Source organism: Amblyraja radiata, chromosome 29, assembly GCF_010909765.2.
Source record: "Amblyraja radiata isolate CabotCenter1 chromosome 29, sAmbRad1.1.pri, whole genome shotgun sequence".
NCBI lineage: Eukaryota > Metazoa > Chordata > Chondrichthyes > Rajiformes > Rajidae > Amblyraja > Amblyraja radiata.
In genome coordinates, this window is record NC_045984.1 from 26,841,987 (window position 1) to 26,913,658 (window position 71,672).

Genomic DNA, 71,672 nt, shown 5'->3' on the forward strand with positions numbered 1-71,672 from the left:
GAGTGTTCGTGTTGGGAAGATTCCTTCTCCTGCAAGAGAGCGTCCAATAGTCCTCGCCTCAGCGCAGACAGGGAAATGGAGGTTGACCTTTCCTTTTCCACATGCCCGAGCTGCTCTGTTTGAAGAGCTACTCGCTGGTTCAAAGAGCCAAGTCCGCAGTGCAAGTGTTCAGAGAATGGAACAACACAGAAAATGCTGCTCCTGGATGTATGTTAATCCAGCCGGGATAAAAACTCCAGTTATACTATCTCAAAAGCTAAAATTCATCAGATACGGGAACCACTAAAATTCCAAACAACCAAATACAATAAAAAAAGTCCATTAAAAATAGATTTCACACCTCTCCCACACTATTCATGATACAATTGCCAGCATGAGACCTGCAGAGTTTCAGCTTCCCCACTCTGCTGTACATATAAATAAATATTGTCCCATTTCACAAGTAATTTTAATTTATACATTTTTGCAGAGTGATCTTTGGTTCATTTACAACTGTTACTTTTCTTCATAAAAAAAGGTTATAAAGACTTCAACAACTCAAAAAGCAACAGGTCTTTCACGATGCTATCCATCGGCAGCACCTCTCCCGCAAGCGTTCCCCCCTTGCCCCCTCGATAATGAACGGGAAGTCGCGTGAATGATGTTACTCTAGGAAGATCGATGGGCAACGTATACGAGGACTAAAAAGAAGTTCAATTTTTTATCCCCACTCCCTGCTCCCAGTTAAAAAGCGAGTCGCAGTAGCAAACCTTCGTTTTAAAAAATAAGCTGGGGATGGTAAATAAAGAACGCCAAGCAGAGATTCACGGGTTTCATGATTGTTTGGACACCATGTCATTTACAGAAGTTATTTGTAAACATGGAATTAAAAAGTCGCACAACGCATCATATATTAAAAAAAAAAAAATAGGGCTCATTTCTGGGTGCTCGTCCCATAACATCACAGCTCAGTCCAAGTCAGAACCCGGAAAGATGAATAAGATCACGGGATCAACGCTTGCTCGTTACCGAGATGGTTTAACTTGATTGTGTTCTGTGTTGCTCTGTCTCAACAAGTGGAGAAAATTCCATTCGGGTCCCCTCCTCTCAATTCCTAACCGGCGGTCTCATCTGCAAAGCCCGCATTTCAACACTCCAGTCGGGTCAGGTGTCTGCCATAAGTTGCCCATCACTGGAATACACAGCTCGGAGCCTCCTTGCCTGGTACAAATGGGCACTTGGGTGAAAAGCTGAATGAATAACTAGGTGCCTGTGGAGCATTACCCCCCCCCCCCCCCCCCCCGGCGTAAATCATCAGCACCTTTTATAGATGTGGAGCCTCTGGATTGACAGAACGAAGCGCCAATGTGGTGGAGGCAACAGTCAAGGTCACTTTGGACAGTGTTGAAGGGTAGGGGTGGGGGTGGGGGTTGTGGTCATATGCGGGCGCAGTGGATAACCCGTTCAAAATGCAGGAGACAACAGCTCCCTACCATCAGCAGAACCGTGTGCCAACCTCGAGATTATGACACACACACACACACACACACGAGGGGAAAAAAATAAAATAAAATGATCAATTAGCAAAAACAAATCCATGCGCGTCATACCTGAGAGTTTTATAAAGACTCTTGAGAGGGACTAAAAGCTCTCCTCCCTCCACGGCAGACTTGGGAAACTAGCCCGATGCAGGTGCAGGAGGAACTAGAAAGAAGGGATTGCTGCCCTGCAAGATGTCACCCTCCCGGCGTCCTGTCATCAGACCGCATCCTCTCTTTCCGTCCACAGAAGCAGAGGACATATGAAAATGAAGGAGGGCAGAATCAATGCAAGATATCATTCCGAGTCAAGAGCAAGAGATGATTCCTTTCAGTCGCATTCTCTCGCTATTCTTATCGCTGCATGACGTTAGGAACCCTCTCTCTCTCTGCCCAAGGACAGGGTGTGGCAAACCCATTTCAATAGCTCCTTCCGTCAAATCTACAGAACCAAGATACAGAGCAGACCATTCCCTTTAACGTGAGGAGACTGGAGTCATTTAACATGGGGGGGTTGTCATTAGTGTTTTTAAATGTGTGGACGGCCGTCCGAGAGAGCAGACACACATTTCTTTGGTTGGTTCCACTCATAACAGTGGTGAAGGTGGTGAAGGCACGTTTCCACTTCTCTACGACGGAGGCTTTCCAATGTCGACTGTGATCTTGGTGAAAAGTGGCCTCTTCTCCGACTTAATGACGGAATATTGAAGGGATTTGTAGCCATCACGATGCCTTGTAAACTTCATCCTGTTGTACACAACATAACTGGGAATACAGAAAAAAAGGTAGTTAAGACTAGGGTTAAGATAAGTTAAAATTGTACAAGGCATTGGTGAGACCAATTCTGGAGTATGGTGTACTATTTTGGTCGCCCAATTATAGGAAGGATGTCAACAAAATAGAGAGAGTACAGAGGAGATTTACTAGAATGTTGCCTGGGTTTCAGCAACTATGTTACAGAGAAAGGTTGAATAAGTTAGGTCTTTATTCTTTGGAGCGCAGAAGGTTAAGGGGGGGACTTGATAGAGGTCTTTAAAATGATGAGAGGGATAGACAGAGTTGACGTGGATAAGCTTTTCCCATTGAGAGTAGGGAAGATTCAAACAAGAGGACATGACTTCAGAATGAAGGGACAGAAGTTTAGGGGTAACATGAGGGGGAACTTCTTTACTCAGAGAGTGGTAGCTGTGTGGAATGAGCTTCCAGTGAAGTGGTGGAGGCAGATTCGATTTTATCATTTAAAAATAAATTGGATAGGTATATGGATGGGAAAGGAATAGAGGGTTATGGTCTAAGTGCAGGTAGACTGGGACTAGGGGAAAATAAGTGTTCGGCACGGACTTATGGGGCTGAGATGGCCTGTTTCCGTGCTGTAATTGTTATATGGTTATATGGTAAGACGCTGACTTTGAAGGTTTTATTCATGCATAGACAGGTCCCACCCATTTATACCCATCGTCATAGAGTCGTACAGCATGGAAACAGGCCCTTCGGTCCAACATGTCCCATCTCAGAAGGATGAGAGGCGTTCTCATTGAAACATATAAGATTGTTAAGAGCTTGGACACGCTAGAGGCAGGAAACATGTTCCCGATGTTGGGGGAGTCCAGAACCAGGGGCCACAGTTTAAGAATAAGGGGTAAGCCATTTAGAACGGAGACGAGGAAACACTTTTTCTCACAGAGAGTGGTGAGTCTGTGGAATTCTCTGCCTCAGAGGGCGGTGGAGGCAGGTTCTCTGGATGCTTTCAAGAGAGAGCTAGATAGGGCTCTTAAAAATCAGGGGATATGGGGAGAAGGCAGGAACGGGGTACTGATTGGGGATGATCAGCCATGATCACGTTGAATGGCGGTGCTGGCTCGAAGGGCCAAATGGCCTACTCCTGCATCTATTGTCTATTGTCTATTTGCACTAGTCGAACTAACTCAAAGAGTGCCCGAATTCACAAATGTTTTGAAGCATTGATTACATAATTACCTTCTCACCCACGCTATTATCTCTCAATACACTGATTTTTACAATAAGACCATTGGAGTTCTTTTGAGACAATGCAAGGTTTATTTTTCTTAACTCTGCATGGACGTCACTGTTAATCAGACAATAAGAGGCGCTTTCTCCATGTTAGATCAATCCAAGAACCTTAAGATGGAAGACACAAAATGTTGGAGTAACTCAGCGGGATAGGCAGCATCTCTGGAGAGAAGGAATGTGTGACGTTTTGGATCATGATCCTTCTTTAGACCGAAGGATCTCGACCCGGAACGTCACCCATTCCTTCTCTCCACAGATGCTGCCTGTCCCGCTGAGTTACTCCAACATTTTCTGTATACCTTCGGTGTAAACCAGCATCTGCAGTTCCTTGTGTAGGAAAGAACTGCAGATCCTGGTTTAAATCGAAGGTAGACACTAAAAGGAATGGATGACATTCTGGGTCAAGACCTTTCTTCAGACTGATTTGTCTGAAGATCAGTCTGAAGAAGGGTCTTGCCCCGAAATGTCACCCATTCCTTCTCACCAGAGATGCTGCCTGTCCCTCTGAGTTTACTCCAGCATGTTGTGTCTATCTGCAGTTCCTTCCTACGCAACCTTAAGATGATGCCTTACTGGAAAGGCTAGAATGGAATACCAGAATGCTACTGGAAACCTGGAACTGTTCCATGCTGAATAGCTCAATGACTCTAAGAAATAACTCATTAATCTAATACAACTGGCTCAATCACGAGGCCTACTATTTGACTTTTGATCTTGTACACGTTGACTGCTTTAACACACAATGTGACAGCTATTGACTCACTTTTTCTCGTTCACTTCATTTCCTTTGTCTCTTTCATGTCGTATCATTTTGGTTCGTCCGATTTTGTTATCGGGCCGATCGACAATCATCCCATTCAACGTTACCCTAAGATTTAGAGCAAAGACACTTCCTTGATACAAGGCATGACGAGTGTAACATAAACATCGTGTTTTAATATTGCCAACTATCCCAGGAGCAATTACCAAACAAAAATCTCTGAACAGACCACACTGGGAGACGGAGCTCAGCTAATCCAAAGCTTGGTCAAAGTCTTCACTAATGATCCCTGGCAAGGGATCGCTGGTTCCGGGATGGTAAAGTCCGCTCCACGCCTGCTGCTAGAAGCTCCGCAGACCACGGCTTGACGATGTTAAAGTCAGCAGACAGACACAGGTGAACAAAAGGAGGAAGACTGACATAGAAAATAGGTGCAGGAGTAGGCCATTCTGCCCTTTGAGCCTGCACCGCCATTCGATATGATCATGGCTGATCATCCAACTCAGTATCCCATCCCTGCCTTCTCTCCATACCCCCTGATCCCTTTAGCCACAAGGGCCACTGACTGAACTGTATTGCCTTCCATCACAGTGATCACTGTGGTAGATGTTTATGTTAAGTTCAATCGTTCTTTTAGTTGTGTTGTGTTCTTTTAATTGTATGGTTGCATGGCAACTCAAATATCACAGTACCTAATGGTGCATGTGACAATAAACTTGAATCTGAAAGCTCCCTCTTCTCCCCTCTGCCATTAGGCAAGGGACACAGAAGTGTGAAAATGCACACCTCCAGATTCAACACCTCCACATTCAGGGACCTTTTCTTCCCAGCTACTACCAGGCAACTGAATCATTCGATCAACAACAAGAGAGCAGCCCTGAGCTACTACCTACATCATTGGAAACCCTTGGACTATCTTTAATGGGACTTTATCTTGCACTAAACATTATTCACTTTATCCTGTGCGTGTACGCTGTGGACGGCTCGATTGTAATCATGTATGGTCTTTCCGCTGACTGGTTAACACGGAAAACAGGTGTTTTTCACTGTACCTCGGTACACGTGACAATAAACAAATTTGATCCTGAGTACGGGTGCCATCTGTACGGAGTTTGTACATTCTCTCTGTGACCTGCGTAGGTTTTCTCCGGGTGCTCCGGTTTCCTCCCACACTCCAAAGACGTACAGGTTTGTAGGTTAATTGGTTTGGTAAAATAGTAAATTCATCCTAGTGTGTGTAGGATAGTGTTAAGAGTGCGGAGATCAGTGCAAACCGAAGGGCCTGTTTCCACGTTGAGTCCTCTAAAAAAGAACTATTGAACAAACATCCAATTGATACCATGGATAGCAGCATCAGGGAGGTTGCAAATGCTACCTGTATGTTTCAGTGCCATCGCCAAATTTGCCGATGACACAAAGCTGGGTGGCAGTGTGAAGAGGATGCTATGAGGATGCAGGGTGACTTAGACAGGTTGGGTGAGTGGGCAAATGCATGGCAGTCTGAGGAAGGGTTTCGGCCCAAAACGTTACCTATTTCCTTCGCTCCATAGATGCTGCCGCACCCGCTTAGTTTCTCCAGCACTTTTGTCTACCTTCGATTTTCCAGCATCTGCAGTTCCTTCTTGAACAAATGCATGGCAGATGCAGTTTAATGTGGATAAATGTGAGGTTATCCATTTTGGTGGCAAAAACAGGAAGGCAGATTATTTTCTAAATGGTGTCAAGTTGGGAAAAGGAAATACAACGGGATTGGGGGTTCTTGTTCATCAGTCACTGAAAGTAAGCATGCAGGACAGCAGGCAGTGAAGAAAGCGAATGGCATGTTGGCCTTCATAACAAAAGGAGTTGAGTATAGGAGCAAAGAGATCCTTCTGCAGTTGTACAGGGCCCTAGTGAGACCACACCTAGAGTATTGTGTGCAGTTTTAGTATCCAAATTTGAGGAAGGACATTCCTGCTATTGAGGGAGTGCAGCGTAGGTTCACAAGGTTAATTCCCGGGATGGCGGGACTGTCATATGCTGAGAGAATGGAGCAGCTGGGCTTGTATACTCTGGAATTTAGAAGGATGAGAAGGATATCTTATTGAAACATATAAGATTATTAAGGGTTTGGACACGCTAGAGGCAGGAAACATGTTCCCGATGTTAGGGGAGTCCAGAACCAGGGGCCACGGTTTAAGAATAAGCGGTAATCCATTTAGAACAGAAATGAGGAAAAAACTTTTTCACACAGAGAGCTGCGAGTCTGTGGAATTCTCTGCCTCAGAAGGCGGTGGAGGCCGGTTCTCTGGATGCTTTCAAGAGAGTTAAATAGAGTTCTTAAAGATAGAGTCAGTGGATATGGGGAGAAGGCAGGAACGGGGTACTGATTGTGGATGATCAGCCATGATCGCATTGAATGGCGGTGCTGGTTCGAAGGACCGAGTGGCCTCCTCCTGCACCTATTGTCTATTGTCTGTAATTCGGTTCCTTCACGGTTGTTTCTCGCTGGGTGGAAATGAGCCCAGAGGTTCGTGTAGAGTCGTTTTTAACCCCACGGTCGTCCCCTGGTTCACAAAGAAGCCTTTGATATGTGAAAGTTTGTACAGTAGGAGTTACACTGAACTTCTAACTTTCACAGGGGTTACGGCTGGTGTGAATAACAGAAGCTATTTAATCTCCTGCCAGTAAGGATGCCGCAAGTTAAAACGATACCCTACTTGTTTTGACAAATATACAAGCCAAAACTAGCAAGCCATTTATCCCAACACATCGTTGCTAGGTGAAAGAACGCAGGTGCCCAAGAAGGTTTCCTTTCATTTTAAATGGTTGGTTTGCTGAACAGAATCCTTCCCATTAATGCAATCATAAAGGTTGTAAAAAAATGCTACGGGTTTTTCGAGCCTCCAAACCTGTTGCTTATCTTTCATAGTAGTTTTGTTTTAGTTTAGATGAGAGAAACAGTGTGGAAACAGGCCCTTTGGCCTACCGAGTCCCCGCCGATCACCGATGACCCGTTCACACTAGTTCTATGTTATCCCACTTTTGCACACTACAGACCATTTAACAAAGACAATTAACCCACAAACCCGCCCGTCTTTGGAGTGTGTGAGGAAACCGGAGCACCCGGAGAAATCACACGGGCTCACAGAGAGAACGTACAATCTCCGCACAGACTGCACCCGTAGTCAGGATCGAGCCTGGGTCTCTAGCCCTGCAAGGCAGCAACCCTGCGTCACCCATTCTTTTCTTGTGACAAATAAAATAAAAACTATTTGCTTTTACACAATAAGGAAGAACTGTATTGACACAGGAGGGGAGGTAATTACGATCAAGAGTAAATTTGCATGCCAGTATAGTTTCTATGCTATTGAGGAAGTGCAACGTAGGTTTACAAGGTTAATTCCCGGGATGGCGGGACTGTCATATGCTGAAAGAATGTAGCGGCTGGGCGTGTACACTCTGGAGTTTAGAAGGATGAGAGGAGATCTCATTGAAACATATAAAATTGTTACGGGCTTGGACACACTAGAGGCAGGAAATATGTTCCCGATGTTGGGGGAAGTCCAGAACCAGGGGCCACAGTTTAAGAATAAGGAGTACGCCATTTAGAACGGAGACGAGGAAACACTTTTTCTCACAGAGAGTGGCGAGTCTGTGGAATTCTCAGCCTCAGAGGGCGGTGGAGGCAGGTTCTCTGGATGCTTTCAAGAGAGAGCTAGATAGGGCTCTTAAAAACAACGGAGTCAGGGGATATGGGGAGAAAGCAGGAACGGGGTACTGATTGGGGATGACCAGCCATGATCACATTGAATGGCGGTGCTGGCTCGAATTGGAGGAACAGCATCTCATATTTCGATTGGGCAGCTCAAAGCACAGTGGTATGAATATTGATTTCTCTAACTTCAAGTAACCCCGGCATTCCCTCTCTCTATCCCCCCTCCCACCCCCAGCCAAGTCGCACCAGCTTCTCGTTCTCAGCCAGCAAACAGCTGACAATGGCCTGTTTCCTTTATCATCATTACCTTTTTGCATATCTTTCATTCATGTGTTCTATATCTCTTTACATCATCGTCTATATCTCTCGTTTTCCTTTCCCCTGACTGAGTCTGAAGAAGGGTCTCGACCCAAAAGGTCACCCATTGCTTCTCTCCAGAGATGCTGCCTGTCCCGCTGAGTTAACTCCAGCTTTTAGTGTCGGTCCTCGGTATAAACCAGCATCTGGAGTTCCTTCTTACACATTGCGCAAAGCAAAGGTACGCACAAGTCCCAGAGAGTGGTCACGGTGTCCTGATCCTACATTTAGCTTTGAACACCGGTTTCGTTCCTCTTACCTCATGTACGTGTCATCATCTTCTGTTCCCCAGCCCCAGTAATTGTTGGAGAAACCATTTATTTTCAAATACTGGTCCTTAGTAAAAGCCACGACCCCTCCAAAATAACCCTTGTACGGCAACCTGTGGGAGGGGAGAGGAGCAGGAGAAATATATATATTAGTTGGCAACTAGTGTAAAAACCTCCAGTGAAACAGGGAGGAATCCCGTCTGTAGCCACGGGCTGACCTGGAGGCTGGAATGCATTTTATAAATAAGTAGACAGAGTAGTGAAAGATTAAACAGAATGTACCATTTAGCAGTGAACTTACAACCCTCATTTCACAACCCCATGAGAATCAGCGGTAACTCATAGGTTTATGAGTTCCAGGAGCAGAATTAGGCCATTCAGCCCATCAAGTCTCCTCCGTCGTTCAATCATGCATGAGCTGAGCATCATACTATCCCCTGTCTCCATCAGTGGTGTGGATGTGCAGTTTACCATGGAGTACAAATACCTTGGAGTGTACCTGGACAGTAAACTGGACTGGTCCAGGAACGCTGAGGGCCTGTACAAGAAGGGTCAGAGCCAACTGTACATTTTTAGACGGCTCCGCTCCTTCAACATCCGTAGTGAGATGCTGCAGATGTTCTACCAATCGGTGGTAGCCAGTGCCATCTTTGTTGCCGTGTGCCGGGGTAGCAGGGCGAAGGCTGCGGGCGTCAACAGGATTAACGCTCATCAGGAAGGCTGGCTCTGTCCTGGGGGCGGAGTTGGAGTTATGGGGGGTTGGTCTTGGAGGGGAGGATGCTCTTGGACAATAATGTCCAATCACCCCCTCCATGACACACTGGTCAACCTGAGGAGCACCTTCAGCAACAGACTGGTTCGACAAAGAGGCAGTACAGAACGCCGCAGGAGATCCTTTTCCCCGTGGCTATCAAACAGTACAACACCTCCTCTTCTGTCGTGGGGTAGACCGCCCCCCCCCCCCCCCTCCCATTTTGTCGAGTCTCATTGTCTGTACTCAGTTCCACCTAGCAAACAGCGAACAATGGCCTGCTTCATTTATCCGTTACTTTTTTGCATATCTTTAATTCATTGTTCGATATCTCTCCACATCACCGTCTAGATCTCTCGTTTCCCTTTCCACTGACTCTCAGTTTGAAGAAGGGTTTCGACCCGAAACGTCACCTATTCCTTTTCTCCAGAGATGCTGTCTGGAGTAACTCCAGCTTTTTGTATCTATCTCCCCCGTCCATTGACTCCATTTACACCTCAAGGGCCCGTCCCACTGTCGGCATCATTGGCTGACGTATCAGGCCACCGAAATAGTCGAGGCGTGACCACGTATTGACGCGCGGCGTCTCCTCAAGTGTGGCAACATCTTTTTTGTCGCCGCTGGATTTTGAGGTTCAAACTCTTTCGGGCGACCCTGATACGTCAGTCAATGACGCTGTCGGTTCCCGAGAAAATCACCAAGTGGGATAGGCCCTTCACGCTGCCTTGGCAAGGTCACCAGCATAATCAAGGATAGGTCGCATCCCGGCTACTTCCTCTTCTCCCCTCTCCCATCAGGCAAAAAGTACAGAAGTGTGAAATAACACACCTCCATATTCAGGGTCAGTTTCTTCCCAGCTGTTATCAGGCAATTGAACCATCCCACCAACATCTCGAGAGCCGTCCTGAGCTACGATCTACCTCATTGTAGACTCTCTGGCTATCTTAATCGGACTTTACTCGGCACCAAACATTATTCACATTATTATCTTTATCGTGCATCTGTGCTCTGTGGATGGCTCGATCACAATCATGAATTAAAGTTTACGGTGAATGCGGGAAAGATTTAATAGGAATCTGAGGGTAATTTCTTTTGCATAAAGGGTGGTGGGTGTATGGAACGAGCGGCCAGAGGACTATTGAGGCAGGGACTATTGCAACATTTAAGAAACAATTAAACGGGTACACAGACATGCCAACTTTAGAGGGATATATGGGCCAAACGGAGGAAGGTGGGACTGGTGTAGACACTGTAAACACTGCCCAGTCCATCATCGGCTCTGACCTTCCTTCCATCGAGGGGATTTATCGCAGTCGCTGCCTCAAAAAGGCTGGCAGTATCATCAAAGACCCACACCATCATGGCCACACATCTCCCTGCTAGCTTCAGGTAGAAGGTATAGGAGCCTGAAGACTGCAACAACCAGGTTCAGGAATAGCTACTTCCCCACAGCCATCAGGCCATTAAACCTGGCTCGGACAAAACTCTGAACATTAATATCTGTTATTTGCACTTTATCAGTTTATTTATTCATGTGTGTATATATTTATATTATGGTATATGGACACACTGTGTTATGTGTGCTGAAGCAAAGCAAGAATTTCATTGTCCTAACAGGGACACATGACAATAAACTCACTTGAACTTGAACTTGAACTGTAGTAGATGGGACATGTTGGGTCGGTGTGGGCAAGTTGGGCCTGTTTACCACGCTGTATGACTCTACTGGTCTTTCCACTGACTGGTTAGCACGCGACAAAAGCTTTTCACCGCACCTCGGTACACGTGACTATGAACTAAACCAAACCACCCTCACGCAGTCGAACAACATCTCTTGCCTCACGGGCCATTTCACCCACACAATGAGGGTGGGGTGGCTTCCTTTGTTCCATAGATGCTGCCTCACCCGCTGAGTTTCCCCAGCATTTTTGTCTACCCAAAACAGAAGCTGATTTTACCATCCCCCAAACTCGCTAGCACTCAATTCCTGCCCCACCTACTAGTTTCGGTCAAACCTGTAAATTCTGCACCGCTCCCATTTCTGATCCTCAGAAACCATCTCTCATGACTCCGATTACACATCCTCTCGTATAATCAATAAATCCTATGTCTGCCTCGGCTGCAGGTGAAACCAGAGCTATCGCCCATTCAGCTTCAGTTAATTTGATCCCAGTGCTCGGAAGGGGCAGCTCGCCATGATATTTGAATAATCAAAGGAAAAGATCAAGTCAGCGTGAAGCCACATACAAACTGGAGGAACAGCAGCTCATATTCCACTTGGGTAGCTTACAACCTAATGGCATGAGCATTGAATTCTCCAAATTCAAGCAACTCTCCTCTCCGCGCCACTATATATGTAAATGGGATGTCAGGACTTTCATATGAAGAAAGACTGGATAGACTCGGCTTGTACTCGCTAGAATTTAGAAGATTTAGGGGGGGTCTTATAGAAACATACAAAATTCTTAAGGGGTTGGACAGGCTAGATGCAGGAAGATTGTTCCCGATGTTGGGGAAGTCCAGAACAAGGGGTCACAGTTTAAGGATAAGGGGGAAATCTTTTAGGACCGAGGTGAGAAAAACATTTTTCACACAGAGAGTGGTGAATCTCTGGAATTCTCTGCCACAGAAGGTAGTTGAGGCCAGTTCATTGGCTATATTTAAGAGGGAGTTAGATGTGGCCCTTGTGGCAAAAGGATCAGGGGGTATGGAGAGAAGGCAGGTACAGGATACTGAGTTGGATGATCAGCCATGATCATATTGAATGGCGGTGCAGGCTCGAAGGGCCGAATGGCCTACTCCTGCACCTATTTTCTATGTTTCTATGTAAATTATCCCGCGTGGGTGTAGGATAGTGGAGATCGCTGGTGGGCACGGACTCGGTGGGCCGAAGGGCCTGTTTCCGAGCTGCACCTCTAAACTAAACTAAAGTTTGTGGTGCGAGGTGCTTCTGTGATTCTGTACATTCCTCTCTCCACGTACAATGTTCTTGCCCTGTTCCTTTGAGCATTTGAGTGGCTGTGGAATTGGCTGCCATTTTAAACCACATTAAGGGCCTGTCCCACTTACGCGATTTTTTTCGGCGACTCGCGGGACCCGTCACAGTTGAATCTATTTGTGTCGTTAAACATTCTTGTGAGGGGATAATCGCTGTGGAATGCTGGAGCCGTCCCCTGGAGATCGGCTCACTAAAGGGACGCATTGTTATAGTACCGTCAGCAGATTGCAGACACGTGGATGCACGCACAGCAGGTCGCCGAAAATTTTCAACATGGTGAAAATCCAGCGGCGACCAGAAAAAGGTACGACTCTTTGGGCGACTACTCGCGACCATACAGGCGTGTGACGTGGTTGCCCAAAGAGTTAAAGACACAGGTGCCACCATCCACGTGTCTGCAATCTGCTGACGGTACTATAACAATGCGTCCCTTTAGTGAGCCGATCTCCAGGGGACGGCTCCAGCATTCCACAGCGATTATCCCCTCACAAGAATGTTTAACGACACAAATAGATTCAACCTTGCGCAACTGTGCAGCACGAGGTGTCGAGTTTGTGGAGGCAAACTCTTCACTGCCCACTCTATTATATATCTAATAAAAGAGCTTTACCGCTCTGGGTGTGGGCCTGGAGAGAACAGGTTTAGAGGCATCTGGGCCAAACGTGGCAGGGGGGTCTAGTGCAGAAGGGGCATCTTGGTAGGCAAGTTGGGCCGAAGGGACTGTTTCCGTGCAGTATGATTCTATGAGGGGGGGGAAGGAGACCAAGTCATGCTGCCTCATGCATCCACAGCCATCCTCTACAACAACGAGCCCCTCACCAAGTGGTGACTGTTGGTAAATGCCGGACCACGATGATCCACTGAGGGCATCCCGGTGCGCAGCAGTAGAGTTGCTGCCTTACGGTCCCAGTGGCCCGGGTTCGATCCTGACCATGGGTGCTGCCTGTATGGAGTTTGTACCTTCTCCCCGTGACCCCATGGGTTTTCTCCGGATGCTCTGGCCTACTCCCACATTCCACCGACCTGCAAACCTGTTGGCTAATTGGCTTTAGGTAGAATTGTAAATTGTCTCTAGTGTGTAGGATAGTGTTAGTGTGCGGGGATCGTTGGTCGGCACGGACTCGGTGGGCCGAAGGGCCTGTTTCGGGTTTGGAACCCTTCCTCAAACTGAAAAACAGAGGGGGAGGGGGAGGCGTGGGTGCACGCAGAGATAAGTAGCCACATTCAGAGCCCAGTCACGTACCGGTACTTGAACTTGTCCATAGCACAGGCCAAGTGTCGGGGGTTGCTGCCACAGCGGTACAGGTTCTTGTCGTCCTCGGGTATAATGTCGACGTCACTGAATATGAAACAGTCGTAACCGTTCTCTTTCAGCGCTTCCGCAAACCCCACGTTGAGGAGCTTGGCTCGGTTGAACGTGTTGTCACCAGCCTGCAATTAAAGTACAAACAGTTAACGGCAACCGGAGTCGGCGACACCGGTCAAGGGGGCCGGTGGGAGGAGGACCAGTGGGGTTCTAACCTCCCGCGCCTTCAAGGTCAGCTGAAGGTGGCACCCCCCCCCTCCCCCACCCCCACGTCACGAAGGCCGAAGGGCCGGAGAAGGGAGGGACAGCTCGCTGGCGTAGAGGGGGGGGTGGGGGGGAGAGGAGGTTGGGCCGAGGACAGGACACGAATATGCAATCGGGCTTCTGAGAACAAACAGGAACCATCAGGACTCTCGTGAGTACTTTTGTAACTTTGAAGATAAGTAGGGCCATCCCGTATTAGCCGGGACATCCCGTATATTGGGCTAATTTGGTTTCTCCCATACGGGACCACCCTTGCCCCTGTATTTGACTGCTGCTACTCGGGTCGAGGGGACTGTCGGGCCTGAGCATCACACGCGGGCCAAAACTCCTCAGCTGGCCCGCCGGCTGGGCTTTGTGTGCAGTCCAGCACCCGGATCAACTCATTGTCCCGTATTTTGACCGTTTGTCCCTTATTTGAGAGTGAGAGAGTTGGCGACCTTAAAAGTAAGACATAAAATGCTGGAGTAACTCAGTGGGACAGGCAGCATCATTCTGAAGAAGGGTCTCGACCCGAAACGTCACCCATTCCTTCTCTCCAGAGATGCTGCCTGTCCCGCTGAGTTACTCCAGTATTTTGTGTCTATCGCCAGTGTAAACCAGCATCTGCAGTTCCTTCCTACACACTTTTGTAACTTTGTCAACTCCAGAGACGTGGCAACTGTTTGTGTACTGTGTGCATAAACAAAGCATTTCACTGCGCACAGGTACATGTGACAATAAAGTATCAATTAATCTTCAGGAGGAGCTCAAGGAGCCTTTGGCTACCGAGTGATACAGTGTGGAAACAGGCCCTTCGACCCAACTTGCCCACACCGGCCAACATGTCCCAACTACACTAGTCCCACCTGCCTGCACTTGATCCATTTCCCTCCAAACCTGTCCTATCCATGTACCTGTCTCTAACTGTTTCTTAAATGTTGGAATAGTCCCTGCCTCAACTACCTCCTCTGCCATCACGTTCCATACACTCACCACCCTTTGTGTGAATAAGTTACCCCTCAGATTCCTATTAACTCATTTTCCCCTTCACCTTAAACCCATGTCCTCTGGTTCTCGATCCACCTACTCTGGGCAAGAGACTCTGTGCCTCTACCCGATCTATTCCTCTCATGATTTTATACACCTCTATAAGATGACACCTCATCCTCCTGCGCTCCAAGGAATAGAGTCCCAGCCCGCTCAACCTCTCCCTATAGATCATTTTCAGCCCCACTATTTTCCTAACAAATAAACATTGAGAGGCATTCCCATTGGGAAATGTCAACATGTCCCTGCCCGTATGTTGTGGGGCAAGCAGGGAACACAGCTGACACACAGCGGAATGGGAACTCACAAAGGGAATTCATCTAAAATGAATCAGAAATAGCATTAAACCAGTCATCAATACTAATCAGATTTCTGCTTCTTCCTAAAGAAGGGAAGGAGGCCTTGTAACATGTGTTGGCAAGTGGGACTAGTGTAGATGAGACATTTTGGCCGGTGTGGGCAAGTTGGGGTGAAGGGCCTGTTTCCACACTCTATCATCCTTGTTATTAGTTAAAATCAGATTCATACAGTGTGGAAACACACCCTTTGGCCCATTTTCCCCGCACCGATCAACATGTCCCATCTACATTAATCCCGCTTGCCTGCGTTTGGCCCATATCCCTCTAAACCTGTCCAGTCCACGAACTGTCCAAATGTTTCTTAAACAAAGCGAAAGTACCTGCCTCAACTACCTTCTCAAGCAGCTTGTTCCATGCACTCACCACCCTTTGTATGGAAAAAGTCACCCTTCAGGTTCCTATTAAATCTTTCCCCCCTCACAAACCTAAGTCCCCCGCTTCTCGATTCCCTTGCTCTGGGTAAAAGACTTTGTGCGTCTACCCGACCTATTCCTCTCGTGACGTGCCACAACTCTAGAAGATCACCCCTCGTCCTCCTGCGCTCCCTGGGATAGAGTCCCAGCCTGCTCAACCTCTCCCTGTAGCTCAGGCCCTCGAGTCCTGGCAACATCCTCGTAAATTGGCGGGGAGGAAATTACTAATATCATTTGCAAAACAATTTTTCCCCTCAATCCACATTTGTGCAGCAACACAGGAAACATCAAGTGGAAACTTTTGAGGAAGAAAAGGGAATAAAAACAGACGGAGTACAAGCGTGTGGACTAATGTCTGATTTATTAACGGTTTAGTCCCTGCTGGAACCAATTGAAAATCTGAAATGTTTGGTTGTCTGGAATTATTCGAACATAATGTTATTTAGACTAGAGTAATGTTATTTAGAGTAGAGCAAGGTTTGGCCTTCGAAAGTGTAGTGCACCATCTGGGGACTGACTTGATTTCATAACACAGTTAAATCCCTCCAAGGGACATATTCCCCCATTAGCTACACTATTATACTGCACAGATTCAAAGCAGATGGCTCCGAGAGATGCATAAACAGGGGCAGCGAGATCTAAAGCACCATGGGTTTGGTTTAGTTTGGAGATACAGTGTGGAAACAGGCCCTTCGGCCGACCGTGTCCGTGCAGATCAGCGATCCCCGCACACTAACACTACCCTACACACACTAGGAACAGTTTACCATTTTAGCCAGGCCAATTAACCTACAAACCTGTACGTCTTTGGAGTGTGGGGGGAAACCCGGAGCACCCGGAGAAAACCCACCGCAGGTCGCAGGGAGAAGGTACAAACTCCGTACGGACAGCACCCGTAGTCGGGATCAAAGCTGGGCGTCTGGCGCTGTAAGGCAGCAACTCTACCGCTGTGGCATAGAAACATAGAAATTAGGTGCAGGAGTAGGCCATTCGGCCCTTCGAGCCTGCACCGTCATTCAATATGATCATGGCTGATCATCCAACTCAGTATCCCGTACCTGCCTTCTCTCCATACCCTCTGATCCCCTTAGCCACAAGGGCCACATCTAACTCCCTCTTAAATATAGCCAATGAACTGGCCTCGACTACCCTCTGTGGCAGAGAGTTCCAGAGCTTCACCACTCTCTGTGTGAAAAAAGTTATTCTCATCCCGGTTTTAAAGGATTTCCCCCTTATCCTTAAACTGTGACCCCTTGTCCTGGACTTCCCCAACATCGGGAGCAATCTTCCTGCATCTAGCCTGTCCAACCCCTTAAGAATTTTGTACGTTTCTATAAGATCCCCTCTCAATCTCCTAAATTCTAGAGAGTATAAACCAAGTCATCGTGCCGCCCAACAGGTTATGTTGAACCTGTACAAAAGGCAGCCTAGGCCAGATATGGAGTTCCATCATGAGGAAGAACGTGAACCTCCCGAGAGAGTGGTCATAAAAGATTTACGACAATGTTCGAGGAATGAGGGATTTTCAGATGGAGAAGCACAAGACTGCAGAAACTGGACTGTTGATCAAAACACTTATGGGCCTGTCCCACTTAGGCGATTTTTTAGCCAACTACAGGCGACTAGTTGGTTGCCACATGTTCGCCGGTGGTCGCCGGGAGTCGTCGCCTCAGTCGCGCAAAACGTCGTAGCGTCTTTCTGGTCGCCGCTAAATTTTCAACATGTTGAAATGTTTCAGCGACAGTGGGTTTGGCGCCAATGAGCGTAGCTTGACTTCTCCTGACGTGGGTGCTGTCGTAGGTTGTCGCCAGGGTGACGCAGGTTGTCGCCGGTTTTTCAGCGACCTGCCACAACTATGACAGTCGCCTAAAAAATCGCCAAGTGGGGCAGGACCATAAGTGCTGGAAGAACTCGGCAGGTCTTAGAATAAAGGGGAGGTCATTTAAGACTGAGGCGAGAAAAAACTTTTTCACCCAGAGAGTTGTGAATTTGTGGAATTCCCTGCCGCAGAGGGCAGTGGAGGCCAAGTCACTGGATGGATTTAAGAGAGAGTTAGATAGAGCTCTAGGGGCTAGTGGAGTCAAGGGATATGGGGAGAAGGCAGGCACGGGTTATTGATAGGGGACGATCAGCCATGATCACAATGAATGGCGGTGCTGGCTCGAAGGGCCGAATGGCCTCCTCCTGCACCTATTTTCTATGTTTCTATGTTACAATAATCTACCTGACCTCCCGGTGGCTCAGCACTTCAACTCCCCCTCCCATTCCCAATCCGACCTCTCTGTCCTGGGTCTCCTCCATTGCCAGAGTGAGCAACAGCGGAAATTGGAGGAACAGCACCTCATATTCCGTCTGGGGTCCTTGCGCCCTTATGGCATCAACATTGAATTCCCCCAATTTGGCTAGCCTGTGCTGTCTCCTCCCCTTCCTTCACCCTCTAGCTGTCTCCTCCCACCCTCCCATCCGCCCGCCCTCGGGCTCCTCCTCCTCCTCCCCCCCTTTTCCTTCTTTCTTTCCCCACCCCCCATCAGTCTGAAGAAGGGTTTCGGCCCGAAACGTCGCCTATTTCCTTCGCTCCATAGATGCTGCTGCACCTGCTGAGTTCCTCCAGCAATTTTGTGTACCTTCTATGTTTCTATGTCAGGCAGCATCCGTGGAGGGAATGATCAGGTGACGTTTCGGCTCGAGACCCTTCTTCAGACTAAAGAAGAAGGTCCCGACCTGAAACCTTGTCTGTCCATTCCCTCCACGGATGCTGCCTGACCTGCCGAGCTCTTCCAGCACTTTTATGTTTTGCTGAGAAATTTCAGCTATTGGGTGAAACAAGGGCTGTCCTCCTTGGAGCAAAGAAGGCCGAGAGGAGATCTGATGGAGATGTACATCACAGTGACCTGGTTTGGTCAGGATAAAGTGCTCCACTTAACAAATGTTTAAAGGAGCAATCAAAGTGGTTTGAAGAAAGAAGATCGTCGATTCACTGGAGTGCAATTATGATGTGGAACTTGCGGTCAGCACATCCCGAGCTTCAAGGGAGAATGAAATAAGGCACTTGAACGATAATAACTTGCAGGTTTAATAGAAGAAAGAACGCAGAGGAATAGAATGGATAGGATGCTCTGCTTGGAGGTAGCACGGGGTCAATGGACAGAATGGCCTCCTCTGAACCACAGCAATTCTACAATTCTGTGAATCAAGTTATTAGGCCAGCTGTTCCTTGCTAGCTTCCGAATCAGCTTCGTCCCACCCAGCTCCTCTTAGAGACAGGCCTTTCAGGGTCCTTTAACAAACAGAGTGTCAGGGGTTGTGGGGAGAAGGCAGGAGAATGGGGTTGAGAGGGAAAGTTAGATCAGCCATGTTTGAATGGCGGAGTAGACTTGATGGGCCAAATCTGGTGCTACAACTTATGAACTTTGAGCCCACCGAGTCCAGGCCGACCAGCGACCACCCATACACTAGTTCTATCCAACATAACTACAGAACCTGCACGTCTTTGGAGTGTGGGAGGAAACTGGAGCACCCAGGAGAAACCCACGCCAGTCATGGGGAGAACGTACAAACTCCATACAGACAGCCTCCGTAGTCACGATCGAAGCCGGGTCTCTGGCGCTGTACGGCAGCAACCCTACCGCTGCGCCACCATGCCGCCCTTAACTCTCCTTAAGTCTGTCAAAATGACTACCTATTCTTTATGTTCAAAAGGGAACTGCAGATGCTGGAATATCGAAGGTACACAAAATTGCTGGGGAAACTCAGCGGGTGCAGCAGCATCTATGGAGTGAAGGAAATAGGCGACGTTTCGGGCCGAAGCCCGAAACGTCGCCTATTTCCTTCGCTCCATAGATGCTGCTGCACCCGCTGAGTTTCCCCAGCAATTTTGTGTACCTTACCTATTCTTTATGAACTGGTTACGCATCTTGTTTCCCGTTATATCACTTTGGATAAATTCCTCCTTAAACAGTTCGACATTATTCTCAAGCCAAAATGGGTTCATGTGATCTTACATCAGGCAGTGTTGGTCAGCGATGATCGAGGGAGTGCTGATCTAGATATTTGCGGGCAACATTATGGGAGATAATTATCAAGAGAATGATATTTGGTCCATTTTAAATCTTTATCTGCAATATCCTACAATCTCTCCCTGGATACCCATGTATCATAAAGGATCCCTGAGATTTTTGCCTCCATTCTTTGAATTGGAAATGCATTGGCTTTGGTCACGAAGGGAATCTCTCCTGATATCAGGCATAAATGTGCCTTTTGGGGGTAGTTTACCCTGTACTACCTTATCCTGCTTGCAATTCAATTTTTTTAAATTCCCTTTTTCATAGCAGCCAGAGCTACATTGGTCAGGGCATTGAGGACAAGAGTCCTTCTGCAGTTGTACAGAGCCCTAGTGAGACCACACCTGGAGTATTGTGTGCAGGTTTGGTCTCCAAATTTGAGGAAGGACATTCTTGCTATTGAGGGAGTGCAGCATAGGTTCACGAGGTTAATTCCCGGGATGACGGGACTGTCATATGTTGATAGAATGGAGCGGCTGGGCTTGTATACTCTGGAATTTAGAAGGATGAGAGGGAATCTTATTGAAACATATAAGATTATTAAGGGATTGGACCCGCTCGAGACAGGAAACATGTTCCCGATGTTGGGAGAGTCCAGAAACAGGGGCCACAGTTTAAGAATAAGAGGTAGGCCATTTAGAACGGAGATGAGAAAAAAACGTTTTCACCCAGAGAGTTGTGAATCTGTGGAATTCTCTGCCTCAGAAGTATATAATATTATGAGAGATGTAGACAGGATAGACAATCAGAACCTTTTCCCCCCAGGGTGGAAATGTCAAGGACTACAGGGCATGGGTTTAAGGTGAGAGAAGCAAAGTTTCTTGTGCAGCACTAGTTTGTTTTTTTTAAAACAGAGGCTGGTGTGTGTCTGGAACACGCTGCCAGGAGTGGTGATGAAGGTCAATGCGATAATGGCGTTACAGAGGCTTTTAGATAGCCACTTGGAAATGGAGAGACACGGATCACGTCCAGGCAGATGAGATAAGTTTATCTTGGAGAGCTGCTGCCTTTCAGCGCCAGAGAGTCGGGTTCAATCCTGACCTCGGGTGCAGTCTGTGGGTGGAGTTTGTATATTTTTCTGTGAACAAGTGGGTTTCCTCCCACATCCCAAAGACACGTGGGTTTGTAGGTTGATTGGCCTCTGAAACATTGCTCCAAGTGTAGAGAATGGATGAGGAAGTGGAATAACATAGAACTGGTGTGAATGGGGGATCAATGGTCGGCGTGGACACGGTGGGCCATGCTGCACCTTGAACATAAATACATAAATAATAAACAAGCTAATAATAAATAGATAGACGGGCACAGACAGGCAGACAGACACAAAAAATAAACAGATAGTTAGACAGACAGATAGAGATAGAAGATAGACAGAGACAGTCAGACAGATAAGTAAATAAATAGAAAACTAAATGTGATTGGGGGGTAGACGGTGCAGTGTGGTACCTGCTCAATGATGAAGATGCCGTACTCTCCCTGCTGCCGGCGCAGGATGGGCAGCAGGTAGTAGAGCCAGTGCCGCAGGTGGTGGTCTCGGTTGCGGAAGGGAATGATGATGGCAATGCGCTGCAAGGGCTCGCAGTCCTTCGGCTTGTAGCGCCCGCCAAGCGTCACGTACGGGTTCAGCTCCCCAATCTCTTCCAGCGACTGCTCCTGGTCAAAGGTGATCCTCAGAGGTCCAACTGTTAACCGGGAGAGGCCTCGATTAATCGCGTCCACACGGGAAACACGAGAGAACAGCACCCGCTGCGCGGCGCAGCTCACAAACACTGCAAACCCCGTCTCACTGAGTGAACTGCAGTGGTCTCTCAGGCCCCACAGACACCAGCCAGAGCAGTGAGCCATTAATGTGTTGTCAGTTGTTAAACAGTGGCGCAGCCCTTGCCTTTATCCACTATCTCATATCACTCAGGGACGGTCCTCAGAGATACTGCGGACAGCAAATCGAAGATAGACACAAAATGCTGGAGCAACTCAGCGGGACAGGCAGCATCTCTGGAGAGAGGGAATGGGTCGAGACCCTTCCTCAGGCAGACCTTTTGCAGACAGCAACATCGTTTCTGAGCAGCTGTCACACAGGAGATGTACCAGTGCAAATCTACAAACAGCAATGAACTAAATAACTCTGGTATCAGACTATCTTTTGTCATAGAGTGATGCAGTGTGGAAACAGGCCCGTCAGCCCAACTTGCCCACAATGACCAACATGTCCCGTCTACACTCGTCCCACCTGCCTGCGTTTGGCCCATATCCCTCTAAACCTGTCCTATCCATGCACCTTTCTTAAATGTTGCATTAATACCTGCCTCAACCACCTCCTCTGGCAGCTCGTTCCATACACTCACCACCCTCTGTGTGAGAGTGTTACCCCTGAGGTTCCTATTAAATCTTTTACTCCTCGCCTTAAACCTATCTTTAATCGGACTTTACCTTGCACTAAACGTTATCCCCTTTATCATGTATCTGTACACTGTGAACTGGATTGTAATCATGTATTGTCTTTCCGCTGACTGGATAGCACGCAACAAAAAAGCTTTTCACTGTACCTCAGTACACGTGACAATAATAAACTAAACTAAACTAAACTGTGAGGTTCACCTGATACCATCGTTGCTAATTGGAGCAAATTCTTGTTCTGTGTTTAAATGTATTTCTTCAAGTGGTGAGAGAGACAAAGTTTGAAGGAGATGCGTGGGGCAAATTCTGTTTTGGAGAGAGTGGCGGGAGCCTGGAATGTGGTGTCCACAACGACCAACATGTCCCATCCCAATTTGAGGAAGGACATTCTTGCTATTGAGGGAGTGCAGTGTAGGTTCACAAGGTTAATTCCAGGGATGGCGGGACTGTCATATGTTGAAAGAATGGAGCGACTGGGCTTGTATACACTGGAATTTAGAAGGATGAGAGGATATCTTATTGAAACACATAAGATTATTAAGGGATTGGACACGCTAGAGGCAGGAGACATGTTCCCGGATTTTTGGGGGAGTCCAGAACCAGGGGCCACAGTTTAAGAATAAGGGGTAGGCCATTTAGAACGGAGATGAGGAAGAACTTTTTCACCCAGAGAGTTGTAAATTTGTGGAATTCTCTGCCTCAGAAGGCAGTGGAGGCCGGTGCTCTGGATGCATCCAAGAGAGAGTTAGATAGAGCTCTTAAAGATAGCGGAGTCAAGGATATGGGGAGAAGGCAGGAATGGGGTACTGATTGTGGATGATCAGCCATGATCATAGTGAATGGCGGTGCTGGCTCGATGCAATACTCCTGCACCTATTGTCTATGTATCGTGGGACAACTTACAATTTTTACCGAAGCCAATTAACATTCAAACTTGTCCGTCTTTGGAGTGTGGGAGGCAACTGGAGGACCCGGAGAAAACCCACGCGGTCACAGGGAGAACGTACAAACTCCATACAGACAGCACCCATAGTCAGGGCCGAACCCGGATCTCTGGCGCTGTGAGGCATTATCTCGAACGCAGCACCGCTAATAAAAATAAAAGGACCTTTGGCCCATTCCTCCCATTGCTTACCAAGTTCCGGTGGATCAACTGGGCACTTCGCCAACTGGTTGGCTTTGGAAGTTTCGATGACCACTGTCGCATTGCTTGCGGTTGGAAGAGAATCTGCTGGGAGAGAAAATGAAATGCAAGTTCAACCATCTAAGAAGAGGAACATTTATCAGGGTTTTAGCAACTGGAGCTTGTAAAAGCTCAGGGTTTGAACACCGCCCCCCCTCCCCCGCCACATCTGAGGAGTGTATTGATACAAGACTAAGGGGAACTTTCTGCTTTGACTTCAGGTACATGAAATTAACCCTTAAAATGAAACATTCTGAAGAAGAGTCCAGAGCTGAAACTTTGACCATCCATTCCCTTCCTATTTACCATCTAAGCCGCCATGTATTTTGATCACTGTAATGTATAAGCCACCACCCTGGCCCCACTCTCATTTCACTCCTGCCATCAGGTGCAAGGTGAAAATTCCAGATTCAGGAGCAGCTTCTTACCTGCAACCATCAGGCTATTAAACACCAAAGATAAACATATTAGACAATAGGTGCAGGAGTAGGCCATTCGGCCCCTTGAGCCAGCACCGCCATTCAATGTAATCATGGCCGATCATCCACAATCAGTACCCCGTTCCTGCCTTCTCCCCATATCCCCTGACTCCGCTATCTTTAAGAGCCCTATCTAGCTCTCTCTTGAAAGCATCCAGAGAACCTGCCTCCACCACCCTCTGAGGTAGAGAATTCCACAGACTCACAACTCTCTGTGCGAAAAAGTTTTTTCCTCATCTCCGTTCAAAATGGCTTAGCCCTTATTCTTAAACCGTGGCCCCTGGTTCTGGACTCCCCCAACATCAGGACCATGTTTCCTGCCTCAAGCGTGTCCAAACCCTTAATAATCGTTTATGTTTCAATAAGACAAAGTGCTGGTGTAACATAAGTCCGGGTCAGGCAGCATCTCTGGGGAAAAGGGATGGGTGACGTTTCGGGTCGGGACCATTCTTCATGCTATTAAAGACCACAAACTCCAAATAGGCTCCGAACTACCTTGCCTTGGGGGCATTGTTTTTGCCTTTGGGTATTATTGTTTGATTGCTTTTCAAAAGTTATTTTATATATATATATATAAAAACACACACACACAAGCACGCATATAAATATACACACATACACATCCTGGGAATTCCTGCTCAAAGTGGAGAAGGAAGGTTTAGTTCATTACATCATGGCACAACTGACTCACAGCCTCAGCAACGCAGGTTCAATCCTGTCCTGCGCTGCTGTCTGCACGGAGTTTGCACGTTCTCCACCACCATGTGCTTCCCCCGGGTAACTCCGATTTCCTCTCACGTCCCAAAGACAACACATCTCGAGGAGTTAATTGTCTTTCCTACACGTTGCCCCTTGTGTGGTTGAGTGGTCGGGAAAGCGTGGGGATTTTTAATGACCGCGTGAGAGCGAACAGGTTGCTAGGAAATAAACAGGCATTGGAACTGCTTGGGGAGGCAGCGCAAGGCCCAGTGAGCCAAATCCCTTCCAAGTCGAAAGAGAGTCTCCAGTCCATGCGTAATGAGCACAGGGAAAGTCCAGCTAAAATGAGAGTTCTGCAAAGTTGTGCAAAGTTCTTTATTTCAAAATGAAACCTTATTTAGAATTAAAAAAGATATATAGTGGTCGATTTTGCGTTGTTAAATACGGACTTTAAAAAAATCAGTATTTAACGACACAAAATCGTACATCCGTATTCTTATTGCATTTCCGTACAAAATACGGAAATCCTTTTTTTCCCCCCCTCATCATTTCAAAATCGTTGTTCCGATTTTTCACACTTTTTTTACTTAAAAATCGGAACAGATGCGATAAAATCGGACTAGTTGGCAGGGATGATATACACAACAAAAACTGTGCAAAAAACCTTCGTGCATTCTCAGTGTCTATATATTCATAGTATCATGCTCAGTGGTGGTCATGGCTATTTAAGTTGAGAGGGGCAAAGTTCAAAGGAGATGTGCAGGGCAAGTTATTATTCACACAGAGTTTAGTCTATTTTAGTCTCGTTTAGTTTACAGATAAAGCAGTGAAACAGGCCCTTTGGCCCTTTGGCCCACGCCGACCATCGATCACCCGGTCACACAAGTTATCCCATTACGCAATATACAGAGGCCAATTAACCTACAAACCCGCACGTCTTTGGAACGTGGGAGGAAACCGGAGCACCCGGAGAAAACCCACACGGTCTCGGGGAGAACGTTCAAATTCCACAGGCAGCACCTGAGGTCAGCATCGAACGCGGGTCAGTGGCGTTGTGAGGCAGCAGCTCTACCGCTGCGCCATCGTGCCCCAGAGGGTGGCGAGTGCAAGGGGGTGGTGGTCGAAGCAGATCCCATGGTGTTTACGAGACTCTTGGGTCGATTTATGGATATGCGAGGAATGGAGGGATATGTAGTGTGTGCAGGTATATAAAAGATGGTCTTGGAATCAAGTTCGGCATAGACATTGTGAGCCGTTACTGTGTTGTACTGTTCTATGCTCTGTCTTTAAAGGTATGCATGTGCCCCCCACGGGTATTTGACGGGTGTCCCCACCAGACTCTTCCCCTCAATGTCCAGCAGTAGACTGTGGTCCTCCCCCAATTTCATAGACTACCCATCCCTTGTCCATCTTGTCAAGCTCTTCCTGTGACAAAGCAACTCTGCCTCAACAGTCTCGACAAAATTACATGGAGATCAATCCTGTGTCCAGGGACTTGCGCAAAAAGACCCAAGCAGTCTATCCAGGTGAGGCAGAGGTTTTCCTGCACCTCCTCCAACCTCATCTATTGCATCCGCTGCTCTAGGTGTCAACTGCTCTACATCGGTGAGACCAAGCGCAGGCTTGGCGATCGCTTCGCCCAACACCTCCGCACAGTTCGCCTTGATCTCCCGGTGGCTCAACACTTCAACACCCCCTCCCATTCCGAATTCGACAAGGCAGCACTCTCTACCTATCAACGCAGAGAAGGGTCCCGACCAGAAACGTCACCCACCCATGCTCTCAAGAGATGTTGCCTGACCCGCTGAGTTACTCCAGCGCCGTGTGTGTGTTTTGTTTGTTTTTTTTTGGAAAGCGAAATAGCTGGAAGTGGCTTCAGGGAGGCCGAGCATGGTACACTTTGATCGGTTCGTACCAGCCTCGGTAGCCGTGCCCATTTCCGAGACTGAATTTTTTTTTAAAAGCAAACACTCTCAGCTCCTGCCCTTCACCGGCAGCTCTGCTTTACCACACATCCCGGCAGCCTGCTGCTAAACATAGTGTTACACACCAACCCTGCCCAGCTCCTCTTGCGCTGCTAGTGTTGGATGAAGCAGAGTCCAAACACCCAGGGCCTCCGGCTCACTGGCGTTCCATTTAAAAGACAGACTGCTTGGAAAGGCTGCACGACATGCCAAGGAATTAACTCAAAGGATTACACCCGCATTTTCTTACTGCCAGGAAAAGAACGTGACCTCAAAGGCTTTGAGCAAACATAGCTATCAAGGTTCTGTTGCAGATTCAGGCACCGATGCCTCTGAACCACATGCCTTAGGTAAGGCAACAGCTTTAACAAAACTCAGTTGCCCAAAGTGTTTGGCATAGCTGTGCCTCTTAATTGCCTTGTTATTCCCTTTCCCCCCCAAGGTGCAAAACATGTTAGATTGCTTTTTCAGTTTTAGAGATACAGCGTGGAAACGGGACCTTCGGCACACCGAGTCTGCGCCAATCAGTGACCCCTGTACACTAGCACTATCCTACACACACACAAGGGACAATTGACAATTTTTATTGAAGCCAATTAACCTACAAACCTGCACGTCCTTGAAGTGTGGAAGGAATACGGAGCGCCCGGGGATATCCCACGAGGGTCGAGGGGAGAACGTGCAACCTCCGTACAGACAGCACCCGTAGTCGGGATCGAACCAATGTCTCTTGTGCTGTAAAGCGCCTGTGCCACTTAGGCGACTGCCAGGACTAGGTTTAATGGAATTCACCTACAACACCCAGCGACGACCTACGACATCAAAAATTGTCGCAGAATATTTTTCAACATGTTGAAAATTTTTCGGCAGTCGCCTAAGCGAGACAGGCCCATAAGTCAGCAACTCTGGGGGAAGTCTGTACGCCAGCTTAATGGTTTAAGTTACTGGGACTAGGACCCAGGCACACTGAGGCAGGAGACTTAATCCCACCAGAGAAGCCGTGGAATTTAGTGGTAGAGCATCAAACTGTACAGCACAGAAACAGATGCTTCAGCCCACCGAGTCTATGGAAATCATCAGGTACTTCCTTACGTTAATAAAAGATACAAAGTGCTGGAGTAACTCAGCAGGTCAGGTAGTATATCTGGAGAACATGGATAGGTGACTCAAAGTGCTGGAGTAACTCAGCGGATGAGGCAGCATCTATGGAGAGAAGGAATGGGTGACATTTCGGGTCGAGACCAAGGGTCTCGACCCGAAACGTCACCCATTCCTTCTCTCCATAGATGCTGCCTCACCCGCTGAGTTACTCCAGCGTTTTTTGTCTACCTTCGATTTTATCCAGCATCTGCAGTTCTTTCTCACACACAAAGAGGTGATGTATCATTTGAACTGAGGTCCATCATTGTGGGATCTCGATGGAGCATGTTGGCGGCCAAAATCAGCTGTGAAATGCTGTGCGATGTATGGCGTCATGAAAGATGCTTTGCAAGTACGATTTCTTCCCTTATGCGTCTTGTTCACAGAAGCTTCATACTGGCACCAGGCAAGAATGAAAAGGCTGAATTTGCCAGTCAATTGCTTCATTCAGAGAGACACAATTATGTCTCGAGGGAGAAGCGACGCCCAAGTCGTTGCGGCCCGGCCGGTGGGAGAAGCGATGCCCATGTCAGGCAACCTAGAGTCGCTGCCCTACAGCACCAGTGACCCGAGTTCAATTCTCATCACGGGTGCTGTCTGTACGGAGTTTGTACGTTCTCCCCATGATAGCATAGGTTTTCTCCGGGTGCTCCGGTTTCCTCCCACATTCCAAAGAGGTGTAGGTTTGTCGGTTAATTGGCTTCGGTAAGATGTAATATTGCCCCTAGTGTGTGTAGATTAATGCAAGGGGTGACTGCTCGCGCGCAGAAGGGCCTGGTTTTTTTTTTGCACTTCATGTCTGAAGTCAAGGATAGAGAATAAACAGGGGGCCTTGGCTGAGTGCCCACATCACGCAAACAAATCGATCCACATCAGACAACACCTGTGGCAATCCTACACAAAGTATCCCGACCGAGATAACATACTGAGCTGGGCTCACAAAACCATGACCATGCAAACACCCACTGGCAAGTTCGACCTGACCCGACTTATAAACACATACACTGGGCTGGGTGGCCTTTACTGGGAGAAGTAAAGATAGACACAAAAAGCTGGAGTAACTCAGCGGGACAGGCAGCATCACTGGAGAGATGGAATGGGTGACGTTTTGGGTCGAGACCCTTCTTCAGACTGTTGTGGATAAGGGAAACGAGAGTTATAGACGATGATGTGGAGAGATAAAGAACAATGAATGCAAAGATATGCAAAAAAGTAATGGCGATAAAGGAAACAGGCCATTGTTAGCTGTTTGCTGGGTGAAAACGAGAAGCTGGTGCAACTTGGGTGGGGGAGGGATTGGAGAGAGAGAGAGAGAGAGGGGGGGAATGCTGAGGCTACCTGAAGTGAGAAGGTCCCCAGTTTTTACTGGGCATACCAAATACAATGTAGAAACAAAGAACTGCAGGTGCTGGTTTACACCAAAGACAGACACAAAAGTTCTGGAACAAAGATCCTGTAGCGGAGCAAGATAGACCACTCCTGCTAAATGCAACGGGCCGACGTGTAGTACGCAACGGAACGGAACGGAACGTGGGCCTTTTTTTCATCCATTTCCGTAACCTGACCCGACTCGCAGTGTAATCAACGTTGCGGGGGAACAGTTTGTGTTAATAAATTTAAATTCTGAAAATGAGAAGATTTTTACCAAATAACTTTTATTTTTGCGAGGATGTTTCCGTAACCGGCTTCCGTCTCCGCACTAGTATCCTATGGGATCTTTGGTGCGGAGACGGAAGCCGGTTACGGAAATGGGGCCAAAAATTACCCACGAATCTGCCCACGACCGTACTACGTCTTTTTCGTCGAGTGGACTATCTTGCTCGCTATAGGATCTTTGTTCTGGAGTAGCTCAGTAGTTGAGCAGGCTAGGATTATTCCCTGGAGGACAGGAGGAGGAGGAGGAGGGGGTGATCTTATAGAGGCGTACACAATTGTGAGAGGAATAGATTGGGTGAAAGCAGAGAGCCTCTTGCCCAGAGCAGGGAAATCGAGACGCAGTGGACCTAGGTTTAAGGTGAGGGGGGAAAAGAATTACTAGGAACACGAGAGGTAGCTTTTTTTTTATTTTTATAAACACACGATGGGTGCCAAGGTTCTTGTGTTGGGGAGTGTCTTGGTTCATTTCTTGTTGTATGACAGCAGAAACCAAATTTTGTTTGAACTTAATTTGAGGTTCAAATGACAATAAACGGTATTGTATTGTATTGTATCTGTTCGAACACTCCTGCACACATACAGGGAGTAGCTCAAATGTCAAAATATGATCACTGGAGGTTAGACAAAAGTGCTGGAGAAACTCAGCGGGTGAGGCAGCATCTATGGAGCGAAGGAAATAGGCAACGTTTCGGGCCGAAACCCTAAGGGTTTCGGCCCGAAACGTTGCCTATTTCCTTCGCTCCATAGATGCTGCCTCACCCGCTGAGTTTCTCCAGCACTTTTGTCTTGCAGCATCTGCAGTTCCTTCTTGAACATAAATGGAGGTTAATTGGACTGGATCACAAAACTTTTTTGTTAAAAAGAGTGACTTGTGTCAACAATCAAAGGAGCCATCCATAGCCAGTGGCGATGAATTAAAAAGCAAGGGAATCACAATGATTAGATCGCCAGGGATCTCACCGAAAAACCAGAAACGTTGCAGGGTTGGGCTGAAAATCGTCCAAGACGGATTGCTGCCTAACTCCCCAGGCAAGTTGGGGCACGCTCCAACTCAATTCAAAGGCGTTGAGTCACATGCTATTGCAGTGCTCAAACCACTAAACCCCTTTTGAACGTTAAGGGCCTGTCCCACTTGCATGCGATTGCATGCGTCTGGCGCGACCAAACGTGGTCGCTTGAGGCGTACGGGCACCGTATGTACGAGCGGGGCCGGTCCCACTTCGAAGCGCGGAGGCGTATGGAGTTGTGCGGGGCTGGTCCCGACATCGCGCGGGGCTCCAAAAATCCCGCACTGTCTGAAAACTTTGCGCGCCCACGTCGGCACACAGGCGCATTGAGGGCGTAGCCTAGCGCGTGGCGTTGCGCGATGAGGTCACCGCCCGGCGTGGCATGATGACGTCACCGCCCGACGCCGTGCGACGCCCAAATTCAGTCGGCCTGCCTCCTGCCCGGCTGATTGGTATGACGCAAATGATGTCACGCGCGAACCTAGCGCGAACTTCGCGTGAACTCCGCTTCCGTTTGGTCGCGCCAAACGCATGCAAGTGGGACAGGCCCTTTACACTCTGTCTGAGAAAGTGAGGGAGAGAACCAGAAGACCATAGGTTTTAGGAGCAGAATCAGGCCTTTCGGCCCATCAAGTCTACTCCGCCATTTTTGCATATCTTTCATTCAATTGTTCTTTATCTCTCCACATCACCGTCGATATCTCTCGTCTCCCTTATCCTTAACCAGTCTGAAGAAGGGCATCGACCCCAAAAACGTCACCCATTCCTTCTCTCCAGAGATGCCGCCTGTCCTGCTGAGTTACTCCAGCTTTTTGCGTTTATCTTCGGTTTAAACCGGCGTCTGCAGTTCCTTCTTACACGTGTTTCTTCTGATGTGGATTTGAATGCTACAGCTTAGCAACAGGCATTTCACAGGCCCACTGAGTCCCCAGCGACCATTCAACACTCTAGTTCTATGCTATCCCACTTTCTCATCCACTCCCTCCACACTAAGGGGAACGTTACAGTGGCCGATTCACCTACAAAGCCGCACGTCTTTGGGATGTGGGATGAAACCGGAACACGGAACACGGAACCGAAACCGGAAACCCACGCGGTCACGGGGATAACGTACAAACTCACGTACTGACAGCACCCGAGGGCAGGATCGAACCGGGGTCTCTGGCACTGTGCCGCAAATACTGAGTATTTCCAGCATTTTCTGTTTATATATCTTATGCTTCCAGTCTTTGTAATTTTTAATTTTGTTTTAATCTTTGACCATCACATTCCTGTTGAATCATTTGCAAACTTCCTGTATATCAAGTTATGAATTAGCAGACCCGGTTTTGATGCTAAATTCTTGGAAATACAGCCTTGTGCAACACCGCAGTATGCAAACACCTGCTCGTTGCTAGTCTCTGCTCTCTGACTTTTGCTCCGAGATGTGTTTTGCACGTATTACTGCCTCGCGAATTCCCTTGAGCTTCGGGGTCAGATAATGTTAAACCTGCGTGGAACAGTGGAGGACCAGCTTCTCAATCCCAGCTCACCCTGCCCTGCCCCGCAGTGCTCTCAGTATGGAGTTTCACATTCACTCTCATCAGCCTACACCCAAAAAAAGTGCAGATTCATTATCTGATGTAAACTTGCCCCAAGTCTAAGTGGGTTATAGAGTCGTTAGACTTTAGAGATACAGTGCGGAAACACAGAGTCCGCGCCGACAAGCACTCACCTTGTACACTGGCACTATCCTACACACCAGGGGCAATTTGCAATTTTACTAAACCAATTAACCTACAACCTTGTACCTCGTTGGGGCTTGGGAGGAGACCCACGCGGCCACAGGGAGAATGTACAAACTTCACACAGACACCCGGGTCAGGATTAAGCCCGGGTCTCTGGCGCAGTAAGGCAACTCTACCGCTGCGCCATTGTGCCGACCCAAGTCATAGTTAGACAACATGGATTCAAGTCCTTCCACTAAACACGTCCTGACTACGGGTGCTGTCTGAATGGGGTTTGTACCTTCTCCCCGTGACCTACGTGGGTTTTCTCCGCGTGCTCCTGTTTTCTCTCACACTCCAGAGGCGTACAGGTCGGTAAGCTAATTGGCTTTGTAAAATTATAAACTGCCCCTGGCGTGTGTGGGGAAGTGTTTGTGCGCGGGGATCGTTGGTCGGCACGGAATCGGTGGGCCGAAGGGCCTGTTTCCGCACTGTATCCCTAAACCAGACGAAACCCGATTCGTACGGGTGTCAGGGGTTATGGGGGAGAAGGCAGTAGAATGGGGTCAGGAGGGAGAGGTAGATCAGCCACGATTTGAATGGCGGAGTAGACTGAATGGGCCAAATGGCCTAATTTTGCTCCTGTCACTTATGAAAACGGAACTAAACTGAGTTAAACACTAGACACAATTTGAATGTCACCCTAAACAGCAGAATTATAACAATCAGTCCAAGTTAGACTTCCACGTGAGCTATTTACGGAGTATGGTGCCTTCATTAAGCGGAGTTAAAACGTCATCATTTAAAGTTGCACAACAGACCTGCACGTCTATTGCAGTTTTTATGATCTTAGTGTGTCTTTGAACATTTTGCAGAGAGTGCACACACACATTTTGAAGTCCCTGCAACGCAGGAAAACCACCAGCCAATTTGCAGAATGCTAGCTTCCACAAATGGCGGCATGATAGCCATCAATGGTCATTTTTTTAGGTCAATGTTGACACGGGGATAAACATTCATCGGAGTTCCAAGACAACTCACTCACATGATCAAAATAGAGTGATCTCCCAGAGGGTAGACTGGCTTTGGGATGGAGAGGGGTTGGGAGTCAGTCACAGTCTTGCGGCATGGGAACAGGCCCTTCAGCCCGTCTAGCCCATGCCGACCAACATTGCCCCATCCACACTAGTCCCGCCTGCCTGCGTTTGGCCCGAGATGGACGCAAAACGCCGGGGCGACTCGGCTGACAGGCAGCATCTCTGGAGAGAAGGAATGGGTGACGTTTCCAACGGAAACGTCACCCATTCCTTCTCTCCAGAGATGCTGCCTGTCCCGCTGAATTACTCCAGCTTTTCGGGTCTATCTTCGGTTTAAACCCGCATCTGCAGTTCCTTCCTATGCATTTGGCCCAGATCCACGTACCTGTCTGAATCCACGTACCTGTCTGAAGCACCTGGAGTATTGCGTACAGTTTTGGTCTCCTAATCTGAGGAAAGACATTCTTGCCATAGAGGGAGTACAGAGAAGGTTCACCAGACTGATTCCTGGGATGGCAGGACTTTCATATGAAGAAAGACTGGATAGACTCGGCTTGTACTCGCTAGAATTTGGAAGTTTGAGAGGGGATCTTATAGAAACATACAAAATTCTTAAGGGGTTGGACAGGCTAGATGCAGGAAGATTGTTCCCGATGTTGGGGAAGTCCAGAACAAGGGGGTCACAGATTAAGGATAAGGGGGAAATCTTTTAGGACCGAGATGAGGAAAACATTTTTCACACAGAGAGTGGTGAATCACTGGAATTATCTGCCACAGAAGGTAGTTGAGGCCAGTTCATTGGCTATATTTAAGAGGGAGTTAGATGTGGCCCTTGTGGCTAAAGGGATCAGGGGGTATGGAGAGAAGGGATGGGATACTGAGTTGGATGATCAGCCATGATCATATTGAATGGTGGCACAGGCTCGAAGGGCCGAATGGCCTACTCCTGCACCTATTTTCTATGTTTCTATGAATGTTGCTAAAACATCGTGGTAGTCATACAGTGTGCAAACAAGCCCTTGGGCCCTAACGTGTCCTCTCCGATCAATAGCGCCTTGAGTATTAGAAAGGCGCTATATAAATCCCATCCATTATTATTATTAATACACCGCCATCTACAATAGTCCTACCTGGCCCTCGCCTGTCCCATAACCCTCTAAACCCATCCCATTCTATCCTAATGTCTCTTAAATGTTATGATAGCACCTGCCTCAACTACCTCTTCCAGCAGCTCGTTCCATTTGCCTACCACCACGTGTGTAAAAAAAGTTGCCCCTCAGGTTGCTATTAAATCTTCCCCCCCACCACCATCACTTCACTTTAAATATCTAATCCAGAAAACCAATTTGCACGTTCTCCCTGCGACCACGTGGGTATCCGTCAACATCCCAAAGACGTGCGGGTTTGTAGGTTAATTGGCCCTCTGTGTAGAAATGCCGTCAATGCACATGCTATGGACGGTGAAGCGGGATAACATAGAACAATGAAACACAGTCTCTACAAAGCATCCAAATAACCTGTGGCCAAGTCACTCACTAATCATTCTCTTCATTACCAAAGGACAATTGCCAGTGCCAATTGGGAGAATGCCTGGGGCTTGCTCATGTGCGGTGTCAGAGTACAAAAAAAAACAGAAACGGCAGTGTCATTTCACTCTCATATTTTCCAGCTCTGGGTTTTTTTGAATTCCATTGTAAATCCCGACTTCCTGCCAGTCCTAGTTCCATTGTCTGTCGCTGGAGAGAGGAGGCGACACCCTGCAAACAAATATACAAAAAGCTGGAGTGACTCAGCGGGGCAGGCAGCATCTCTGGAGAGAAGGAACGGGTGACGTTTCGGGTCGAGACCCTTCAGTTACTCCAGCTTTTTGTGTTAAACCAGCAGTTCCTCCCTGCACAATGCGATTAAAAACTTGCATTGCCAGTGTTCAGGGGAATCTATAAATGGTTAATAAAAAGTAGTGGCATACATATGTCACAGTATTCAATAACGGAGCTTTAGACTTTAGATACGCCGCGCGGAAACAGGCCCTTCGGCCCACCTAGTCTACGCCGACCACCGATCACCCCGTACACTAGCGTTATCCTACACGCTAGGGACAATTTACAGCAGCCAATTAACCTACAAATCTGCGCGTCTGTGGTGAGTGGGACGTTGTACGTTCTGCCTATGCGGTCGTCACAGGGAGAAGGTACAAACTTTGCACAGACAGCGCCCATAGTCAGGGACAAACTCGGATCTCTGACCCTGCAAAGCGGCAACTCTACCGCTGCGCCACCTCATTGAATAAATCCCCAGTTATTAATGAACACCATGCAATTATTATACCACGGTAGACAAAAGTGCTGGAGAAACTCAGCGGGTGCGGCAGCATCTATGGAGCGAAGGAAATAGGCAACGTTTTGTGCTCAAATAGGCGTGGTGCTCAAGTTCAATATCACGTGCACCTATTGGTACAGTGAAATTTGAGTTACCATGCAGCCATATACGAATAATTCCAAGTTAGTAATAATGATGGTGTAATAACTTCATGGTATTCATTAATAGCATCTCCTGAGCTGTGACATGCTGCATGACACATACAATACATACAATTACAATACAATTCAATTTATTGCACTGTAAAGGGCCTTGCAGAGGCCAACGACGTGGCATTCAAGTTTGCTCGCTATTGGCAAGCTGTTGTGGGATGACACAAAATAATAATAACTAACTTGGGAAATACTCCAAAGTACGCTGGACAATTTGCATAAAGACAGATTTAGACTGAGTGAACATTCAAATACGCATACAATTAGGCCCACGTAATCTTCAGCCATTAAGGTTATGCCTGGTACAAGCCTACATTCCAACACACAACCACCACCCCTTCTTTCTCAAGAATCTATCCTCCTCCACCTTACATTCAATTTGTGTTCAAGGTATGAAGAAGGTCCCAAAGACCATTGATACATAACTTGGTGTCCAGACCCTTTTGTTAATGACAGCAGGGCAAAGGAGATAGTGATCGACTTCGGTGAGCAAAGCGGTACATATACATACCCCAGTGTACATAGACAGCGCCGAAGTAGAGATGGCTGAAAGCGTCAAGTTCTCGGGGGTAAACTTCACCAGCAACTTGTGCTGGACCAGCCATATCGAGGCAATGGCCAAGAAAGGACTTCAATGCCTCCACTTCCTTAGAAGGCTCTGGACAGTCAGCATATCCCCTAGAAATCCTACTGACTTCTACACATGCACTGTATAAAGCATCATATGAACTGTATATGAACATTGAATTCTCCCAATTTTGTTAGCCCTTGCTGTCTCCTCCCCTTCCTCAGCCCTCCTGTTGTCTCCTCCCATCCCTCAGCCTTCGGGCTCCTCCTCCTTTTTCCTTTCTTCTACCCCCCCCCCCCCCCCCCCCCCCCCCACCCCCACCCCCCAACAGTCTGAAGAAGGGTTTCGGCCCGAAACGTTGCCTATTTCCTTCGCCCCATAGATACTGCTGCACCCGCTGAGTTTCTCCAACATTTTTGTGTACCTTCGATTTTCCAGCATCTGCAGTTCCTTCTTAAACATTGTATAAAGCATTTTATAGCGATGCATCACACCATGGTTTAGGAACAGCTAGGCCCAAGACCGCAATAGATTGCAGAGAATTGTGGATGCAGCCCAGTCCTTCACTCAAACCAACCTCCCTCATGTTGACTCCATCTACACTTCACGCTGCCTCGGCAAGGCCACCAGTATACTCAAGGACCAGTCTAACCTTGGGCACTCTCTCTTCTCCCCTCTCCCATCAGGCAAGAGGTACAGAAATGTGAAAACGCACACCTCCAGATTCAGGGACAGTTTCCTCCCAGCTGTTATCAGGCAACAGAATCATTCTAACAACAACTAAAGCACGGTCTTGAGCTACTATCTGCCTCGCTTTTTATGTCTAATCCAGAAAGGCTCTGGAACCGAGGATGCCGGGGGGGGGGGGGGGGGGGTGGGGGGGAGAGAAAGATCGACGATGGACCTTAACGATTCACTCTATTTCTGTACCATTAATGACTTACTAAAAGAGGCACTGTGAAAATCAGACAAGAATCCTGGGGCTAGATACAGAAAGCTGGAGTGAATCGGTGGGTCAGGCAGCATCTCAGGAGAAAAGAAATAGGCGACGTTTCGAGTCGAGACGCTTCTTCAAAAACGAACCGAAACGTCATCTATTCCTTTTCTCCAGAGATGCTGCCTGACCCGCTGAGTTACTCCAGCATTTTCAGTCTATCTTCAGATTAAACCAGCATGTGCAGTTCCTTACTACACAAGTTTCCTGGGGAATTCGTTCCAGAGTAACCCAAGCACCTTGCCACTGACCTCCTAATGTAACATTATATTCCACACTCTGTTTCCTTTCCCCTTTTGGCTCCATTTGTGGTACTCGTGTACGGTTTGATTGTACTCGTGTAAGTTTCGATGTGCCTGATATGTTTTCTGCAGAAAACAACATTTGCACACTCGACAATGTTAAACTAACACCGTCTACCCGATCACAAAGCCCTCCTTCCATTCCACACACTCCCATTTTCGTCCGAAGCTCTCAATTTGTCTGAGTACCTTCCTCCTCAAAACCACTTGGGCGGCACGGTGGCGTAGCGGTAGAGTTGCTGCTTTACAGCACCGGAGATCCTGGTTCGATCCCGACTACGGGTGCTGTCTGTACGGAGTTTGTACCTTCTGTGGGTTTTCGCCGGGATCTTCGGTTTCCTCCCACACTCCAAACACGTACAGGGATGTAGGTTAATTGGCTTGGTGTATGCGTAACTTGTCCCTAGTGTGTGCAGGGTAGTGTTAATCAGCGGGGTGAGAGCTGGTCGGCACTGACTCGGTGGGCCGAAGGGCCTGCCTTGGCGCTGTGTCTTTAAACTAAACTAAACTAAACATGGATAGGCACAAAAAGCTGGAGGGTCTATCCAGTGGCGGACTGGCCAGGGTGTCAGCTTGCCCGATGGCAAGTGGGCCCCTGTTAAATGATAGCATTGTAGTTGTGGGTGGGCCCCCTTTGTCTCCTGGCAACCAATATTTTTAGACCCAGTCCGCCACTGGGTCTATCTTCGGTTTAAACCAGCATCTGCAGTTCCTTCTTAAACATGGATAGGATAGGTTTAGAGGGACAAATGGCACTAGCTAAGATGGGGCAACATGGTGGGTATGGAAGAGTTGGGCCGAAGGGCCTGTTTCCGTGCTGTATGACTCTGTGACCCCCCCCCTCCCCTGGAGATACGATTTACTTTAGACTTTCAGAGATACAGCCCTTCGGCACACCGAGTCCACACAGATCACCCCGTACACTTGCTCCATCCTACACACTAGGGACAATTTACACTTTACAGAAGACAATTAATCCTCAAGCCTGTACGTCTTTGGAGTGTGAGAGGAAACCGGAGCACCCGGAGAAAACGTACAAGCTCCGTACAGACAGCCCCCACAGTCAGGATCGAACCCAGGTCTCTGGCGCTGTGAGGCAGCAACTCTACCGCTGCGCCACTGTGCCGTCTCTGTGGACATCAGGTAAGGGTTTGAGCCTCAAATTTCCTCCAGATGCAAGCCCTTCATCTATACACCGATAGTATCTGTGATACAGGCAGACACTCACACACACACACACACACACACACACACACACACACACACACACACACACACACACACACACACACACACAGACACTCACACACACACACTCACACACACAGACACTCACACACACAGACACACTCACACACACACACACACACACAGACACTCATACACACTCACACACTCACACACACAGACACTCACACACACAGACACAGACAGACACACACTCAAAGAACAGCATTGAAGTAATTGGGAGGAAAAATAATGTCCCACTGCAATCCATAGCAATATATCCCAGATTAACTCCCAGTCTGGTGATGGTGCTACCCTTAATCATAAGCCATTACAATACAGAATTACATTTAAGACTTGACCATCACATCTGGTAACAATCTGGTTCAGGGAAGTCGCTGTAAGTTCAAAATGCATTGTGTGTACAGCGTTTGTCTTGCAATCATTTACCAATTTGTTTGCTTTTTAACAAAAAAAAAACAGGGAAACATATCTACATGAAGGCAGGCCAGAGATGCTGCAGACTATCAGTTCCCGAAACTCCTGTACTCAAGAAATAATCAGGACCTTTCTTCGGACAGTGGTGAAGACTTCCCTTCTATCTCAATCACCCCTCACACTCCTTTCCCTGCCATTCCCTGTCTCCTGTATAGCCTCTATCTCAGCATTGACACTGACTCTGCCAGTCTAGCTCGTTTGGCAACTTGGCTGGCACGGCCGGGTTGGGCCAAAGGGCCTGTTCCCATGCTGTATGACTCGCCATTCTCCCTAACTCCTCCACATTCTGCCTCGTCTCCCCCCTCGCCACACTTCCCCCCTAACACCAGAACCACCACCCCAACCAACTTCTCCATCTGCCCAATCTCAACTCTCCCTCCCTCCCTCCCAACCCTTCCGTCTCCATCGATTTCTCCCCCTGATTCTACCACGTTCTCCCTTCTTCGCTTCTCCCCCTCGCCACTTCATCCGACCACCCAGTACCCCCTCTCCCCACCACCTCTCCTCTTCTATCTTCCTTCTCCACGACTCCCTCTCCCCTTCTCCTTGCATCCTCTCCCCCTCCTTTCACCCTCTCCCCTCCTCCTCCTCCCAGTCCCCATCGCCCCACCCTCACCCCCACCGCCCAGCTTCTTTCTATCCTTTCCCCCTCTTCCCCATCTCTCTCACACCCTCTATCTCTCCTCCACCTTCCTCTTTCCTCCCCTCCCACTCCCCCACCCTTCCTCTCCCCTCCCCTACTCTTTCCCTCTCTCCCCCTCCACCCTCTCCCCTTCTCTCTCATCCCCCCTCTACCCCCTTTCTCTCCCCTCCATCCTCTCCCCCATCCTCCCCTCTCCCCCATCCTCCCCTCTCCCCCCCCACTCCCCCATCCTCTCCCCTCACCCACCTGGTGGTCGGGGGGTGCCGCCCGACTGCCTCCAGTGCCGCAGGCGGGGGCCGGCGTTGCTGTTGTACAGCAACAAACAGCTGAGCAGCGAGGAGAGGGCGAGCGCCGCGAACACCTTGCGTTTCATCCCGGCCCCGACCCCGACCCCGGGGAGAGCGCTCTCCCGGCCCCGACCCGACCCCGACACGTCCCGTCCCCGTCCGTGGCCCGGTCCGGTCGCCGCTTCTCTTCTCCTCCCTTCCTCCCTCCCTGGGACAGGGCGGCGCCTCCAGCAGCCCGCCCCCGCCGCAGCCCGGCTCCCTCCCCCCCCCCTGTCTCTCTCCCTCCCCCCCTGTCTCTCCCTCTTCCACCCTGTCTCTCTCCCTGTCTCTCTCTCTCCCTCCCTCCTCCCCTTGTCTCTCTCCCTCCCTCCCCCCTGTTTCTCTCCCCCCCCCCCCCCTGTCTCTCTGTCTCTCTCTCTCTATCTCCCTCCCTCCTCCTCCCTATCTCTCTCTCTCTCTCCCTCCCTCCCCGTCTCTCTCCCTGTCTCTCTCTCTCCCTCCCTCCCCCCTGTCTCTCTCCCTCCCTCCCCCCTGTCTCTCTCCCTCCCTCCCCCCTGTCTCTCTCTCTCTCTCCCTCCCTGTCTCTCTCCCTCCTCCGTTTCTCCCTCTTCCACCTTCTCTCATTCTCTCCCCCTTTGTCCCTCCCCCCCCCCTCTTTCCCTCCCCCCTCTCTCTCCCTCTCTCTCTCCTCTCTCCCCTCTCCCCCCCCCCCCCTCCCCCTCCCCCTCCCCCCCCACCAGGTAGACAGTCAGAAACCTTTCCCCAGAACGGAAATATCAAACACTGGAGGACTTAAGGTGAGAAGGGCAAGGTTTTAAGGGACACTCGACCAAGTGGGACCCGTTGGGGGCTATGCGCGAGTGGATAGGGCGGGGGGCTGCGGTGTCACATACACACAATAACCACCCCCCCCCACCCCCCCCCCCCCCATACACACACTATCCCCCCCTCCCCCCTTGAATATTATTCATTCGCTCCTTTTACCCCATCCCCCACCCTATCCACTCACGCATAGCCCCCAACTGCGCAGGCGCGACACTGGAGGACACAGCCTTAAGGTGAGAAGGGCAACGTTTTAAAGGAGATGTGTGAGACAGAAGGCCGTGAGTGGAGGCAAACACAACAGTGACATTCCCACTCCCCACTCATCAGACGGGTTAAACCAACTGTGAGGACAGTTAAAGTCTGTACAGAGGAAGCGGACTTCACACTTCAGCAGTGTTTTGGAAACACTGACTGGAAGGAGTTTGCAGCCCAGGCCACCCTTGACTCCCACACGGACATTGATTCCTACACATCCTCTGTTCTGGACTTTATAAACTCCACCATCAATAGTGTCACCTCCCTCAAACAGGTGACCATATTCCCGAATCAGAAGCCATGGATGAACAGGGAGGTCAGGCTACTGCTGAAAGCACGGGACACTGCTTTCAGGTCAGGCGATGCTCGAGCCTACAGTTCAGCCAGGGCTAACCTGAAGAGGGGCATCAAGAAGGCCAAGCACTGCCATAAGCTCAGGATTGAGGAGCACTTCAACAACAACTCCGACCCCCGACGCATGTGGCAAGGCATCCAGGTCATCACGGACTACAGACCCTCCAACACCACCCCCACATCCAGCGACGCCTCCTTCCTTGAGGAGCTTAATCACTTCTATGGCCGCTTCGACAGGGACAATCTAGAGACAGCCGTCAAGGCTGTGCTACCTGCCGATCACCAACCCCTCACACTCACCCCCTACGACGTGTACGTGGCACTGAGTAGGACTAATGCACGCAAGGCTGCTGGCCCTGACGGCATCCCTGGGCGTGTCCTCAGGGCCTGTGCTGCGCAGCTGACAGACGTCTGGACTAACATCTTCAACCTGTCACTTGCCAAGCAGTTGTCCCCACGTGCCTTAAAACCACCTCCATCGTGCCAGTGCCAAAACACTCCACTGCGGCAAGCCTCAACGACTTCCGCCCAGTTGCACTTACTCCCATCATCACCAAGTGCTTCGCGAGGCTGGTCCTGGCACACCTCAAAAGCTGCCTACCCCCCACACTGGATCCCTATCAGTTTGCCTACCGCAAGAACAGGAGTACGGAGGATGCCATCTCAACGGCACTTCACTCCGCCCTCTCCCACCTCGACAACAGAGACACTTACATAAGAATGCTGTTCATCGATTACAGCTCAGCATTCAACATCATTATACCATCAAAACTGATCACCAAACTCGGTAACCTGGGCATCGACCCCTCCCTCTGCAACTGGATACTGGACTTTCTAACCAACAGACCCCAGTCTGTTAGGTTAGACAAGTACACCTCTTCAACCCTCACCCTGATGCGTTCCACAGGGCTGTGTGCTGAGCCCCCTCCTCTACTCCCTCTTCACCTATGACTGCACACCTGTACATGGTACTAACACCATCATCAAGTATGCAGATGATACAACGGTGATTGGCCTCATCAGCAACAACGATGAGTCGGCCTACAGGGAGGAGGTCCAGCACTTAGCAGCATGGTGCGCTGACAACAACCTGGCCCTTAACTCCAAGAAGACCAAGGAGCTCATTGTAGACTTCAGGAAGTCCAGAGGCGGCACGCACACCCCCATCCACATTAACGGGACGGAGGTGGAACGTGTTTCTAGCTTCAGGTTCCTGGGAGTCAACATCTCCGATGACCTCTCTTGGATCCACAATACCTCAACTCTGATCAAGAAGGCTCACCAGCGTCTCTTCTTCCTGAGGAGACTGTAGAAGATCCATCTGTCTCCTCAGATCCTGGTGAACTTCTACCGCTGCACCATCGAGAGCATCCTTACCAACTGCATCACAGTATGGTATGGCAACTGCTCTGTCTCCGACCGGAAAGCACTGCAGAAGGTGGTGAAAATTGCCCAACGCATCACCGGTTCCTCACTCCCCTCCATTGAGTCTGTCCAAAGCAAGCGTTGTCTGCGGAGGGTGCTCAGCATCGCCAAGGACTGCTCTCACCCCAACCATGGACTGTTTACCCTCCTACCATCCGGGAGGCGCTACAGGTCTCTCCGTTGCCGAACCAGCAGGTCCAAGAACAGCTTCTTCCCGGCGGCTGTCACTCTACTCAACAATGTACCTCGGTGACTGCCAATCACCCCCCACCCCCCCCCCCCCCCCGGACACTTATTATTATTTATTCAAATCATTTGCTATGTCGCTCTTCCAGGGAGATGCTAAATGCATTTCGTTGTCTCTGTACTGTACGCTGACAATGACAATTAAAATTGAATCTGAATCTGAAGAAGCTTTACGATAGGCACGTGGATATGAAGAACATGGATTGCGTGCAGGCAGTTAAGAGCAAAGATTGGTTAAGAGTTGGTCTCAGCATCACCCTTGGCACAGATATCATGGTCAAAAGGACCTGTTCCTGTGATGTACTGTTCTACCTTCTATGTTTAGTTTAGTTTATAGATACAGAGTGGAAACAAGCCCTTTGGCCCGCCAAGTCCGCGCCGATCAACGATCACCCCGTAGACTATTTCTATGCTACACACACTAGAGGCAATTTGCAGAAGGCAATTAGCCTACAAACCTGCACTTCCTTGGAATGTGGGAGGAAACCGGAGCACCCGGAGAAAACCCACGTGGTCACAGGGTACAACAGGTACAAATTCCGTACAGTTAGCAGCTGAAGGCAGGATCGCACACGGGTCTCTGGCGCTGTGAGGCATTATAGGAATTATAGGAAAGATATTGTCAAGCTTGAAAGGGTTCAGCAAAGATTTACGAGGATGTTGCCAGGACTAGAGGGTGTGAGCTATGGGGAGAGGTTGAGTAGGCTGGGTCTCTATTCCATCGAGCGTAGGAGGATGAGGGGAGATCTTATAGAGGTATAGATCAGGTAGATGCACAGAGTCTTTTACCCAGAGTAGGGGAATCGAGGACCAGAGGACATAGGTTCAAGGTGAAAGGGAAAAGATTTAATAGGAATCCGAGGGGTAACGTTTTCACACAGAGGGTGTATGGAACAAGCTGCCAGAGGAGGTAGTTGAGGCTGGGACTATCCCATTGTTTAAGACACAGTTGGACAGATACATGGATAGGACAGGTTTGGAGGGTTATGGACCAAGCGCAGGTAAGTGGGACTAGGATATCTGGGACATTGTTGGCCGGAGTGGGCGTGTTGGCCAAAGGGCCTGTTTCCACACTGTATCACTCTACCGCTGTGTCACTGAACTGCCCTTCTGAGGCAGAAATAGTGGGTGTGTCTGTGCGTTAAGGAAATCATGAGATAGGGGGCCAGGCGAGATTTAAAAATGTCAGATATGATCTTACTGACTGTCAGGGTCAAATGTTTCACTTCCTCTATTTGTAATACTTGCATTTATCAACTGTCAGCACAGCCACAGGGGTTTTTGACCCATGAGTCAAATTGTGATAAATTGTGTCGTGTCTCCTCTGACCTGAGAGAGGAGGTTCCACTTCTAACACAGTGCCAATGGATGCAATAGGAAAGGAACATAAGAGGAGCAGGGGGGATTGCCTGAAGATGAGCCTCGACCCGAAACGTCGCCCATTCCCTCTCTCCACAGATGCTGCCTGTCCCGCTGAGTTAGTCCAGCAATTTGCGTCTATCTTTAGATTGCCATCTCAGTTCAGTTTAGTTTACTGTCACATGTACCGAGGTACAGTGAAAATATTGTTGTTGCGTGCTAACCAGTCAGCAGAAAGACAACACATGATTACAATCGATCTATTTACAGCATGTAGATACATTAAACGGGAATAACATTCAGTGCAAGGTAATGAAGCCAGCAAGTCCGATCAAAGGATAGTCTGCCGGGGGTCACCAAAGATCAAGTCAAGTCACTTTTATTTCTATAGCACATTTAAAAAACAACTCTCGTTGACCAAAGTGCTTTACATTGATGGAGGTACTAACGTTATACAACAGTGGTTCATAGATTAAGTACATACATAAATACATACATATAGCCCTCCCTCAGAGGACATCAAGAAAGGCTTGAGAGTAAAGATGAGTTTTAAGTCTCGACTTGAAAGAGTCGGTGGAGGGGGCAGTTCTGATGGGAAGCGGGATGCTGCTGTTCCACAGTCTAGGAGCTGCAACCGCAAAGGTGCGGTCGGCACCTGAGCTTATGCCTAGACCGCGGGATGTTCAGTAACCCCAAGTCGGCCGATCTGAGGACCTGGAGGTGGTGTGGTGGGTCAGCAGTAGTGGTTGTGGTGCGTGTTTTCACACTTTTGCTAGATGAGAGAGAGGGAGAAGAGGAAGTGGCCAGGGTGCGACTCTTGATTCTGCTGCTGGCCTTGCCGAGGCAGCGTGAGGTCTCCATGGAGTCAATAGAAGGGAGGTTGGTCTGGGTCTGCATCTTTGTGACTTCTCAGACTCAGAATCACACTTTATTCACCAAGTGCGTTTTGCAACATACGAGGAATTTCACTGGCCAGGTCAGTCATACAATTAAAAGCAACAGATCACTCAAAAACACATTTTAACATGAACATCCACCACAGTGACTCCTACATATTCCTCACTGTGATGGAAGGCGAAATAAAGTTCAAGTCCTTCCTTTTGTTCTTCCTCGGTCATGGGCCTCGAGCCCTCCGTTGACGGGACGATCTTGACTCCTGTAGCCGGCGGCGTTTTGGTCCCTCCGCATCGAGGCAATCTGCTCCCGCATCGGGGGGGGATGTCAGCTCCCCCTCGCCGGGCGATCGAACCTCGCGTCGGGGCTGGTGAACCTTCCGCGGCGTTGGAGCTCCCGACTAGCCTCTCCCGAGACAGCGAGCCCTAGATGGTAAGTCCACGGTGGTCACAGTGGGAGCGATCCCAGGCAAGGGATCCGCTCCGATGTTAAGTCCACGCCCCGCGTAGGAGGCCTCCAGCTCCAGCGATGTTAGACCGCAGAGCCCGGAGAATGTGGTCGAAAATTGACCACATCTCCGGGAAGGTAGGAACTTGAAGAAAGGTTTCCCCGATCCCCTCCCCCCTCACCCCACATAAAACAAACCGAAGCACGTTAAAACAAACTTTTAACGCACACTAACAAATAACAAAAAGAAAGAAAAAAACGAATGGGCTGCCATCTCCCCGGTTCATTCAGATTAAGGTTAGTCTCCCACCTCTGCACCAGTCTCCAGAAACCCCAAGGTTCCTCAATGCCCGGAAATGTACCCATCTCTGCCGTAAATAGACCCAACAACTCTCCTCCACGTCTCCATTGGGTTGAGCATTCCCGAGACTGGGGACACTGGATGTGGGTCTCATTCTGCTGCTTGGAGTGTGGGAATATGGAAGCTTCCCACGTTAGTTGGTTTGTAGCTTTTTCAACTTGTTGTTTGTTTGGGATGGTTGTGAAATAGAACCAAGGATGCTGACATCAAAGTCATAGCTTGTGGTGTTCCTCCCAGCAGGAACTAGTGCCTCTCAGTCCTTGGCACTCACAAGAATGGCCTTAGGGTCATGGATGGCCTCGCCAACGCTAAAGAATCCTTGCATAGTGCCAGCAATCAGCTCTTTCCACACATTATTTGTTCTTTAGGACATGGGATTGCAGTTGGACCTCAGCTTGGTGTGTAGACATGTTCATCTACTGCTGAGAGAATGGAGCAGCTGGACTTGTACACTCTGGAGTTTAGAAGGATGAGAGGGCATCTCATTGAAACATATAAGATTGTTAAGGGCTTTGGACACGCTAGGGGCAGGAAACATGTTCCCGATGTTGGGCGAGTCCAAAACCAGGGGCCACAGTTTAAAGAATAAGGAGTAATCCATTTAGAACGGAGACGAGGAAACACTTTTTCTCACAGAGAGTTGTGAGTCTGTAGAATTCTCTGCCTCAGAAGGCGGTGGAGGCAGGTTCTCTGGATGCTTTCAAAAGAGAGCTAGATAGGCGGCGGAGTCAGGGGATATGGGGAGAAGGCAGGAACGGGGTACTGATTGGGGATGATCAGCCATGATCACATTGAATGGCGGTGCTGGCTCGAAGGGCCGAATGGCCTACTCCTGCACCTATTGTCTATTGTCTACTGCTGGAATGGATACTCTGGCAGCTGGTATTTGGTGGGATGCCCAGATGACATAGTCGTCTAGGAGGGAATTTCAGGGTGACATTGTGTGGGAAAGAACTGCAGACGCTGGTTTAAATCGAAGGTAGACACATTCCGGGTCGAGACGTCACCCATTCCTTCTCTCCAGAGATGCTGCCTGTCCCGCTGAGTTACTCCGGCATTTTGTGTCTACCTTCAGGGTAACACTGTTCCTAGGAACTCGTGCACCCAGTCAGTTTCCCAGCATCCCTGACTTCAACAGGGAAAGGAAATAGAGCAGTGTGTCCCATAAATGCCCAGTGGACAATGTCCAGCAGTGGAGTTGCTGCCTTACAGCGCCAGAGACCCGGGTTTTAGCTTGACTACGGGTGCTGTCTGTATGGAGTTTGACCGTTCTCCCCGTGACTGCGTGGGTTTTCTCCGGGTGCTCTAGTTTCTTCCCACACTCCAAAGACGTAGAAGCTGTAAATTGTCCCTAGTGCGTTGGACAGTGCTGGTGTCATCGCTGGTCGGCACGGACTCAGTGGGTCGAAGGGCCTGTTTCCACGCTGTACCTCTAAAGGCCTAAAGTCTAAAGAGACACAAGGAACTGCAGGTGTTGCAATCTCGAGCAAAACACAAAGTCCTGGAGGAACCCAATGGGTCAGGCATCATCTGTGGAGGAAACGGACAGATGACATTTTGGGTCGGGATCCTTCTTCGGACTGGTGGGGGTGGAAACTGGAAAAGGGTGGGGACGGGACAAAACCTGGTGAGTGATAGGTGGATATACCGGTGAGGTGGGGTTTGAGCGGCAGATAGGTGGAGTAAGTTACAATGTCCAGGAAAGAGATTTGTCTCGTGGGTGGCGCAGCGGTAGAGTTGCTGCCTTACAGCGCTCGCAGCACCGGAGACCCGGGTTCGATCACGACCACAGGTGCTGTCTGAGTGGAGTTTGCACGCTCTTGCCGTGACCGCGTGGGTTTTCTCCGAGATCTTCGGTTTCCTCCCACACTCCAATCCCATACAGGTATGCAGGTGTGTATTGGCTTGGTGTATGTGTAAATTGTCCCCAGCGTGTGTAGGATAGTATTAGTGTGTGGGGATCGCTGGTTGGCGCCGACTCGGTGGGCCGAAGGGCCTGTTTCCCGGCTGTATCTCTGAACTAAACTAAAAAAAATTGCCACACTTACAACGCATCAGTTTCTTATCAGATGCTGAGGGACAGACAGTTAATGGTTAGGAAAACCCCAATCCATTTACGTATAACAGTGTCACAAGTTCAACCTCAAAATTGTTTTTATTCCACTTTCTTGGTGTGTGCCTTGTAAAGAGAAAGTAGCCCGCAAGGAAAATACTTTTAAGATCACATTTTTCGTGAGTTACAGATTAACGAGAAAATCAATAATACACGGAAATGCTGTGAATTTAACAATCTTGGCATTCCAACATCCGGTTGGAGGAAGATGCGGTAAGAACTGTAAATCATTGAACATCAGGTGAGTTTTTATTCATTCATGGTTTCCACTTGCCAGTAGGCCTATGCTTGGATCTCTGAGACGTAGATTCTTTGACCACAAACCGCAGGCAGAGAGCCCTGTTGAACATTTAAAAAAAACATAAGAACACCGTCTGATAATAGCACCCCACAAAACACACGTTGAAAGTCAGAAGTCTGAAGAAGGGCCTCGACCCGAAACGTTGCCTATTGTTAGAATAAAGGGGAGGCCATTTAAGACTGAGGTGAGAAAAAACTTTTTCACCCAGAGAGTTGTGAATTTGTGGAATTCCCTGCCACAGAGGGCAGTGGAGGCCAAATCATTGGATGGATTTAAGAGAGAGTTAGATAGAGCTCTAGGGGCTGGTGGAATCAAGGGATATGGGGAGAAGGCAGGCACAGGTTATCGATTGGGGACGATCAGCCATGATCACAATAAATGGCGGTGCTGGCTCGAAGGGCCGAATGGCCTCCTCCTGCACCTATTGTCTACGTGATCTATGTTCAAAGGTTATTTATTGGTCACATACACCTAGGTGTAGTGAAATGCTTCTTGCCAATGCAGCACATAAAGAAAGAATACAGACATAACATTAAATGTAATCTATATTTCCTTCGCTCGATAGATGCTGCCTCACCCGCTGAGTTTCTCCAGCAGTTTTGTCTACCATTGGAAGTCAATGTTCAGTTAAGTTTGTGTCAGAAGGAACTGCAGATGCTGGTTTAAACCGAAGAAACACTTTTTCACACAGAGAGTTGTGAATCTGTGGAATTCTCTGCCTCAGAGGGCGGTGGAGGCCGGTTCTCTGGATGCTTTCAAGAGAAAGCTAGATGGGGCTCTTAAAGATAGCGGAGTCAGGGGATATGGGGAGAAGGCAGGAACGGGGTACTGATTGTGGATGATCAGCCATGATCATATTGAATGGTGGTGCTGGCTCGAAGGGGCCGAATGGCCTACTCCTGCACCTATTGTCTATTTATTGTTACCCTGTATAATCCACTCTGTGAACATCAGGCCATCATAGAATTTCATTGCATCTGGTGAACATAATCAACTAATCTGCTCTGATTGTTTTATTCCCGAGTTTTCAATCATCTGAGTACCCAATATAATTTAAATTTTATTCCCGATTCCATTTAGCAAGTTGCTTTTACTTGAAATATACTCCTGTTTATTCATGCCTCAAGTGTGGCAATTTTACTCCTCAATTACCTATCTTTGAGCCGGAAGAATAGCAACTGTGTCTAAAAAAAGCTGTAAATAATTAAGGGGATTGATCCAGTTTAACACCTTAGCTGTTTCTCCCTCCATGGATACTACCTGACCTTAGCTTAAAGGTGCAGCGTGGAAACAGGCCATTCAGCCCATCGACTCCATGCCGACTAGCGATCACCCGTACACCGATTCTATCCCACACGCTCGAGACAATTCACGGCAGCCAATTAACCTACAAACTCAACTCAACCTGCACGTCTTTGGAATGTGGGAGGAAACCGGAGCACCCGGAGAAAATTTGAGGATGGGCATTCCTGCTATTGGGGGAGTGCAGCGTAGGTTCACGAGGTTAATTCCCGGGATGGTGGGACTGTCATATGATGAAAGAATGGAGCGACTGGGCTTGTATACACTGGAATTTAGAAGGATGAGAGGGAATCTTATAGTAACATATAAAATTATTAAGGGATTGGACACGCTAGATGCAGGAAACTTGGTCCCGATGTTGGGGGAGTCCAGAACCAGGTGCCACAGTTTAAGAATAAGGTGTAGGCCATTTAGAACTGAGATGAGGAAAAACGTTTTCACACAGAGGGTTGTGCATTTGTGATGGGGAGAAGGCAGGAACGGGGTACTGATTGTGGATGATCAGCATGATTACATTGAATGGCGGTGCTGGCTTGATGGGCCGAATGGCCTACTCCTGCACCTATTGTCTATGTATCTATGAAAACCCACGAGGTCTCAGGGAGAACGTACAAACTCCACACAGTCAGCACCTGAGGTCAGGATCGAACCTGGGTCTCTGGCGCTGCGCCACCATGCTGCCCACCTCGCTGTTGAAAAGCTAGACAAAGAACGGTGTGCGTTTTTCTCCATAGAGTCTCCCTATGGATGTTCACTGACCTATGTGTTACAGCATTGGCCTATAACTATTTACTCACTTACTTCATTCAATGCTCAATGCTGGTTGAAATATTACTTGTACTCACTGTGTAGGTCTGACAGACCAGGTCCAGGAGGTCAGTCTCTGCATGATGCTGGATATCCTCAGAGTGAACCTGAGTAGAGGAAACATCAGTCACTGCGATGCTGCAAGTAAGAATTTCATTGTTGTATCTGGGACACACAACAATATAACGGTGGTTTGCAATGGGATGGATTTGTCGGTATCTATGGGGCAGTCACGGTTCCGCAGGGGCAGAGTTGCCGCCTTACAGCGAGCGCAGCGCTGGAGACCCGGGTTCGATCCCGACTACGGGTGCTGTCTGTACGGAGTTTGTACGTTCTCCCCGTGACCTCCAGAACAAGGGGTCACAGTTGAAGGATGAGGGGGAAATCTTTTAGGACTGAGATGAGAAAATCATTTTTCATGCAGAGAGTGGTGAATCTGTGGAATTCTCTGCCACAGAAGGTAGTTGAGGCCAGTTCATTGGCTATATTTAAGATGGAGTTAGATGTGGCCCTTGTGGCTAAAGGGATCAGGGGGTATGGAGAGAAGGCAGGTACAGGATACTGAGTTGGATGATCAGCCATGATCATATTGAATGACGGTGCGGGCTCGAAGGGCCGAATGGCCTCTACTCCTGCACCTATTTTCTATGTTTCTATGACCTGCGTGATAACCATATAACATATAACCATATAACAATTACAGCACGGAAACTACAGCACTGATCTCCGGTTTCCTCCCACACTCCAAAGACATTCAGGTTTGTAGGTTAATTGGCTTGGCATAAATGTAAAATTGTCCCCAGTGTGTGCAGGGTAGCTTTAATGTGCGGGGGATCGCTTGTCGGCGCGGGCACGGTGGGCCAAAGGGCCTGCTTCCGCGCTGTAATTCCAAACTTAATTAAACTAAGCACAAATGTTATTGTCAGTCAGCCATGAAAATTGCAGCGTGCAAATCCTTCAACAAGTCGGGCAGAGACTGATAGAAAGGCAAGTGTTGCTTCCAAACAAGATGTAAATGTCCTTGTCCAATTCAAAAAAAAAAACAAAATGTTAGAACAAAGCAAGCCTTGATTTAGTATTTGCAGAGTTATGAGAATGTTACATCATCATTACTTTGTAACCAGAGAAGGAGACAGTTGATAGGGGGCCAGTTAACCCTCAGTGCTAATGGCGCCCGTTTATTGATTGATTGAATTACGTGTGGGACACAACATGGAAACAGGCCCCTCGGCCCAGCGAGTCCACGCTGACCATCGATCACCCATTGACAGTAGCTCGATGTGATCCCACTTTCACATCCACTCCCTACACACTCTGGGCAATTTACAGAGGCCAATTGACCCGCAAACCCGCACCTCTCTGGGATGGTGGGAGGAAACCCACGTGGTTAGAGGGAGAACGTGCAAACTCCTCACAGACAGAATCGAACCTGGGTCTCTGGCTCTGTAAGGCAGCAGCTCGGCCAGCTCACGCCACTAGTTAAAAATGTCATAAGGTGTGAATGTTTTCCAAAATTGTGCAATTTGTCGCTGGTTTCACCCAAATAATAAAGCATCAAGCGTTGGGGGGGGGGGGGGGGGGGGGAGGTGGGGGGGGGGGGGTGGGGGCACGGCCGAGAGTATCCTGGTGGAGGGGCGCAGAGAACAAAGGGGACGCAGAGATTGATAGGTGGACCCCAAGATAGAAGGGGGGGGGGGGGACCCGATGGAGGGGCGCTGAGAACAAAGGGGTTCCCCGAAATCGAAAGGGGATCCCGAGATTGATGGGGGGGACCTCGAGATTGATGGGGGGGACCTCGAGATTGATGGGGGGGGTCCCGAGATTGAAGGGGGGGGATCCCGAGATTGAAGGGGGGGAACCCGAGATTGATGGGGAGGATCCCGAGATTGAAGGGGGGGATCCCGAGATTGATGGGGAGGATCCCGAGATTGAAGGGGGGGGTCCCGAGATTGAAGGGGGGATCCCGAGATTGAAGGGGGGGATCCCGAGATTGAAGGGGGGACCTCGAGATTGAAGGGGGGGGATCCCGAGATTGAAGGGGGGGGACCCGAGATTGAAGGGGGGGACCTCGAGATTGATGGGGAGCCCCCGGTGGGCCGCAGCGGCAGGCCTGGTTCGCCTCTACGAGCAGAAGATAAAACAGTGCAATTAATTTTTTTGTAACTTTGTGCCAGAAATGTGGCGACTCTTCGGCTCGGCACGGCCCAGGTGAGGTCTGCTGTACGGTTTTACCAGGTTGTACGCAAAACAAAGCACTTCGCTGTACCTAGGCACATGTGACAACAGAGTATCAGTGAATCCAGCTGCCCTCACACCCTGTCCTGTCGTCCCAGCACCAGAAATGAGGTGAATTTACAGAGAAAATGGATTTACAGAGCACTATGTTTGGAGAAAGTTCTCGACCTGAAGCGTCACCCACCCATTCCCACTCTGCAGTGATGCCGCCTGTCCTGTAGAGCTACTCCAGCATTTTTGCCTCTATCTTCAATGTAAACCAGCACCTGCAGTTCCTTCCTACATACAGCGTTTCCACATCTGCTGTGCCGCTGCAAGTCGGAATTTCATTGTTCCATTGTTCATATAGAAACATAGAGAATAGGTGCAGGAGTAGGCCATTCGGCCCTTCAAGCCTGCACCGCCATTCAATATGATCATGGCTGATCATCCAACTCAGTATAAAAGTCTTAAGGGATTGGACAGGCTAGATGCTCTCGATGTTGGGGGGAGTCCAGAACCAGGGGGTCACAGTTTCAGAATAAGGGGTAGGCCATTTAAGACAGAGATGAGGAGAAACTTTATCACCAGAGAGTTGTGAATCTGTGGACTTCTCTGCCACAGAAGGCAGTGGAGGCCAATCCACTGGATGTTTTCAAGAGAGTTAGATTTAGCTCTTAGGGCTAAGGGAATCAAGGGATATTGGGGGGAAAAGCAGGAACGGGGACTGATATTGGATGATCAGCCATGATCATATTGAATGGCGGTGCTGGCTCGAAGGGCCGAATGGCCTACTCCGGCACCTGTTTTCTATGTTGCGGGACACATGACAATATAGTACGCTCGACTCCCGCGTTAGTTTCTGACTCCCTTACCCCGTTGATGAGAATCCAAGGGACATAACGATGTGGAGGCTCCAGACCAGCGGTCAAGCGAGCGTTTACTTGCACGAGTCGGGAACCCAACTCTCCGTAGACACAATCGCTGATGGTCTCCCAGGTCAAGGCAGGCGCGTGGTCTTGCAAACACTGTAAGATCAATACATCGACAGATCCACCTGCCATCCTTCCTCTAGATTCACAATTTGCAACTCCTCAATCCATTTATCTCACAACCATCTTTACATCTCTGGACTGTGTCCAACCGTATGCCCATAGCCCCCCCTCCCCCATCTCCCACAATGGGGTTCTTCGTGAATTGGGGTGAGCCAGCTCGTGTAGAGGCGATGTGGTGAGCTGGAGTTATGCCTCAACGCCCTAGTGGTGAGTGGGTGACCATGCGATGCCTTTTGCTCTATCCACTGCTCAAGAGCAAGTCTTGTACAGTTAGGGTTGCCAACTGTCCCATATTAGCCGGGACATCCTGTATATTGGGCTAAATGGTTTGTTCCATACGGGACTGCCCTTGTCCTGGCTTTGACTCGGGTCGAGAGGACTGTCGGGTCGGAGCGCCACGTCTGGCCCCGCCTCACTCATCCCGACGTAGTGCAGCCCATGGAGTGCAGCAGCAGCAGCGCCTCGCCCGTGGCCACGTCGGTCGGCAGCCCGGACCTTCGCTTACCGCCGACACCACCACCACCCCTCCTTCTCATGGCCGATCATCGGTTCATGAGTCGGATGGGGCGCCGGACTTTGCGCGCTCAGCTGGCCCGCAGGCTGGGCTTTTGTGTGCAGTCCAGCACCCGGGGCAACTCATCATTCACCCAGCCACGGCCGAGCCGGTCAACAAATTGCCGTCGTGAATTTGTCCCTTATTTGGGCCTTTTGTCCCTTATGTGGGAGTGAGAAAGTTGGCGACCCGAGGTACAGAGTAGAATCACTCAGCCTGGAGACAGGCCCTTCGGCCCACCATGCCCACCCACCAAGATGCCCCCATCTACACTAGTCCCGCCTGCCCGCGTTCGGCCCACAGACATCGTGTTGTGGGGGCGTCAGTGGGAGGTTGGAGAGCCTTGAGGCAGCACCTAGAGGAGCGATGTGGGGGGGGGGGGGGGACTCACTGACCTGCTGGGCGGTTGCAACCACTGTGTGGGCAGACTCCATGCAGCAAATGACGGGCAGGTAAGATGAGGTGTTCTTCAGGTGATGAATCATGCAGCTCTGCTCAAGGACAAATGAAGGTTACAGGGAAAAGGCACCACGGTGAAACTTTCTATTCATGGAACAAAAAAAATGCTGAAGACATTTCAGAGCCGGCTGGAGTTCATGGCTGATATACTTCAGCTGAAGACTGAGTCTGAAGAAGGGTCTCGACCCCATTTCCTTCACTCCATAGATGCTGCCTCACCCGCTGAGTTTCTCCAGCATTTTTATCTACCTTCCATTTTCCAGCATCTGCAGTTCCTTCTTAAACATACTTCAGCTCCGTTTATCTTTGACCACCCTCTATCCCGTCATTCAATGTTTCAATTGTATTTTATTTTTACATGTACCTAGGGTGTATACTGACCTGTATACACTTTTTTTGCGTACAGGTCAGTAAAAACTCTACTATATATAGGCACCCTTAATATCCACAAACCCATTGTCTCCTTGAATGCATCGAGGACCAGAGGACATAGGCTCAAGGTGAAGGGGAAAAGACTTAAATAGGATTCTGAGGGGTAACATTTTCACACAAAGGGTGGTAGGTGTATGGAACAAGCTGCCAGAGGAGGTCGTTGAGGCTGGGACTATCCCAACGTTTAGGAAACAGTTAGGCAAGTGCACGGATAGGACAAGTTTGGAGGGATATTGACCAAACACAGGCAGGTGGGACTAGTGTAGCTGGGACATGTTGGCCGGTGTGGGCAAGTTGGGCCTGTTTCCACACTATATCACTCTATGCATCTATGACTCTATCCTCATTTCAGTTCTAATTTGGCTATAAATTCACGTCACAGGAGCAGAATTAGGCCCATCCAGCCCATCAAGTCTACTCCGTCATTCAATCAGGGCTAATCTATCTTTCCCTCTAAACCCATTCTCCTGCCTTCTCCCTGTGACCTTTAACACCCATACTAATCTAGACTACGTTAATCTCTGCTTTAAAAATACCCATTTTCTTGGCCTTCAGAGCTGTCTGTGGCAATGAGATCCAGATTCACCATCCTCTGGCTCAGGGGTGGTGAACCTGCGTCCTTCTAGGCCATTAAGTGCGGCCTTTTGAATGAATCCAAATTTTCTAGAACAAATCCTTGTATTTTTATTAATATGATTTTGTTCGTCTTTTATTATTTTTATTTTAATCTTAAAATGAACGTATTTAAAATACCAATGAGTAAAAGAAGATTCAACGAAATAATCCTCCCCGACTGAGGGCCACAATTAAAACATTAGTAAGTCATGAGGGCTATTTTAACACCTGTTATGCTCATGATTTAATTCCAATGCGACCCTTGAATGTACGTTAAATTTGACATGCACGAAAAATACTTTCTTGCTTTTCAACCACTTATTACTGCGAATCTGCATTCTCAAATCAAATGACGGATACCCATCTAGAAGATCAGCTGAAACTGCGTACCTCCATGTTGCAACCAAATATTCAAATGCTTTCCCACAAACAAACAGTCACAACAAAGTCATTAAAAGGTTAAGCAACTTTAGAACTAACCATTTTTTTCATTTTCTTGAAGTTAGTACTTTGTGGTTAGATTTTTACAAAATAATGTATATTTTGAAGTATATCTAATTGAAGTTTCTTGGATGCGGCCTTGTTAGATTACAGCTAACTTAATGCTGCATTCCAACATGAAAAGGTTCCCCACCCCTATTCTGGCTAAAGAAATTCCTCCTCATTACTTTTCTAGGCCCAGGACGGAGAGTTCTGTGTGGGAATGGGAAGGGGAGTAAAAGTGTTTAGTGTTAGATAGGGCTCTTAAAGATGGCGGAGTCAGGGGATAGGGGGGAGAAGGTAGGAACGGGGTACTGATTGGGGATGACCAGCCATGATCACATTGAATGGCGGTGCTGGCTCAAATGGCCGAATGGCCTACTCCTGTACCTATTGTCTATCGGCCCATCAAGTCTACTCCGCCATTCAATCATGGCCGATCTATCTTTCCCTCCTAACCCCATTCTCCTGCCTTCTACCCAGAACCTCTGACACCTGTACTGATCAAGAAGGCTCGCTGGTGCCCGGAGGCACGGATATACGTGGTGAAATTAAACGGCTCGGATCCCGGTCGATGGACGAGTAGCAGCAGCAATACGTGACTTGCACCTGGATCATATTTCCCAGACACTCTTCCTCCCCGTGTTGGCACCAGTACTGCACGCCCTGGGCACCTTGAATTATCTGCGGAGTGAAACACGGGGAGCGTGAGATGCAAGGGCAGGAAAGTGCCTGCAACAGCCCGAACATCATGAACTCGAAGCTAAGGATCGCACCACAAGGAGAGATACATAGCTGAAAGGATGGAAAATTACTGCTCGAGTTGAGTTTAGTTTAGTTTACTGACACGTGCTCCGAGGTACAGTGAAAAGCTTTTGCTGCGTGCTAACCAGTCAGCGCAAAGACTATACGTGATAACATATGAGCCGTCCACAGTGTACAGATACATGATAAAGGGAACAATGTGAATTACGTGCAGGACAAAGGCAGTAACGTTCAATCAAAGATAGTGCAAGGGTCTCCAATGAGGGTGATGGTGGAAGGGTTGCTTCTCAGACTGGAGTCCTGTGACTAATGGTTCGGCCCGAAACGTTGCCTATTTCCTTTGCTCCATAGATGCTGCTGCACCCGCTGAGTTCCTCCAGCACTTTTGTCTACCTTCGATTTTCCCGCATCTGCAGTTCCTTCTTAAACACTAGGTTTAAGTTGAGGGAGGAAAGGTTTAATAGGAACCTGAGGGGTCACTTTTTTTTTACACAAAGGTTGGTGGGTATATGGAACAAGGAGGTAGTTGAGGCAGGTACTATCATATCAGTTTGGACGGGTGCATGGATAGGACAGGTTTAGCGAGATATGGGCCAGGTGGGACTAGTGCAGATGGGGCATGTTGGGCGGCATGGGCAAGTTGGGCCGAAGGGCCTGTTTCCGCGCTGCATGCGACTATGACTCCAAGGCTCCTCCGGGTAGTGACATGTTTCCGATTTGCTGTTTGTGTTCAGACTGGAGTGCACAAGGCAAAAAGAGCTGCCGGCAGGGAAGAGTGAAAGAAATAACACAACTGTGAAGTGGGAACCAACAGCAGAGAGAAGGACACAGTAAAACAAGGACCTCTGTAAAAACAACAGCCTGGGAACACCAGTGTAAAATAAAATAAAATGTATGGGACAAGTAGTAATGCAAAATAAGCAGTCTGTACAGTAACATGTTATAAATGTGAAACAATGAAGGTCATAAATATAGTCAATTTCTGAAACTAGTTAATGAAATTCTGGATAGGCACAAAATGCTGGAGTAACTCAGCGGGACAGGCAGCATCTCTGAGAGAAGGAATGGGTGACATTTTGGGTCGAGGCCCTACTTCAGGCTCTGGAGTGTGTTCAGGGTGTCTGATGAAGTTGATTGAACCTTTGAAGAGGCGACTAACATAGTGAATTGTGACAGGGAGCATGTGTACTGTGATGTAAAGCACCTTGAGTATTAGAAAGGCGCTATATAAATCCCATCCATTATTATTATTATTACTGTGTATGGATGTGATTTATGCGTCGGCTTTTAATGCTATCCCACATCGGAGACTGTGGCTAACGCTGACTCTTATTAAGTTGGAGGGCTAAGGGCCAAGTGCAGACAAATGGGACTAGCCCAGTATGGTCGGCATGGACAAGGCGGGCTGCAGGGCCTGTTTTCAGGCTGTACCGGTCCATGGCTTTTAGTTTTTAAGTTTAGTTTAGAGATACAGTGCGGAAACAGGCCCTTCGACGGTCCCCGCACACTAATACTATCCCACACACACACTATGGACTAATAACAATTCTACTAAGCCAATTACCCTACAAACCTCTACGTCTTTGGAGTGTGGGAGGAAATCGGAGCACCCGGAGAAAACCCACGTGGTCACAGGGAGAACGCACAAACTTCGTACAGACAGCACCCGTAGTCAGGATCGAACCCGGGTCTCTGGCGCTGTGAAGCAGCAACTCTGCCCCTGCGCCAACATGCCGACTTTATGAAGGATAATGATTCATCTGCTTTGGAAGTTGGATGAGGAGACAGACAGGAGATATGGGGAGAAGGGATTATTGATAGGGGACGATATGGGGAGAAGGGAGGCACGGGTTATTGATAGGGGACGATCAGCCATGATCACAATGAATGGCGGTGCTGGCTCGAAGGGCCTCCTCCTGCACCTATTTTCTATGTTTCTAAGACATAATGAATGGGAGTTTATATTTGTTGGATGCGACTGGTAATCCCACAAGAGATCACAAATATTAACTTATTTATAAATAAATTAGAAGGTTTAGTAGGAAGCTGTGAACTCCAGACGGATGTGGCTACCAGTGATGAGGCAGTGTCAACTCTGTACAGTACAAGGTGGCATGGTTCAGAGGGACATGGGCTAGACGCAGGCAAATGTAATTACCTTAGATGGGGCATCATGATCGACATGGAGGAGTTGGGCCGAAGGGCCTCTTTCCCTGCTGCATCTCTGTGGGGCTGTGAATAAGAGCTTACACAAGAGAATGCGGATGCTGGAATCTTATACAAAGCAATAAAGTGCTGGAGGAACTCAGCAGGCCAGGCAGCATCTGTGGAAGGGAACGGACAAATGGCATTTCAGACCGGAACCCTTCTTCAGACCCAATCCAAAACTGAAACGTCGTCTGTCCATTTCCCTCCATAGAGGCTGCCTGATCCGCTGAGTTTCTCCAGCACTTTGGGGTTTTTTTTGCCTTGTGCACTCCAGTCTGAACACAAACAGCAACTGTCCATTTCCCTTCACAGATGCTGCCTGATCCTCCAACACTTTGGTTCTTGGTTTCTAAAGGGCATCAAAGGTAACAGGAAGAAGGCAGGAGGATTGGGGCTGGGAAGGAGAGATAGATCAACCATGATTGAATGGCGGAGTGGACTCGATTAGACTCGCCTAATTCTGCTCCTATGGCTTATGAACATATTCCAACCCCCCTGGTCCTTGGATATGCAAAGTGTCCAGAAAGGTTAGATTCAGTTCGAGATTAAACTTGTAACTTGGGCCATGTGGGAGTTCAGCAAACATTGATTACAGGGTCAGCCTGACTTCCAGAGCACATATTTTTACTGTTATGTTTCAAACTTGAGCAAGTGGCAGCTAAACGATCTGGAGTAGATGTCAGTCGAGTTATCTTGTATGAGGCATTGTATAATGACCAAAGATAAATCCCTCAAACACCTTGATCAGAGTCACCCCTGAGACCACCCCCTCACTCCCCCGTCCCCATAGCATTTTGTGCCTATCTCCGAAGCATCTGCAGTTCCTTCCCACACCCATTGTTACCTCAGCGTTGCCGAACGGTATCAGGGTGATGTTGAGAACCTCCTTCATCTTCATCCACACCGGGCAGAGTTCCTGGACTACGAAGGCACGGCAATCGGGACACAGGGATTCGTAGAACAGGCTGATGTGCACAGGAGGCCAGTCCCCGGCCTGCGTGTTCGAGCATCTTTTCCCAACCTAGACCGACAGAAGGAAATAGACTGAGTGTCTGCCCGTGAGAGAGGTCCATGACCCTGGCCCATGGGCACGTCGTCACTGGTGAAATCAGTCCTCTAGATCGACACAAAACGCTGGAGTAATTCAGCGGGACAGGCTGACACTGAAGAAGGGTCACTGAAGAAGGATAGGCGACGTTTCGGGTCGAGCCCCTTCTTCAGATTGATGTCAGTCTGAAGAAGGGTCAGTCTGAACATCAGTCTGAAGAAGGGTCTCGACCCGAAACGTCACCTATTCCTTCCCTCCAGAGATGCTGCCTGTCCCGCTGAGTTACTCCAGCTTTTTGTGTATCGGTTTTAACCAGCATCTGCAGTTCCTTCCGGCACAAATCAGTCCTCAGAGGTTTAGTTTAAGAAAGAATGCCGGAAAAATCGAAGGTAGACGAAAATGCTGGAGAAACTCAGCGGGGGAGGCAGCATCCTTGGAGGGAAGGAATTGGCGACGTTTCGGGTCGAGGGCCTTCTTCAGACTGATGTTCAGACTGACCCTTCTTCAGACTGACATCAGATGCTGCCTCACCCGCTGAGCTTCTCCAGCATTTTTGTCAACCAGAGGTTTAGTTTAGTTTACTTAAATTTATTATTGTCACATGTACCGAGGTACAGTGGAAAAAATGGTGTCACGTGCTTCCCAGTCAGCGGAAAGACTATACATGATTACAATCAAGTCATCCATGGTGTACAGATATAGGATGAAGGGAATAATGTTCAGTGCAAAATAAAGTCCGATTAAAAAAGATAGTCCGAGGGTCTCCAATGAGGTAGATGGGAGGTCAGGACCGCTAGTTGGTGATAGGATGGTTCAGTTGCCTGACAACGGCTGGGGAACAAGTCCCAGAATCTGGAGGTGTGCGTTTTCACATTTCTGTACCTCTTGCCTGATGGGAGGAGGGAGAAGAGAGAGACTCTTCCTCATAGGAACCAGAGGAGCAACTTTTTCACACCAAAGGTGATGGGTACATGGAACGAGCTGCTGGAGGAGGTAGTTGAGACGGGTAATATAACAACATTTAAAAGACAGCGGGTGCAGCAGCATCTATGGAGCGAAGGAAATAGGCAACGTTTCGGGCCGAAACCCGGAAGGGTTTCGGCCCGAAACGTTGCCTATTTCCAGAAGGGTTTCGGCCCGAAACGTTGCCTATTTCCAAAGGGTTTCGGCCCGAAACGTTGCCCATTTCCTTCGCTCCATAGATGCTGCTGCACCCGCTAAGTTTCTCCAGCTTTTTTGTGTACCTTCGATTTTCCAGCATCTGCAGTTCCTTCTTAAACATTTAAAAGACATTTTGGACAGGGATATTGATAGGATAGGTTTAGGGGGAGAGGGATCAAACGCGGGTCGGTGGGACTAGTCTAGATGGGGCAACTTGGTTGGCATGGGTAGGTTGTTTCCGTGCTGTTTGACTCCGTGACCAGAGCTGGCAGTGGCCAGACCAGCCCAGAGTTACGCAGCGATGAAAAAAACAAGACATACTCACAGCACAAAGAGATAGAATGAACAGCTTCACCAGCAACTTCATGCTGTCAGCAACAAACCTCGCCTCTCTGGTGCTCAGCTGCAGGCCGCTAGGTGTTATAAATACAAGTCATGATTATCGATCGAGATCACACTGACCCTGGAATCATTTTGCCCAGTGTGTGCTGGTACCATCCTGATGAATCATTTACAAAGGGAATCGATGTACATGCCTGTGAATTATTCCCCAAGAATCGATTCCCGATCCATGGTCCCACAGCAACTCCAGACAAATTCACAGAGATGCTGCCTGACCCGCCGGGCTCCGCCAGTACTTTTGTTTCGCAAACCAGCATCTGTAGTTCCTTGTGTCTCAACCTAGATAAACAATGCAGCGTCTCACCCAGTCTTTCCCTTGGCTATCTGAGGTTGAGAACATGCGTAGGATTGCAGAGACTGACGTACAGCTACCACCACCATCACTTCATCGGTTTCCATAGCTCCCGTACCGGCTCTTGATAGATTCCTTTGTGGAGCGAAGGAAATAGGCAACATTTCGAGTCTTGTTATACCTGGATCTTTTCATTCCTTCCATACCTTCTGGAAATAGGCAACGTTTCGGGCCGAAACCCTTGCGGGTTTCGGCCCGAAACGTTGCCTATTTCCTTCGCTCCATAGATGCTGCTGCACCCGCTGTCTTTTAAATGTTGTTATATTACCCGTCTCAACTACCTCCTCCAGCAGCTCGTTCCATGTGCCCATCACCTTTGGTGTGAAAAAGTTGCTCCTCGGGTTCCTATGAGGAAGAGTCTTGATAGATACTATCATTCTTTTCATCCTTGGCTCTGTTTTGCCCCGGGTCACCATAGCCTGGCTCGGTGCTGCCTTGACCTGTTCACTACTTGAGCGCCCTGGCTCGGCAACTTGACCCTGTTCGGCAACTTGAGCGCCCTGGAGAGGAAAAGACTACAAAAAAGTAGTAAACACTGCCCAGTCCATCATCGGCTCTGACCTCCCTTCCATCGAGGGGATCTATCGCAGTCGCTGCCTCAAAAAGGCTGGCAGTATCATCAAGGACCCACACCATCCTGGACACACACTCATCTCCCTGCTACCTTCAGGTAGAAGGTACAGGAGCCTGAAGACTGCAACAACCAGGTTCAGGAATAGCTACTTCCCCACAGCCATCAAGCTATTAAACTTGGCTCGGACAAAACTCTGAACATTAATAGCCCATTAACTGTTATTTGCACTTTATCAGTTTATTTATTCATGTGTGTATATATTTATATCATGGTATATGGACACACTGATCTGTTTTGTAGTCAATGCCTACTATGTTCTGTTGTGCTGAAGCAAAGCAAGAATTTCATTGTCCTATCAGGGACACATGACAATAAACTCTCTTGAATCTTGAATCTCCTGCCATCATGAACTCAACTCATTGTCTCTTCCCACTACATCAATTGGAAATGCAGGTAGACAAAAATGCTGGAGAAACTCAGCGGGTGAGGCAGCATTTGTGGAGCGAAGGAAATAGGCAACGTTTCGAGTCTTGTTATACCTGGATCTCTTCGTTCCTTCCATACCGGACAATGTTAAGTCCCATTTCCCTACTTATTCCCTCCGGAAAAGACCCTTCCCATCCCAGTCATCCCTCCCTCTCCCTCGCCCCCATTGGGCAGGAGATACAGAAGCTTGAAAGCGTGTCCCACCGGACTCAGGAACAGCTGCTTCCCCTTTGTCATCAGGATTCCAGATACTAGGGGCCAGTCCTGGTTTTCAAAACCGACCCCACTTTTTTTTTTTGTTTCATTTTGTAGCTACTATTGGCAGAGAAAGGGTCAAACATTCTGGTCTTTAGAACAACGGTGGTACCTGTATCAGAAGATTACCATCATCCTGCCTGATCCAGAAGAACAGAGCGCAAGACCACCATGGAACATACAATCATTACTGAGGCCATTCAGCTCATTATGTAGGACAATTCATGACACAAAATAATCACTTGCCCCCTCATAGGTGTTGTGGGGACACCCTTCAGACAAGGGAAGGGATATCACCCCAGAAGACCTTCCTCACCCCAATCATTCCTAATGCCCCTGTCCCACTTAGGAAACCTGAACGGAAACCTCTGGAGACTTTGCGCCCCACCGAAGGTTTCTGTGCAGTTCCCGGAGGTTGCAGGTGGTTGCCGGAAGTTGCAGGTAGTGGAAGCAGGTAGGGAGACTGACAAAAACCTCCGGGAACCGCACGGAAACCTTGGGTGGGGCGCAAAGTCTCCAGAGGTTTCCGTTCAGGTTTCCTAAGTGGGACAGGGGCATTCGAGTCCTCCAGCCATACAGTGTGGAAACAGGCCCTTCGGCCCAACCTGCCCATTCCATCTTCTCCTTCATTGAGCAGAAGATACAGAAGCTTGAAAATGCGCAGGAACAGCTTCTTCCCATCTGTTATCAGGTTTCTATAAACCAGTGTACAGTTTCAATCCTCCAACCTACCCCACATTTTGCTTCCGTTTGAGTTTAGTTTGTTGTCACGTGTACATGAAGGTAACCGAATAAGGTTCTCGACCTGAAAGTTCACCTGTTCCTTCTCTCCAGAGATGCTGTCTGTCCCGCTGAGTTACTCCAGCTCTTTGAGTCCATCTTCGGTTTAAACCAGCATCTGCAGTTCCTTCATACACATTTTGTATTTAACATGAATAGCAATGAAGTTGTGTGTAAGGAAAAAGGGTGGTGTTAATATCATGGGTGTAACACTAGCAACATTGAATGTATAGGCACCAAGAATGTATTAAGAATTTTCCACAGATTTCGTCTTGTATATTTTTTGTATTAAGAATACAGTTTATTTTTGGAAAGAAAAAGAAATGAGAATTTCCAACCAGTCTGGTTCTCGTCAGGTAGGCACAAAAAGCTGGAGTAACTCAGCGGGACAGGCAGCATCTCTGGAGAGAAGGAATTGGTGACGTTTCGGGTCGAGACCCTCCCTTCAGACTCGAACGTCACCCATTCCTTCTCTCCGGAGATGCTTCCTGCCCCGCAGAGTTACTCCAGCATTTAGTGTCTACCTTCGATTTAAACCAGCGTCTGCAGTTCATTCCTACACATCAATAATCTTGTCATTCTTTTAAATTTAGTGTTTTTATTCAAGTCACAAAACCTGTTCTAACTTGTAACACAATTTAGTTTCTCAATGTAATTGACGATTAGTGTATGTGGGACACACCCTTGTTTGTTGTTACCAACCACTTAGTAATTCATTGAACTTTTGTTTATTATAGAATATCTATAAAAATAATACGTTCTGCTGCAAATAAGATTTCAATGTTCTATGAGCAGTGTGTTTATCTATTATGCTGCAGCCCCAAGTAGGAATTTCAATGTTCCATTGCCTGTACATATGCCAATTCAACACTCTTAACTCCTAACCTTGATTCCCTCAGCCCTAAGGGCTAAATCTAAATCTAAACAGTAGGCCATTTAGAACGGAGACGAGGAAAAGCTTTTTCACCCAGAGAGTTATGAATCTGTAAAATTCTCTGCCTCAGAAGGCAGTGTAGGCCCAATTCTCTGGATGCTTTCTATAGGGAGTTAGATGGAGCTCTTAAAGATAGCGGAGTCAGGGGATATGGGGAGAAGGCAGGAACGGGGTACTGATTGGGGATGATCAGCCGTGATCACAGTGAATGGCGGTGCTGGCTCGAAGGGCCGAACGGCCTACTCCTGCACCTATTGTCTATTGTCTTTTGAGTTTAACTACCAACACAGAACAATTAAAGGGGCGGCATGGTGTGCAGCGGATGAGTTGCTGCCTCAAGACGGCAGAGACCCGGGTTCGATCCTGACCAAGGGTGCTGTCTGTACGGAGTTTGTACAGTATGTTCTCTCTGTGACCGCGTGGGATTTCATCCGTTTTCCTCCCACACTCCAAAGACGTGCAGGTTTGTAGGTTAATCGGCTTGATTATCTTTCAGTTTAGTTTATTGTCACATGTACCGAGGTACAGTGAAAAACTTTTGTTGCCTTCATAACGTTGATACGATCAAGCAAATCATAAGATCACGTTTAGAGGCTGAAATAATATATTAGTATCAGAAGAGTCGAAACCAGAATACATTGGAGGAGCAGCACCACCTCATATTTCGCTTGGGTAGTTCACACCCCAGCAGAATGAACATTGACTTCTCCAATTTCAGGTAGTCCCTGCTTTCTCCATCTTTCCCCTCCCCTTCCCAGCTCTCCCACAGCCCACGGTCTCCGCCTCTTCCTTTCTTCCCCCCACCCCCCCCCCTACATCAGTCTGAAGAAGGGTCTCGACCCGAAACGTCACCCATTCCTTCGCTCCATAGATGTTGCCTCACCCGCTGAGTTCCTCCAGCTTTTTGCCTACCATACTTATTAGTACAATCAAACTCAGCAATAACATTCCCAGCTGTGAGCGTGAACTAAGTCATCCACTTGTTACTCAAGTAGGTAATGTATTCCATCAAAAATCCCCACAATGTTTCATTGCAAAGTGGACATAAAAGATCTTTCAGTTCTCCGTTGTATAAAAGTGTTTATCTGTGGTGGACCCAGGGATATCCTTGATCTTCAACGGTTCCCCCCCCCCCCCCCCCCAAAAATTTACATCCATTTTAACTCGCAATTGTGAATTATCTCAATGTTATCTGCGAAGCGTTGTCTGCGAAGGGCGCTCAGCATCGCCAAGGACTGCTCTCACCCCAACCATGGACTGTTTACCCTCCTACCATCCGGGAGGCGCTACAGGTCTCTCCGTTGCAGGACCAGCAGGTCCAGGAACAGCTTCTTCCCGGCGGCTGTTACACTACTCAACACTGTACCTCGGGGACTGCCAACCACCCCCCCCCACCCTCCCCCCGGGACACTCCTCCCACAGGAGAAAAACACTATGACTGTATGCATGTAAATAGATTTATTTATTGCTCATATTCTATGTCGCTCTTCCAGGGAGATGCTAACTGCATTTTGTTGTCTCTGTACTGTACACTGACAATGACAATTAAAGTTGAATCTGAATCTGAATCTTATCTTGGCGACAGTTAGCTGACTTTAGAGATTGCATGTTGTGGGCAGAGCCAACCCATCCTATACACATCAGCCACCTACGAAGTGGTCTTAGACTCCATCTGGTGGCAGTCTCAAGTTCTCGCATCCACCTCCATACACTTCCTCCACATCAGTTGTGCACACCCCATGAATTGCACTTTAGTTTAGTAGATAATAGGCCCTTCGTCCCACCGAGCCTTTTTAGTTTAGATTAGAGCTACAGCGCGGAAACAGGCCCTTCGGCCCACCGACTCTGCGCTGACCAGCGATCCCCGCATCCTAACACTATCCTACACACACACACTAGGGACTGTTTACAATCACACCAAGCCAATTGACCTACTAACCTGTACGTCTTTGGAGTGTGGGAGGAAAGCGGAGATCCCGGAGAAAACCCGCGCAGGTCACGGGGAGAACGTACAAACTTGATACAGGCAGCGCCCGTGGTCAGGATCGAACCCGCGTCTCTGGCGCTGTGAGGCAGCAACTCTACCGCTGCGCCCACTGTGTCGCCCTTTGATCTCATTCATAAATTCTGCTCATGTCACTCCCTTCCCCTCCCCACTCCCTCAGTTTTGCACACCCCATGAATTGCACTTTTATCTCATTCATGATGGAGGACATTTTAAAAAACCCCATAAAATATTAATTAAATGTTGTCATTTGGTTCAAGCCATCAGCATCATTGAGCAATATTGTAGCAATATGACAGACCAGACTCGGGCACAGTGTGTTTCCTTTACCTGACCCCTGTTTCAAACTATGTGTGGGAAGGAACCGCAGTTGCCGATTTAAGGACCTGTCCCACTTTCACGACCTAATTCACAACCTCTGCCGAGTTTGCCCTCGACTCATACTCGCAGCATGGTCGGCACGAGGTCGCAGGAGGTCGTGATGTTAGTCGTAGGCAAAGATTCTAGAGTATCTTCGGTCGTAGGTACTCGTGGCATCAAGTAGGTCGGGGCGTTTTTTCCAGCATGATGAAAAATGTCCACGAGTAAAAAAGGTTGTGAATTAGGTCGTGAAAGTGGGACAGCCCTTTACACCGAAGATAGAGACACAAACAGCTGGAGTAACTCAGCGGGTCAGGCAGCATCTCTGGAGAACAGTTCAGCTGCGTTACTCCAGCTTTGTGTGTCCGTCTACAATTCCAAACTACTTTTTTATGAACAATTTTGTAGAATTCACAGTTTATTTTTTTTACTTCCCCTGTTCTTTGAGATATAGGAAAACCCCCAGGATATGTTTTTCTTTCATTTTCTTTTCAATGGCAGGTCCCACCACAACATTTAAGCAGGTAATGTCAGAATGGATTGGCTAAATGCACAGTCTTTTAGCCAGAGTAGGGGGATCAAGTACCAGAGGACATATGTGATCAGCCATGATCACGTTGAATGGCGGTGCTGGCTCGTAGGGCCGAATGGCCTACTCCTGCACCTATTGCCTATTGTCCTATTGTGAAGGGTAAAGATTTAATAGGAACATGAGGGGCAACCTTTTTACACAAAGCGTGGTGGGTGTATGGAACAAGCAGAGGAAGTAGTTGAGGCTGGTACTAACACAACATTTAAGAAACATTTAGACAGGTACAAGGTTTAGAGGGATATGGGCCAAATGCGGGCAGGTGGGACTACTGTAGATGGGGCATGTTGGTCTGCGTGGGCTAGATGGGCTGAAGGGCCTATTTTCATGCTTCATGACTCTATGACTCGGAATTTACCTTTTTCCTCGGGCTTCAGGTAATCTTCTCCTTGTGGGGAGATCCCCAAACACCTCGAACCCCCGAGTAAAGATTTAAGTTCAGTTTCTCACATTGTTGCAACTGTTGTTTGCAAGCAAGTTCTCAAATTCACACGGCAGTCAGATTGCTCGAGGATCAAAAGGCATTGCCACCTGTATATAAAGAACACAAATTCATTATGTCTCCTCTTTGAGCTCAGGGGATTAACGTGCAGAGAAAAACATATTTAGACCTTAATAATTTATAGAAAAGCACTCGCGATGGAGCAGGTTCACTTCTCTGCTGAATTATCGACACTGCGAGCATTTTAACCTATTGAGCACATGTGATACTTTAAGAAATTCAAAGGCAGACAAGAGGAACTGCTGAAGCTGCAATCTTGACACACACACACACACACTTTTACATTAAATCTTCATGGATTTTAAATTCCTGGCTTCTAAATGACTGATTCACACCCATCCTCTGTAATCCGTGTCTCTAGTTCACTTCCTGTTCACTTAGACCCCCGGAGCTTGACAGGTGGTGTTCACAAGTCGGAGGAGCAGAATTAGGCCATTCGGCCCATCAAGTCTACTCCGCCATTCATTCGAGGCTGATCTATCTTTCCCTCTCAATTAACCTTCTAACCTGCAAATGTTTGGGATGTGGGAGGAAACCGGGGAAATCCCACGCGGTCTCAGGGAGAACGCCCGAAACGTCGCCCATTCCTTCTCTCCTGAGATGCTGCCTCACCCGCTGAGTTACTCCAGCATTTTGTGCCTATCTTCGATACAAACTCACAAACTCCGTACAGACAGCACCCGTGGTCAGGATCAAACCTGGGTCTCTGGCGCCTTAAGGCAGCAACTCTACCGCTGCGCCACTGTCGTAAGGTCATGATAGGAGCAGAATTAGGCCATTCGGCCCATCAAGTCTACTCCGCCATTCAATCATGGCTGATCTATCTTTTCCTCTCAACCCCAGTTTCCTGCCCTCTCCCCATAACCCCCGGCACGTGTACAAATCAAGAATCTGTCAATCTCCACCTTAAAAATATCTATTGAATTCCACAGATTCAGCGTCTTCTGACTAAAGAAATTCCTCCTCATCTCCTTTCTAAAGGTACGTCCTTTTATTCAGTGTGTTCAGGTCCATTTGGTTTAGTTATTGAAGTCATGTGGCTCCATGGACAGTAACACTCACATCACACATGCTGCAGGTAACGTAATCTCAACAAAAGCCAGTGTAGCCACCCAGCGGTATCATCACCGAGTTCCCCGTCGTCAACTATAATGGGACTGTTGATGTCCAGAAACTTACCTGGGTTAGTTACATGGCTGGCACAGTGGCCACTGCCTCACAGCGCCAGAGGCCCAGGTTCGATCCCGATCTTGGATGCTGTCTGGGTGGAGTCTGTGACCGCGTGGGTTTCCTCCCACATGCCAAAGATGTGCGAGGTTGCAGGCTATGTCCTCTGGTTCTCCATTCCCCCACACTGGCCAAGAGACTCTGTGCATCCACCCAATCTGTTCCCCCCATGATTTTATCCACCTCTGTAAGGATCACCCCTCATCCTCCTGCGCTCCAGGGAGTTGAGTTCCAGCCACGAGACACAATAATTCATCTTTGAACCGGTTTCAGGTGGGACTAGCATCCAAGTACCCCAAATTACTGGTCTTGGTCTTGCACTAAACATTATTCCCTTTATCATGTATCTGTACACTGTGGATGGCTCGATTGTAATCATGTATTGTCTTTCTACTGACGGGTTAGCACGCAACAATAAGCTTTTCACTGTACCTCAGTCTTGCTTCATTGTGTGTCCTGATGCACCTTGGAAGCAATGAGGTTCTTTCGCAGTGCAGACTGACCCTTAGACCAACAACAAGGGAAGACCTCATCGAAACGTACCGAATAGTGAAAGGCTTGGACAGAGTGGATGCGGAGAGGATGGTTTCACTAGTGGGAGAGTCTAGGACTAGAGGGCACAGCCTCAGAATCAAAGTACGTTCATTTAGGAGGGAAATGATGAAAACATTCTTTAATCAGAGGGCAGTGAATCTGTGGAATTCTTTGCCACAGAAGGCGGTGGAGGCCAAGTCAGTGAATACTGTTAAGGCAGAGATAGATAGATGTTTGATTAGTACAGGTGTCAGGGGTTATGGGAAGAAGGCAGGAGAATGGGGTTAGTGGGAGATATTGATCAGCCATGATTGAATGGCGGAGTAGACTTGATGGGCCGAATGGCCTAATTCTACTCCTATCACTCATTACCTTATGACTAACCCCTCCTGTTCCAAGGGGGGAGTAAAATTGTGTGATTTGTGTAAACAGTATTGAATGTATTTGTAGCCTCCGGAAATATGTCGGAATAATTTTCTGTACAGTTCCGGTATTGTACATATTTTTTACTTGGATAAAGTTTATTTAGATTTTTATTTATTTTAAACTGAAGGGCATTGACTGGTATCTGACATATATACAACTTAGAACAGTACAGCATAGGATCAGGCCCTTCAGCCCACTATGTCTGTGCCGAACATGATGCCACGATCAACTAATCTCGTCAGCCTGCATCTGATCCATATCCACGGGCCTCTCCCTGTCAATCGGCCATGAAAATACACATATATTAGAAATAAATATACAAGCATAGCAATTCTTTTGTTAAAATAAGTGCATTTATTTTTTAATTCAGTGCATGGAAGTCCTCTGCACTCATTCCCTGTTCGATAAAAAAATGTTGCATGAAAGCTTTTACATTCCTC

At 48.4% G+C, this 71,672-nt stretch overlaps 3 protein-coding genes across 3 annotated transcripts in view; all 3 read right to left on the bottom strand.

Moving 5' to 3' along the window:
* Positions 1-431: 431 nt before the first annotated feature.
* LOC116989520 (beta-1,4-galactosyltransferase 2-like) lies at positions 432-40,308 on the bottom strand. The gene is made up of 7 exons (XM_033046988.1): positions 40,087-40,308; positions 23,342-23,437; positions 21,256-21,491; positions 13,624-13,811; positions 8,622-8,744; positions 4,312-4,416; positions 432-2,282 (listed from the first exon to the last, which is right to left on the bottom strand). Exons 1-7 carry the CDS (start codon positions 40,211-40,213, stop codon positions 2,147-2,149), a joined length of 1,011 nt encoding a protein of 336 aa, XP_032902879.1. The 5' UTR covers positions 40,214-40,308; the 3' UTR covers positions 432-2,146.
* An 8,121-nt stretch (positions 40,309-48,429) lies between these two features.
* LOC116989523 (gamma-interferon-inducible lysosomal thiol reductase-like) lies at positions 48,430-62,224 on the bottom strand. Its single transcript, XM_033046990.1, has 7 exons — positions 62,132-62,224; positions 60,442-60,618; positions 57,234-57,308; positions 55,034-55,129; positions 53,906-54,058; positions 50,855-50,923; positions 48,430-48,745 (listed from the first exon to the last, which is right to left on the bottom strand). Exons 1-7 carry the CDS (start codon positions 62,171-62,173, stop codon positions 48,689-48,691), a joined length of 669 nt encoding a protein of 222 aa, XP_032902881.1. The 5' UTR covers positions 62,174-62,224; the 3' UTR covers positions 48,430-48,688.
* Positions 62,225-71,563: 9,339 nt separating this feature from the next.
* Positions 71,564-71,672, bottom strand: part of LOC116989521 (gamma-interferon-inducible lysosomal thiol reductase-like) — a 14,105-nt gene continuing 13,996 nt past the window's right edge. Inside the window, exon 7 of the mRNA XM_033046989.1 lies at positions 71,564-71,672. This exon is cut by the window's right edge and continues 366 nt beyond it. The gene's annotated coding sequence lies outside the window, so the exon portion shown is untranslated.

Excerpts from the sequence above, each read along its gene's own strand:
- LOC116989520 (XM_033046988.1), bottom strand. The coding sequence starts at position 40,213 with ATGAAACGCAAGGTGTTCGCGGCGCTCGCCCTCTCCTCGCTGCTCAGC. Across the intron at positions 13,812-21,255 it reads GCATCTTCATCATTGAGCAG|GCTGGTGACAACACGTTCAA; the intron begins GTACCACACTGC and ends CTTTAATTGCAG. Across the intron at positions 2,283-4,311 it reads AATGAAGTGAACGAGAAAAA|TTATGTTGTGTACAACAGGA; the intron begins GTGAGTCAATAG and ends CTGTATTCCCAG.
- LOC116989523 (XM_033046990.1), bottom strand. The coding sequence starts at position 62,173 with ATGAAGTTGCTGGTGAAGCTGTTCATTCTATCTCTTTGTGCT. Across the intron at positions 55,130-57,233 it reads GTCTGGGAAATATGATCCAG|AGCTGCATGATTCATCACCT; the intron begins GTGCAAGTCACG and ends GTCCTTGAGCAG. Across the intron at positions 50,924-53,905 it reads CTTGGATTCTCATCAACGGG|GTTCACTCTGAGGATATCCA; the intron begins GTAAGGGAGTCA and ends TCCTCTACTCAG.